A 69529-nucleotide genomic window follows, 5' to 3' on the forward strand; every position below is an offset into this window, starting at 1 on the left:
GGCGTCGGAATCCTCGGAGACCTCGTCATGTGATTCCGACAGAGATATTTCATCAAACACCTGGTGCTCTTCCACTTGTCCACCTTCTGCATCAGCTTCGGTAGCCGTGGCGGGGAGATCAGAGGGAACGACCACTGGGGATCTGCAGAGCGGGCAGTTGACATGTGCGCGAAGCCAGGTGTCGATGCAAGGTGCATGGAACGGATGCGCGCAGCGCGGGAGGAGGCGGACCAGTTCCCCGTCGCGGAACTCGCCGAGGCACACCGCGCAGTCCCCTCCCCACCCAACTCCGGCGCGGTACTCCGCGGTGGCTATGGACGTGATGGTGGCCTCGTCCAGCCCCACCGTGCGGATGTACCACACGTGGTGCACATCCCCTCCGCCGCCCCCCGCCTCCTCATCTCCGTCGCCGAACCCGTCGTCCCCGGGCAGCGGCGCGGCCGCGGCCCGGCGGCGGCGGCGCAGGATGACGCGGCGGCGGTAGAGCAGGACCGTGGAGACAGCGAGCGAGAGGAACAGGAAGGCGGAGAGCAGGGAGACGGTGAGGAGGAGGCGTACGGGGAGGTGGTGGTCGTCGCTGGCCACTTCGGCGCGCGTGCGCGGCGAGAACGGCGGCGGCTGCGGCTCGGCGATCTCGGAGCAGTTGCCCGTGGGGCACAACGGGAGGCAGTCGAGCGGGTACGCCGCGCAGTCCACGGTGGCGGTGCCGTTGACGCGGCCCGGCCGCTCCGGGTACAACATGGCCGCTGCCCGGAAAACCTAGCGACGATCCCGCGGCGGTGGCAGCTCGGCGGCGCGCATCGGCGTGTGTGACCCGGCGAGGTGCACGGTGGTGGTGATGGTGGTGGTGGAATTGGGGTGGAGCCGTGGAGTGGATTGGGAGTTTGTTGGGTTTGGTAAAGGGTTGGGCGAATGGATTGCGAATGCGGAAGTGGAGCTGGAGAGCACACAAGCTACGAGCGCCAAAAATTTTAATCACATGAAATCACCTAACAGCACTCCTCTCACTGACACCGTGGGTCCGGATAGCCGAACCACTGACCGGGCCCACTTTTCAGTGACATAAAGGCCAATGTGGTGTAACTTAAGCTCGTGCCCATAGCAGCACCCGGCGACCTCGTGTTGCGCAAAGTCAAAGGCGATCTTAAGTTGAATGGAAAAAAAACTGCAGGTGAAAGCAACGCTGGTCGCTGGGGAGGTTAGTCTCCGGTTTTAGTATAACAGCAGCAGCAAGTTGAAGCGATCTGGCCCGTTGGTTTGGAATCTGACGGATACTATACGTTGGAGAGAGAGAGCCAGAGGGATTGTGTGAGTGGCCCAGTTGGCGCCATGACAGTGAAGTGTTACTAGTCTACTTAATGGAGAAGAAGACGAGTAGACGTGGTTAATCGTGTGGCCGACAGTGAACGACCTGTGTGACCACGCCGCTGTTTAGGGTAATTTTGTCCGTCAGAATCGGGTGCTTAGTCGGCGTGATTTGGCTCATGTTAGGCAAATACAAATACTTCTAAGATCAATCGAATTCCTAACGCAATCCGTGGGAGAGATCATTGGCAAATCACATCAGAAAAGATGACTCGTCTCATCGATAACAAACTTTCCACCGCCGGTATTCAATGGTCTCAGAATTCTCCCTGCGATCTTGAACGCGCTGCGTTTGACTGGCCCAAGGGAAAAAGCCCACTTGTTATCTGGGCCTTGTCGCTGGGCCGCGTTCAAATTACGTGGAAGGGAGCATGCCACGTCGGCCTGTAGGCCAACGTAATTAAGGCCTGCGTCACGAAAGCGTTGGTGATGGCTCAGGTAATTAATTAATCGGAGAGTTTTATTATTAATAATCTCCTCGTGCGTAATTTGTACTCCACGTCGTTTTTAGCGCAATTTTTAATCATCAGAAACACGGATAAACACGCCAGTAGGGCTAGTAGTAATGTAGGAGTAGAACTAATCTACTTCTGTCGCGTTTCTTCCCTTCGTCTACCTACCGCTTGGGCTTGGTCCGCAGTTGATCTCTTCGCCATGGCAACCCTCACGCTGCCGCCGGCCGCCGCCGCCGCCGCCGCCCAGGCCGGCCAGGAAGACCCGAGGTAAGGGTCTCCTTGGTTGCTTCTTTCTGAAGAGTTGACCTTAACAAGGCATGTGAAATCGAGTGATTTGTTGGGGATTTTTTGGTGTCTCGATGCAGCGTAATGAAGAATCCCACCGGCGATGCTGCAGATTCGAGCGGCATCGACTCCGGGTATGTGGTCGCTGATCCTGAGGAAGAAACAGTAGTTTTTGTTGCTTGATTTGTTGAGAATTTCAGGCCATGGGAGCTGTGTAAGATGGTTGATTTGTATGGAACAGGTGGGTTGTTCTTGGGAAGTCCGACATAGTTTCGGCGGATTTGGCCGCCGCTGCCGCTGACACCGGCCACCGACAGCTCGGCTTCTCGCCGCTGCCGATGCTTCCTATTTGGTAGGATTTGGGAGAAGAAAAATGGCATTACTGTGTGCTGCTGTTCTGAGATTCATTGCGATTGATCCTATCTCATGTTTCTCTCAGGGTACAGATGATGCTTGGAGGCGTCGTCTACACAGCCGTGCCATTCTACAAGAGGGTCAGGAAGATCGAAGGTGCATATGCCGATACACGCATAATCTAATACCTGATATCCTTATGTTCATACAACCGCTCATTTTGCAAACGGCACTGGGATTAATTATTGTCAATGTAGCTTATTAATTATTGCTATCAATTAGATGACTTGCCCGTTTACTCTACTTACCTACATGTGTTGCTACGTTAGGTGTGGCGATAGAAAATGCAGAAACTGCACTGGAGGTTGTGGAGCACGCCGCTGAGGTAACAGAAAAGTTAGCTGATAATGTCGCTAATGCCCTGCCGGAGAATGGAAAACTGCATGAGTTGGCCGAGGAGATTGAGTACATTGCTGAGATAGTGGATAAGGATGCACAGAAGGTTGAAGTCATCATAAAGAAGGTACTTAATGCCAATTGTGCTGAATATATCATCATATCAAGGATATATTAGTAATGAGAATGATATACATGAATACATAACTATACATGTACAATTTTTTTTCTTAAAAACTTCTTTATGGATGCTGCTGTGGTGGAATGTTATTAAATATTGATTTTTCTATAACTTCCAACTAATTAAATCAACAATTGAGAATCTCGTTGGTAAAGATTTTGTAAGAATTTGTCAGTATGTATAGCAGAGTTTACACATAACTAGAGTTATCGTTAGAAACAATATTTGCAATTACACATTCCTGACCATTTAATGACCCTACTTCAGGTTGTTGCTTGCAAGGAACCATAGACCGATTCAATTCTTTTTTTGGTAGCTTTGTAAACTATGAATTAGACATGGCTTTGGGGTCGGGAAAGCATATGTGCACTTGATACTAAAAAAAAGCAAAGGAGTTGACATGGTTTCTCTTGAAAGAAGCTTTGGTAGCTTCATTCCAAATTTTCAACAGAACTCCAGCATGCTAAATAGTACAATGTGCCTTACGTATTGGTGTTATGAAAAACAGTTTGCTTGCATTTCTTTACACGTAGTTTATATACTGTCATTACTTGGTGTTATTAAATTAGATTTGAGGCAGTTTACTATTATCCTGCTCACTGATGCAGATTGAAGATGTCAGTAACCAGATAGATGCGGCTGTGGAGCCTGTTATTGAAGACCTCGAAAAGGAATTCAAGCCATAGCTAGTTCTGTGCTGGATCAGAAGCCAAGAAATGATTGTTCATATACAAGGGAAGAAACCCAGATTATTCCTTACTGTAAATACGCTGTTCTCTTTCTTTCGTTCTGAGCATCTATAATGTACATATATATTATATATTATTATGATGCCCGAAAATGAAAACATGCCACAGTTCTAGCTAGGCTCGGTGATAGTGTGTGCTGGACGCTCGAAGCCCAAGCCTCCTGTAGTCCGGTTGTAAAATACAACTGAAGATCTATAATAGTGTATCGGGTTGAAACTTGAAAATCATATTCTTCCACTGCTGTTTCGTGCGAGCTAAATTACTTGTCTTTCAGCAGCTGATGTTGCAATCTTGCTTATTATTTGCCCTTTTTATTTGAAAAAAGACCATGCAATATTAATCGTGATTAGCACACTCTGAATCCAGAGGTACGAATTGGATTGACTGGTATCTCGATTATCACTAGTTTGCCAGTTGCCACCATCGATCAATCGAGACTCCCAGCCTCCCAGGTTCCAGTTTTTAGCGAAGGATACATCGTTCACTACAAAAGTGACTACGTTTATATAGTTTCTCCTGGAAATTCAGTCCTGGATTCGCAGCGTAAACTCGATGCAAAGGTGATCAGATTCGTTGCTCTAGCGATCCATTCCAAGATCCAAGATTGCTACTTGCTCGAGCGAGGGTGATTCATCTCCTCCTGGGCCTTCTGCCCTGAGCCACGCCTGGGCCAACTCAAATGGGATGAATTTGATGCTGACTTCAAATTGGCTGCTCCTCGACCTGGGCCAATTCGTTTTTTTTTTTTAGAAAATAAAGAGGAACTAGTATGGTGGCCCGCGTATTTTACGCAGCTAGCATAGTTATAAATTTATCTATATATGGTTTCTTATCTACATAATAATTATTTTTTAATTGTTTAATTTGAATTTAATTTTTTCTAAACTATATTTTTACTTGGAACCACATTTACCTGTATTCTAAACTGTACTTATAAAAAACCTCTTTTCTGTATAATATTTAATTTATAATTCAAATTTAGATGCTTCTCATTATATTTATAAATGGACGTTTTCTCTTAATTTTTGTAATTTTTAACCAAAATTTTAAATCTTTCCAAATTGTATTTATAGATGGACTTTTCCCTCAAAATCAATTATTTTAAATCCAAGATTTGAATTTTTCTAATTTGTATTTACACATGTACGCTTTTTATTATTTTTCTTTATTTTTAATTTGGAAATTGTATTTCTGATCTAGTTATTTTTAAACGGAATTTTAGATGTTTTCAAATTGTATTTATAGATGGACTCTTTCTTCAATATCAATTACTTTAAAATTGCTATCCAAGATTTAGATTTTTCTAAACATTATTACGTATCGACTCTTTTTATTATTTTTCTTTATTTTTAATTAATCTTTTCTTCCCTCGTCTGATCTAAAAGATAGCACTATCTTTCTTTGATTTTTATTATCCGATTCAAACGAAACAGTTCTTTTTTTCTCTTATGGAAACCTATAACATGATCGTTTTCCCGTTAAGAAAGAACATTATCTTTCTTTGATTTTCAACCATTTTTTTTAAAAAGGCGTCCATAGAATGTGAATGATAGAACTGTCTTTTCAACGGGTTGTTGTTAGCATTGTCCGATTCAAAAGAAACCATTCTTTTCTCTTTTTTCCTCCTACGGAAACCTAAAACCTTGATCGTTCTCCGATTCAAAAAAAAATCTCTTTTCTAAAACCTGTTGTCCGCGGCCTTGTAACGCTTCGCCCAAGCACTAAATATTGCAAAAAAAACTATTTTTTCCCTTTCATTATCTGATTCCAAAAAATATTATCTTTTATGTTTATCTCTTATTTTGCTTTGATGAATTTTCCTTTCATTGTCCGATTCCAAAAAAATATTATCTTTTCTTTTTTTATCTCTTATTTTCTTCGATTATGTGAGATTTTCTAGCCATTTCAAAAAATCATGTTCTTTTTTTTCTCTTATAGAAACCTTGAGATGTACGTGTCCGATTCTAAAAAGTCAAAAAAAAATCACATTCCTTTCAAGTGTCTGATTCCAAAAAAAAAAAAACCGATGATCCCTGATTTGACCATGCTGGTGTACGTACGTTATCTACTAATCTAGATTTGTCCGATTAGTTTCACTTTTTTATTACTATTGATCAGGCCTTTTTTCTCATATAGCTGTCCGATTCAAAAAAAAAAAATCTTCTCTCTCTTTTTCTTACATGATCTGTCAGATCGGTTTCTCTGTCCGATTTGTTTCTATTTTTTATTGCTATTGCAATTTTTTGAACAGTCCGACTGAGATTTTTTTCTTTATTCTCTTATTTTTCTTCGATTAATCTCAGAATTTCTAGCCCGTGAGAAGGAATATGGAGGCTCCTTTTTTCTATTATTTTATATATATAATAGATGGGTATGCCCATTTCATTGAATCAAGCGGGAGTAAATAAAAGGACTTCACAAAAAGTTGTACAACAAGTAAGGTAAAAGGAGAGAGCTAGGGAATTATGTTCGCAAGGCGATTTGCTCCTGCGAGGGCCCAAGTCTTGGTCTCTTGTATTTTTGCTAGTAACGATTAAGGAAGCAGTCGGGAGTTCTTTACGCTAGAAAACCATTTGTTTTCTCTCCTTGCATAGTTCCCAAATATATGCCAAAACCGAGCGTGTTAATCAATGCCTAGAGATATACCTGCGTTTCTTTGTTCATTCCTCACCAAATAAATGGTCTTCCTGACTATATATATGGCTAAATTCTGGTACAACACCTCTTATCACTCCGCTATGGAAAAAAAAACACCTTTTGAAGTTTTACATGGTTATCCACCGATACATTTTGGTATTACTGTCACGGATTATGTCATTCTTGATTTGCACACTTGACTCACCGAGAGGAACTTGGTTCCGCAATTGCTACAGCAACATCTACAACGTGCCCAGTGGCAAATAAAACACTGTACAGATAAGAATAGGAGTTTCAGGGAGTTGAGTGTGGGTGATTGGGTGTATGTCAAACTTCAACCTTTCTGTAGCCACCGGAGTAAATCACAAACTGGGATTCAGATACTTTGGTCCTTTCCAGGTGATGGCTAGGGTGCGCAATGTGGCATACCGACTCCAACTTCCACCCTCTAGTCAGATGCACTCGGTTTTTCATGTGTCCCAGCTACGCTCATCGGATGGGTTTTCTTTGACTGCCCAACAACGGCTCCCTTCATCAACTAATCAATTTTAAGCACCTCAACACTTTCTAGATTGTCAGTGGCTAGACAAGGTAACAATACTGTGACACAAGTTCTAACCAAATGATCTGATAGTACAACTAAGGAGTCGACATGGGAGAACATGAACATGAATGATCTTCAAATTCACTTTCTTGCTGCACCAGCTTGGGGACAAGCTGGATTCCAAGAGGAGGGGCTTGTTAGGATCCTTGACTACGAGCCAGTAGAGCGCGCAGGAGCAAGCGTGCCGGACGAACTACAAGAGGAGGCCCGCAGCCGAGAAGAGAGGCAAAGCCAAACAAGCGATATGTTGGGCAACATGAGCTGAATAGCATTCTGGCCAGTGGGCCGTGTAGGGATGGTATAAAAATGACGTGATTGTATAAACATGACACATGGGCAGGGGTGGTAATGAGTCCAATTTTTTTTCTCATAAAATTTAAATATTGGGTTTAAAATGGAATTTTATACATTTTTGAGCTAAAGATTTTTAAAAATTAAATAAGATCATAAAAAAACTAAAGACTTTGGCTAATTACCACTTCTACTACGTAGATGAGAAACAGAACACTTGGCTTGGAACACGGGGCGGTGGCCCGATCCTGTCGGATCGGGAAGTACTATCCCTATCGTGTTCCTGAGTTCTATCAGTATTCGCATTCGTAATTGTTTTGTGCAATCGTGTTCCTAACACACCCCATCCCATCCGTAATGCCGCCGCCGCCGCCAGCCCGCCAGTCCATCCGGCCGGTCAATTTGACGAGGCGGCACCGGGGGCACAGGCAGAGTCGCGCCCTCTGACGAAGGCATCCAGGTACACCCATCGTCAGGGAACTACGCCGTGGGCCATGGCCGGCTCCCCCCTTACGTCGGCGAGGTTGACGGGGATCGCAAGTTCAGAACCCCCCGTGTTAAGCATTGTCCTTTCGTACCCGTACATCTCGAGGAAAGTTTTGCCCGTCCGTCCGTCTCCGATCAGAGGAGCTACCAGCGCCTGCAGCCTCCAGGAGCAGCCATTGCTGATCGCTGTACTTGCAGGGCGTACAGGTCACTGAGAATATTGCATGGTCAGAGCCTCAGAAGCTTCAACGATATGATCTGTACCGGGGTTGCAGTTGCACCAGGAGTCCGGCCGGCCGTGATGTCACGCGTACCTGACCCCGTGGCGTTCCGGCGTGTTTGTCCTTTGCACGCACAGTTGCCACCTCGCCGCCGGTCAGCGCGTTAGGTGAAGCCGTGAAGCCCTCGAGCTGCTCCTCCCGTCCGTCCTCGTCCCTCCCGTCCTGCAGAGACACATCACCCGTCGTGTAGAACATTCAGAGAGCTGCAGGAAGCTAGCTAGCCATGGAACCTAGGTATACCTAACCCCATGGCTTTGTTACGTCGTTTGTTCCTATCTCTGCGTTTTGGCATCAGTTCCTTCCCATGGCTAGCCAGCAAGCAAGCCCCCCGAGAATTGCTTGTCCAAAAGCTTGCAGCTAGAAAAAATGTGGTACGTGTTGCGGTCATGGAAAAAGAATTCGACGGACGGTGACTCTGTGTGTACTGCACAGAGAGAGTTAAGCTACCGGCTACCGCAACAACTCTGCACCTCCTGGAAGCTTTTGAGTCGAAGTCGAACTGAAGGCATTCGAATTCCGTTCTTTTCACGCAAGTGTTCGCGGGTCTGAGCAAAATTTAGTGGTTTTTAGGAAGAGACCCAATCAGAAAAGGGGGGATTGACAATTTGACATTGGCCAACTCCTTATCTGTACTTGTCACTTAACTTTCTCTCTGGCCGTGTGTATAAATACACCCTGCTCGCAACCTCCGGCCAAACGTGCAGCAGCAACAGTAGCTTGAGATTGGCCTCCTTTTGATATCATTCTCTTCCTCTCCCTCCAAGTGACAAATTAACCTAAACCCTTCCCGAGCTCTTCTGGTCACTGCACAAAATGGCCGTCTCTTCAGCCGCTCTCGTCGGGCTGCTCGTCGTCAGCTGCGCCGCGGCGGCCGCAGCCACGAGGTACACCGTCGGCGACGGGGAGGGCTGGACGACCGGCGTCAACTACAACAACTGGGCCAACGGCAAGTATTTCAAACAAGGAGACGAACTCGGTGAGCAAACTCTCTGGTAGAGTCTGGTTTCATGGCACTAATCACCTCTCTTCCGTCTGCACTAGAAAATATGATATCTCCCGATACTTTCTTAACGATCATAAAAGTATATCCCGATATTTTCATGTGGTGTTGCAGTGTTCAACTACCAGAACGGGGCGCACACGGTGACGGAGGTGAGGCAGAGCGACTTCGACAGCTGCAACGGCAACAACCCGCTGAGCAACGACAACAGAGGCTCGACCACCATCAGGCTCTCCTACCCGGGCACGCACTACTTCATCTGCACCACCCAGGGCCACTGCAGCACGGGCATGAAGCTCGCCGTCACCGTCAACGGCGACCCGTCGTACTCGGCCGGCTCCGTCCCGGCGGCGAGCGCCGTCGCCGCCGCGGCCGCCGGGGCCCTGGTCAAGCTCGCGCTGTTCTAAGATGGCTGGCGCGTGCGCGTGGCGTGTCAGGGTAGAGACAGTGCATGCGTTAAGCCATGCAGGTTCTTCTTGGCCGTTGGTGATTCGTGCAATAAATGCACGAAACTTAAGATTGTTGTTGCAAATCTAGTAATTTGCTTGTGTCGCTGCCGTGTGGTTCATGTCTGGGGCTCTGGGTATGCCAAGGTTTGTGTTGGTGAAATTTCTTGCGGTCGGTATAAATAAAACCAAGTATGTTAAAAACATCTTGGTGCAGTGAATTAGATGTAGAGTCGTGGGTGTATAACTTTATATACAGTTTAATTTCTCAACTGTGCAATCCAGTTTAACCTCTCAACTTAAGAAACTTGTATTTTGAGAGCCCTGTTAAGGATGCATATTTCGTTTGTACTATTTTCAAGTGTTATCTTTTTAGAAGAAATTTTGAGATTTATGGGTTTGTCCATGCATGTTCAACTTGTGTAAATGGGGTTTTTCATACCTAAAATCGTCACACTGTTTTCCAATTATCGTTGTTTAAAAATATTTATATTATTTAGAACAAACCCTCCAAAGTTTTTACATTCGTAGCGACTACGTACGTATCTCTCTTTGAAGTTAATATGTTCATTTTTATTCTATCACGTGGAAGACACGATCACACGTGAGCAGGGTTTGTTACATGAGATTTAATCCAGTCCAACAAAAAGTAACTGTTACCCTAGGTACCAAATCATTTCTCATCATTAGATCTAGCTGAGTAGGATGTCTGCTGTTAGATCCAACGATCAGAAATGACTTAGTACCGCGAGGTACCGGTACCTCGATGTACTTTTTGTTGGACCAGAGCAAATCTCTTCGCAAAAAGTCTATTAATCCCAAGGAACACATGTAGGGCTTCATCATTTCGCAGTTGCAGCTGCTTATAAGCCAAAATTTGAATTCTAGAATTTAATTTTGAACTTGATTTTGTGGTTTTTCATTATGATTTGTTTTACACATTTCGCTTTTGAGTCACTATGGACACGTATATAAAATATGTTTTCGCTTATTCCTCCAAAAAGCCTAACGATGGGAGTCGTAAATGCCAGTAACCCAAAACCGAACAATGTCACGCCTAGGGTTTACATGTTTGGATTTCCACGATGACACCTTTTTACCGGGATTTCACCACCGTAGTAGATATGTATAACTTTCTAGCAATGTTCCTTGAAAGACCCTCTTCGTTGCATTCTACTAGTAGTATTATACTATCGATAGAATTAATCTTAGTCATTGATTAAAAATAATATTTTTTTACTTTATTAATTAATTGATTATTAGTATTTTATAATTTTGTTTTTTGCCAATAAAAGATCATAATGAAAAGGATGATATTATCCCTTCAAATTTTTACTGCACCTAATATTGTTGGTAGTACAATTTAATCACAATCGTTCGTTCGATTAAAAAAAAATCAACGGTGTCGATTAAATTCTACTGTAAGTGGAATGCACCAAAGGCGGGCCTTCCTTGAAATATTTTATGAGCATAGGAACCAATATGATTTAAAGAGCAAATTGTATTCAATCATGTAGTACATGCACATGTTTATTCCTCGTCTTACTGCGACCAAAATTTGAATTGTAACATTTATTGTTATAGTTGAATTTGATGGTTTTTCATCATAATTTATTTTTATTGTCTTTTATGTCGCTAAGAATATATAAGTTTTATTTATAAATTATTTTTACTTGCTAATAAGTAATACGGTGGCTCATTTGTGGCAAAAGGTGAGAACGATTTGGGCGGCTCATTTGTGGCAAAAGGTAGAATCAGACACAGGAAGAAAAATCGAGGGTACGAACCATTGAAAGGGAACCTGGTCGGTTGGATGCTTACGCGTGGTTATATTAGAAGTCTCTAATGCTGTCTGCAAAAGCTTTTCGCTTTTCTTAGTTCCCCCTGGATTGCCTCAGAGAGCTCTTGAGCTTTTTCGTGATATAGATAACACTTTGCATCGCCAACCCTCTTAAAAGCTAGGGCTGAGATGGAACATGACGTCGAGTTACAGGGACGGAGAAGAACTTCAGAACAATTGTGATGATCTGATCATCTGCTAACCGTAAACATGAATCTTCGTTCAGGTTTTCGAAGACAGAAACCAGTGTCATAGTCAGGCTATTGATCATTGGTCGTAGCTCATGCAGAGGAAAAAGAAAGTAATGTCTACTAGTTAGGTTATTGATCATTAGCCTAAGGAAAACTCGTATGCAGCCATATCCATATGCCGGATCTCATCACGGTATTACATCATCATTACAGTGAGAGCAACACAAGAAATAAATGGGCCTAATAGTAATATAGTATTAAGGCCCAAAAGAATGGCCCTGTACAGATGTATGATCTCTAACCTTTGTAAGCCCAACATGAAAAGAAAAATATCCTTTTACGCCTTGGACAGCTACTCTCAGCTCCTACCCTGTATTCCTGTGAACTCGTAGATGAGATTTCTCTAGCAGTTTATATATAAGCTTACAAAGCTTATGTATGAAACAACCCTGAGCTTGTCAGGACAATACAAAGATCTGTCTATTCACAGAACAACCTGACCACCAATTTGGCAGCATTTACTCTGCCTTTTTCCTGTCACCCCTTTCCTGGAAAATCGTTAGTGATAGAACCAGAAAGAAGGTTCGCATCAGTGCCCCGCATAATCTCTCGCATCTCCTGTACTGACAGATGTTACCACATCGAACCACCAAAGCTAACCGGGGCGTTTAATTAGTTGGCGATGTAATAATGTGGGGGAGGCTTACCACCTTGGATGCTCCTGGCCCCTCCCTCCCGTTCATCACATCGCCACATGGGTCACACGTTCCGGACAGGGCCCACCGTTGCATTCCGGCCGACAGGTGGGCCCCGCAATCTCACGGCAGAACGGAGCAAAGATAGATAGAGCAGATGCTAAGCAGCTAGCCGCACCTCTCACCTCATAAATCCCATCTCGGTTTCAGAATTTCAGTACTCCAGTGCTCTGTGGGTGAAGAAGGCTGAAGAACAGCAAAGAGACCTACTTTAGTTCCTTCTACGTACTCCTCATCGTGACATTAGCACTAACATATAAGCCTCATATCAATGATCACGTCAGAGAGAGGTAACGCTCGACGATTTTAATCTCTATTATCTTTATTTTATATTATAAGATTTTCTAAACTTAGCTAGATTCATTCGTAATAAATATAGACACATATACAAAATATATATATTAATATATAGATAAATTTAAATAAATCTTAAAAATTTTATAATATGAAACAGAGAAAGTGTATACGTAGTACACACGACCCGGCCCCGGCCGGTGGCTTTGCTGAATAATAGTAATGCTCATCACATGCTCGCTGAAGAGTGAGATCGTCGTTGGCGGCAGCAGGAAAGCCAATTCCCCAATCCCGTCCCGTTCTTTCTTTACTTGCGTCCCGTACCGAAAGCAAAAGAGGGGCGTGTATATGTGCGTCTTTACAGCTCCAAAGTCCCGCACGCAGCGCGTGGTGCATCCGAGCTGTGGCTTAAGCAAATGCCGTTACGCTTGTAAAGCGAGCGTATAAAGGACCCGGTAGCACAGAAAGGGTGAGCGGCTGCAGCTGTCAGGTCGAGCGTAATAAAGGATGGCGTGGATCATTCCTTCCCCCTCCGTAACACTGCCGATTAGCTCTCAAAACGTGAAGTGCAAAACAAGGCCTTGGCCTTGGAAACGCGTGCCCATTAGCTTAGATACGTCTCTAATCAGGCATGAGCCAGTTAAGCTAGCGAAATGATATATATAGTGGTAGTACATTGCTCATTGCAGGATCGGTAATGGCATGTGTGCACTTGTATCAAGGGTATCGTTGCCGTACCATCCCTGTGGCCACCAACCTGGCTCGTTGTACTGCCATCTCGGATCACACCTCCATACCGTTCACTTCTCTTTATAAGCCAAACTTAAATTTTTAACTTAAAGTTAATTTTAGTGGTTTATCATCGTACTATATTTTTCAACCTTAACTATTAAATCATTTAAAACAAATTTATAAAAAAATTACTTAAATTACTTTTTATCTGTAAATATACCACTTGCAATCAACCGATCAGAGACCACCGCTCTACGTACATGCCGCTTCCGCGCTAACAGCTGCCGCGCCGCGTTGCCTCCCTTTTCCTCCGCAGCTACGAGCCCGCAACCGCACAAAAACGGCCGAGAAATCCACGCAAACAACACAAAAACACGAGAAATCCTCAGCCGCTGTCGCTGCCGCTGCCGCGAGGATCGGCGCCGGCACGTGGCGCGGGAGCCCCACACCCCCCACCGCGCGCGGCATTCAGGCTCGACCGCCTCGCACAGTCGCACTCCCGCCATCGCGCGGCCCCCCACACCGACCCGTGGACGTATTCTAGCGCTGCCTTTGCTGCTCCCCAGCTGGCTGGCCACAGCCCCCCCCCCCCCCTTTTTTTTTCCCCTTTCACCTCACGGGATCGACGCAGACGAGCAGAAATCCACGCCTAATACTGCGCCCAGCGTACTAGTACATGGTAATAATTCCTCCGTTTATTTTTACTCGCATATAAAAATAGACGGGCTGTATTAAAAGAGTTCGACCAGATCTGGACTCTGGAGCAGCACACTGCCTCCTCATCAGCTCAGATCAGATCCATCCAAGATAGTGTACGGGTACGTGTACATAACCCAAAAACGGGATCAAGATCTGAATATCTGATCTGCTGGTACCGGCGCTTGTCAGATGAAACTGCAAGGAAAATGTTAGTAGATGTAATTGTGGAGATTAAAAAACGGGGGGGACTGGGGAGTGCACCGAAAAGAAGAGTAAAAATAGTCCAAAGTGGAAGGAATATTAAACAACGGGGAGATTATAGTACAAATGGAGGAGCACAACACCAACCCAACCAACCAAACAATCTGTCCACGCCACACTCCCACACACCTACTGAATCGAATGCCTGAAATGGAATAGAAATGGCCGAAAAAAATTGAAAGAAAGAAAAAAGAATAATAAGAGAAATGAACAGCTCAAGTGCTCCACACCACCACAGATGAAGGAGGAGAAGAAGAGGGAGAGGAGAAGAGGAATGGGGGCCCCTCGGAATGGACGGGTAATAAATTAATGGTGGCGCCTACGACCCGCGGCGGCCGGCGGATCCCAGGGCTCCTCAGTAGAACGCGGCGGCGGCGGCCACGGCGGCGGCTGCGGCCCACACGGCGGCGGGCGAGACGGCGGCGGCGGCGCTGGGGGGAGGGTTCGCCTCGGCAGTGGGGCTCGGGGCCATGCCCGCCGGTGTCGGGGCAGGCGGCGAGCTGATCTCCGGGGTGGGAGCCGCGGCCGAGGGCACCGGAGCAGGAGCCGCGGCCTTGGGGGTGGGAGCCGGAGCCATGGGCGGCGGTGCCATGGGAACCGGGGCTGGGGGAGGAGTGGCCGGGGCCTGAGACGGGGGTGCTGACACCGGTGCGGGGGTCGGCGGCGGCGTCGCCGGAGGAGGGGACGCCTTGGGGGCGGCCGTCGGGGCGGCCGTCGGGGCCTGAGCTGCGGCGGCGGCGAAGAGCATCGCCATGGCGAAGGCCACCAGCTGGAAGCGCGCCATTAGAGCAGAGCAGAGCAGTGAGCAGAGGAGCTGGCGCTAGGGTTTGGGAGGAGGAGGAGCCTGTGCTTGGGAGCTTGAGGTGGTGCACTGTAATGGTGTCCGAGACGTAGAGGTAGGGGAGCTTATAAAGAGGTGGTGGGGTTTAATACACGAAAATACCAGTATTATCAGGGGGGTTAGTGCTAATTTTTCCAGGACTCTCCGTTGATCGAGATCTGACGGTGGACATGCACTTCTGTTGCAGATTGTCGGTTTGGATTTTGCAAGCTTTTGAACCCCTTTTTTTTTTCTTTTTTGCTGGAGACAGGAAGCTTCAGCCCAAGTGTGTTAAGGATCTCTCAAGCGTATGGAAAATCTCCTCCTAGTTGTTTTCCATGTCATAATTTGCTTTAATATTTTTTTGGCAGTAATAGGACTTGTCTGTTACTCTGTCGTGGGTATGGACTGTGTTCTTTTTTTATAAAAGATTATTTGTTTTTTAGTTATTTAAGTATAAACGATGAAACTAAATTTTATAAAAATAAAAATCTATTCCAAAGATAAGATGATAAATTTCTATATATAACTTTTTTTATAAAAAATATGGCATTTAACGGTTTGAAAAGCGTATGCGTAAAAGACGAGGAATAGTCTGGCAAAAAAAACGTGACAGGATTATTGCTTGTTTTCTCAGACCTGATTTTAGTTTTTGAAGCTTACAAAATGCATCCATGTGGTTTCTTCTTTCTTTTTTTTTATAGTGGACCATTAAGTATGATGATGATAAGAGTTGAAAGATTATGGTACCAACGGTGTTGTAATATTCGAGTACTAATATGTGGACTTGATCAAATTTCACGGCCGATTGATGAAATATTCTAGTACAAATAGGCGGACTTTTTTCAAATTTCATGTGTACATGTTGTATAAGTATATATGATATGTCCAATACTTTATCCGTCAAGTTTTATATTATATATTGTTTCGGACAAGGCTATGCCAGAATTTTATAAATGGCTATAAATAGATTTTATACTATTTTTTTAGGAACATGGAGACCGTATGTATCGATTAATATTGGAAAGTAGTTAAATAAAATTATAGATTTATCAATATTCCTATTATAGTTATTTTTTGCTGACCGTGTATTTGTCCAAAACGATAGATATTTTTTAATAGCAGATAGTATTTGTTATATTGGAAAACCTAAATGCAATTCATACTACTAATTTTTTATAAAGAAAACTTTCATGAGTCTAGCGAGGCCTTTTCGGGCTTCACAAATTGGTGGCTCTACCGATGCACGCTCATGCATCGTCTAATTAGATTATGATAGCATCACCAGCTAAGATTGGTTACCTAACGAAATATATGACTTTGAAAGGACATGATTGGCTTGGAAACTAATCAATGAAGCCCCCATGTTCCATGCAATCTCTAATTTTTATTCAATATAATCAATCTGTAGATGATTGATTATTATTGCCTTGCTCTCAAAATAATTTGGTTCTTCGAGAGAACAACATGATGCATGAAACACACCGACATTGCGACATATACTCTACTCCTACAAGCGTTCAACAGAAGTAACTGACTATTTTGCTATTGCCGAACTTCCAAGTTCACACATGCACCTTGATTGGTTTACAAGTTTTTGGTTCCCATTTGTGTTCCCCAAGATTTTAAAAAGTTCCCTTCCCATTATGAAAAATATGTTTTTCCAACATTGATAGTGCACGGTAACATATAAGAAAGGCGGAGACAAGAGCGAGGCAAATAGGCTTGGGCCCTAGTATTGTCTTGCTAATCCCTTTTAAATTCATTTGAAAAATATGTAAAATTTGAAGGTTTTGTTCCATTAGTTGAGCCCTAGGCTTAGCAAAATGTCGGCTTTACCCCTACGGGTAACTCACCAAGACTTGTTTAGAGCTTGGACTTTCCTCCAATTTGATGAATTGTTTATTGTCAATATCCTACCATTTCAGTGTTCCAAACCTGCTCATATATACTTGGGAGTTGCATATGGTTTGGATGTCCAATTGGCATTTATATTAAGGTTATGTCCAATGGTTTAGATGACCATTTTAGTTACGAGGATATGATACTAAAGTTCTGTTTTTTTTAACTTAAGATTATTATAATCTAGATTATTGACTCAGATTACTATAAGCTAGATTGTTATAATCTGTAATAGAATAAGTTATGAGTTGTTTCTTTTCTAGATTATTGGGTTTGTAAGTCTACAAAGGGAGTGGGGTGGCATGGTGGATAATTTTTTATCCAATAATCTAGAAAATACTCACCTAAAAGAGCTTATCAGATTATAATAAGTTGGACTCCATATTGTAATAAGCTACTTCAATAAGTTGTATATTTCTTTCAGCTTTCTCTAAATAATCTAGATTATAATAATCCTAAGCTGAAAGAAATAGAGCCTAAGGATGTGTTCTTTTTCCAATATAAAGATGAAAGATGATCTGATTTTTATAGCTATTTAATGGATGAAATATTATCTATTTTTTATAACTATTTAATGGTTTAAATGATGAAACTAAGTACTATAAAGTTTTAAAATCTATTAAAAAAAGGGTAATATGATATACTTCTATATAGAAACTTTTTGCAAAAAATACATTATTTAGTAGTCTGGAAATCATGCATGCAAAAGCCAAGGAAAAATCTGAAAATAATCAGGAATAAAGAACAGTCTAAATACTTCATCCTAAAGATAAATTCAATTGTTTCCAACCTAACCAAGCCTTTCGCAAAATTCAACTTCATTCATATGGTATATACTATATCCAGGCTTTTCAAAAAGGAAAAAGGTATACTATTGTCCAGTTTCTTCCAACTAACTATACTTCCAGAACCTAAAGCTTCCACTCATTTACAATGTTCAACTTGATCCACAAGATAATTCTAGTGATTTCCAACCCAACCATACTACTATACCTAAACGTCCACTCCATCACAATCAAGTTCACAGCATTCATCTTCCCAAATCATTTAGGAAATGATCCTTCAAGCAGGGCCATGCAAGAAATCTTCAACCCACGTCTTTATGTTTCTGCTTATGTTTTATAAGCCAATGTTCAATCTAAAATATAAAGTTAATTTTGGGTATTTTTCAACATAATTTATTTTTCAGTCTTTGCTTTTATAGCGCTAATAACATGTATATGAAAATTGTTTTTTATAAATTATTTTCCGTTTGAATGCCGTTTTGCATTTTTTCCTTTAAAAACCAAAAAATCGTACCCCCTTTCCATTCAGACCAAATCACGCGCAATTTGGCATCGCTTTCATACTTCCAAATAGCAATAAATTCACAATTTTATTTTTGCTGCACATAATGGGTTGCTAACAGATGTTTGGGAATGATCTTTCAAAAACAAATGTTTCGGTATGATCGGAAATATTATCCGTGGAATGATCGACATCGCAATCGGTCCAACTTAACAACCAAATTAAGAACAGCAGATCTGCAAAAAAGCACGAGTTCGTTCGATCAGTTCTATCAACGTGGGCTGTGCCCAGGGTGTAATATTCCAGTCGAGTGTCCAGAGCTACGTGACACCGATGTACCAACTATCCTACCAGGTGAACGTACGACTTCGTGGCGCCCAGCCGGCTACGTGACAGCCACAAAGTCTCTTCAAGATCATACATAGGTGGTCAACATGTTTCCATGGCCTGGCCTGTACGCCCATGAAGTCCTGAACTGAAGTATGTATGGAGTGTGGTGCTGGTACAGTTGGAATAATTTCGGTGATGACGCGTGGGCGGCGGAGGGTAGGGTACAGAGATCAGCATACAGTCGTTAGAGTATCCTTTATTTTATTTACCCCCCAAGCATCTTGAACCACTCTATTTCGTGATTTGCGTTCCGTTTTATTTCGATTAACGAAAGGCGAACCGACAACACAAATCATTAGATATGAACACCATATGCACGCACCCATAAGTGTGCCTTAACACATGCTAAAAATAGGCATGCTGGTGTTAAATCACTCACCTCACTAAATTCCTATCGAAAATACCTAGGCACAGTTGTTTGGTGCAGTTTGGTAATTTTGAGGAAGGTTGTCGGATTTGGGTCAAACACACTATGTCCACCTTGAGTCTGTTTCTCATAAAGGCATTAAGCCAATTTCTAGAGCTAAAACCTGAGGGGCTCCACCAGACAGGGCTCAACCTCTACCAGCAAATTAAGCAGTGTAAAGCTTGTTATTATTTCTTGTACTAGCAGTGTAAAGCTTTTAGTACTAGTTGGTATGATTATGAACGACTTAATATATTCCCCCTGGAAACCAGGCTGACATAATTACGCACTAGGGTGGTTCCTTAGTCATTGATGAATGATTAAGAATATTTCCCTAAACAAGTTGCCAAATTCCATCATCCATAAACTAAAAGGGTGGTTAGCACTAATAAAGCGGATGCCCTCACACATATATATAACTAGCAAATCATAAGGACAGCCCACAGCTTGCGCAGCATGTCCCACTCCCCAGGGTCTGGGCCCTCCAGCAACAGGACAGCTGAGCTAAGTACACCGGCTGTTCATTTTTCCCTTCCCCTCTGTTTGTAACCTAGCTGATAGAAGGTGGCTGACAATGATTGACAGAGGAGGATTTTTACCTGGCTTTCGGCTGCACTGGAGGCGTTTGATTTCCAGGTGAGATGGGCACGCGAGGCGAGTGAACCTTTCACATGCCATGGTTAAGAGCACCGTCTGGCCCAGCCCTGTCAAATGGCCATGTTATCTTGTCACGTCGAAGCTGGCTCCTCTCTTGGCTGCATTGGAGAACAGGTTGGTGCCTGCCTGGGAGAACTGTAGCTTGTCCGCCGTTGCACATGTGGAAGCTTTCCCGCCGTACCAACCGGCGTCGCCGTCAGTCGGGAGCCTGCCGCCGCAGCCCGTACCGGAGGAGCAGGCGCAGAATATCGCAGCCTCTGCATGCAACTACACAAAACTGATATGCTTATAGGACTAATTACAGATTTACAGATATACTTTTTTTTTCATGAATTTCCAGCAATTAGATGCTGGCATACATTCTTATGGGAGTTAGAGTATTTATGATGGAACATTATGAAACAGGACCTTCATAGCTGATAACCATAGCCAGGTCATACTCACATGAAACTGGACACTTCGAGTTTTTTTTTGCCCCCAAAGGACCCTAAGCCCTAACCCATTCCTACGTGCTACAGTAACCGGAAGAAATTCCTGAATTCCAAACGTCCCCTCATCTGCCGTAGCCAACTATGATCAGGCAGTTGTTATTACATTTCTTTACACTGGTTGCTTTTTTTGAAGTGTAGACTGCTACTGTGAGTCCAACTGGTTTATTTTCATAGGGTTCAATCGTCTCCTGGCTGCAGCATGGTTGGTTATGAACACGGTTGATCGTATCTTTTAACCAATGAAGCCAGCCCTGACATTATTTTTATGCTCTCTTCATATTAACTTGCCTGCACCATTCTAAGGATTTGCCTTAAGCAGAATGGAAGAGAATGGAGCAATTCTGTATTTTGATCCTTTAAATGGCACCCCTTCTGGTACTATATCATTCGGTGATTCCAGGTTGGTATCCACCTGGTAAAAAATAGATGATTAGATTAGCTTTTCTTGGAACCAAGGTGTGAGAAAGAAAGAACAAATCCAGCCAGACCACAGTCACTGTAAAATTCAAAGTGCCTAGTAAGTAATAAACTCCAAACCAGTTGCAGGTTCATTGTTATGAAAAGTAACAAGTTTATACAGCTTTTGATCATAGAACCATATCAGTACTACGTAAGTTTAGTCCCGCACGATTGTGGAAAGATTTGCCCAGGCAACTACTGTAGTAAACTTCAGAGGGAATACAGGCAGCACTTGTCAATATTTGGAACTTCCCTATACTAGGATTCCGTAGAAAGTTACTCCATATAACAAATTTTACAATAGTAGAAAGTAGCCATACCACGCGATTCCAACATTTATGGTGCGGTGGCGGGGGTATTACAGCGTCCACAAAAAAATCATGCGCATTGAATGCCAAATAGATGTCTCCACTGGAGTTGTGATCATGTACTCTACAATAAAATGGCAATTAAACTCAGGAGGCAACTATTTGGAGCAACAGAACCAAATACCATAATGAGGTCAGAATATTAAAATAAGGTGCACAATTGAGCATGATTAACAAACTTACGTGAATGCCAAAAATTTGCTTTCCTGGTTCTCCCAACAACCCTCGTGCCAGGTGACATCATTCTACCAACAAGAAAGGTCACGATACAATTGTAAACATTTGACAGAAAACAAATTAAGAGATGCATCTGCAAAAGCTAGAAACGTCTGTCTTTCAAACTCTTTCCTGCTAATATATTGATGTGCAAATGTTTTGCGCGTTCGAGAAAAAAATGGTAAACATTTGACAGAACAAATTAAGAGATGCATCTGCAAAAGCTAGAAATTGTATCCTTGGTCATACTAATCTAATCAGACTAGGGTGAGAAACTATACTAGCAGCAACTATTTTTTTAAGAGGATGATAAATTGGTTATCTTCAACAAACCAGTTAATTGCAATGATTAACACTAGGTATTACTTACTTTATTAAGAAAACTGTCTCGTCGGAGTATTGGGTTGCTGTGACGAAACTTTATCATCTCTGAGAAAAACCTGAAATGGCCATCTCTTTGTTCCAACTATATCCACATGAATACCAGAGAAAATAAATTATTACATAGATCTGTCAAATTGATAAACACATTCCCTGGTGGAAAACTAAACAATATGGTAATGCAACCTGTTCCCACTGGAAATGATTGATGCAAGTATCATGTCCATAGCTATTGTTGTTTCCATAACGTGTATGACCATATTCATCGCCCATCAGCATCATTGGGGTGCCCTGTTATATGAAAGTGGCAATTGCGTGATATGTTTATACACGATGCACATATAAAAGAACTGTAGGGTATTTCACAATATTTACCTGAGAAATCATTAAAGCTACATGGAAGTTCTTCATTTGTCTTGAACGCAGACTTAAAACATTCAGATCATTTGTTTCCCCTGTTACAGAACAAGAACATCAGTTTTAACATCAAGTATTTCAGATAGCATTAGGTGAAAAAAATTAATTATTTCCGGAGATAAGGATAGCGATCCATGGTTGCATCTGGAAAGTTCTGCAAACTTCACATAGCTATCATGAGTCCCATCTTGACATAGAAATTTCACTACTGGGAACAATCCTTTAATTCTATCAAACTACAAGACAATAAATTTCAACGAAATCAAAATTTGTAATTATCCTGATGTCTCTAGCTTTGATTCATACAAAGGGTTATTTTAATAATAAACTCGGGCAAGTTTCTATGTTTGTAGTACTCTATGTCAGTCAGATATATCAATATGATGGAATATGAAGGAAAAAAAAAACATGATTATGCATTTTCATCGAATGATGGTTCCAATGTACAAAAGAGAAATAGATAAGCCAGTAAAGTAGGTACCTTCAACACCACAGTTCCAGCTAAAGTTGTCATTGCATCCATCACGGCCACCTTCTCCATTAGCATCATTGTGCTATATGATTTTGATCAAAAGAAAAGGCACATTAGCATATATACCTTCCATAGTGCAAATAAAGGATCTTAAACTGCTTGGCCTACTCCAGTTACCTTGAAGTTGTATGAAACAAGGTCATATAATGTAAATCCATCATGTGCAATCACAAAATTTACACTATGGTGAGGCTTCCGATTATTCACCTGCCAACAAACACAGGTCAATTTGATTTTACATATTTTTCTTTCTTGAGAGAAGTAACCTTCAGCATAACAGAAGTTCTTAAAAATTTGTCCACAGAGTTTCCTTACACCTCAGAATGAAATAACAGGTGACATTATACCTTATGTGTATTGCATTATCAAATGGCGTATCACAATAATATTCGGAATGCATTTACATCCATTGAGCAATTGGATACTGGAGAAATCTAAGTGAATTAAAAACAATTTACAGGAACATAGGATTTGGGGCGTGCTAAATGTTGATCATTAACATGTGCTCTAACAATGACACAAAAGTAACAATCATGTAGTTAAACCTAAATTTATTAGCAATAGCTCTGCAATCCTCAGTTGTTCTGAAATGGAAAAGGTTGAAGAAAAATCAAGTTCAGAAGCAAGCAATATTTAGTATTGAGATGATCAAGCAATGTGTTATCCTAGGAACATGGACACAGCATAGTAGTAAAGGGAAAATAACAACTAAAAGAGGGGACCTGAAAGAGATCGGCAGATCCAGACACACGACTTGCAAACACCCCCTTCATACCAGGGTCACCCTGAAACATAACTCTAAAATCTTTAGCACCATCCAATCAGTCATTCCCCCATTATTACAGAAACAAGGTTAAAAAAACACAAATAGAAGAATTTTCACAGACTAGGCAAGACTTTGAGCCATGGGGACTAGTGAGAGAGTTCCAGGTGAAAACCCTGAAGCACCTTACTCTTACTTTGCTGTTACGGATTTGGAAGTGGAAATGCCAACCTGGGCGATTTTGGCGCTTGTATGTCAATTCCTTGTTGAAGGTGTCATCTCAGACCCTGGATGAAAAACTAGTTCTGGCTATGGATGACAACGGCAAACAAGCGACAGTTCCTTGTTGAAGGCGTTGTTTTGGAGTAGGTACCTAGGTCTTTGTGTTCTTTCGATTATACATGAGTTGCTGAGGACAGACTGATATTTCTTGTTTATCTTAAGATTTTTTCTCTTTTTTGGCTGTGTGCATCCTGATGGATGCAGAGGCTGGGTGTAACTTCGTTTCTTAATGAAACTCTTCCCATTATCTAAAGTAAATGCTTGGTAAGCACTGATAAATTTCAGAATTTTTCAGTAAATTCAGATCTTCGTTGAAAATTTTCACAGTTTGAAATGGTAAACTTCTTTGATGCTTAAGTTCTGAAGGAAATCATATCAATATTTAGCTCAAGCATGGAATCATGGATAGCCAAGATCATAGTTTGGAACTGGCACAATCTTATTTTTCAGCTACCTGGTAATCTATACACAACTGTGACAGTCATTGCATAAAAAGTATGGGCTGGAGATAAGATAGAAACAGGGGAAAAATATGGGCAGCCAATATCGTCAGTTCTCACTTCTCAATGAAGACCAAGTTAGACCTGATTCCTGAGAACCTGATAGCATATTCCTGTGCCATTTTATCAAATAATACGCAGAACTGTGACCCTATGCTGAAGAATTGCCCAAACTCAGCAAGGAAATTGATTAAAGATTGATTTGGCAAGGTACTGATCTAGGAGTAGTCCTGTGTGGGAGATCTGGTTAACCATTTTACAAAAAAGTCATTTAGAAAGTCATTTAGATTGGCACTGTACATGCTATTGTTTCATGGAGAGCTCAATGTTCCAAAAAGCCATTCGCTGTTCCACTATGACCTAAGTCTGCTACTAACTAACGTTCATATGATGTCAAGGCCAAGTACACTGTAAAAATTGAATATAGTGAAAAGCTAAATTCCATTAAAATGCTCAGTAAAAATAACTGTCATATGTCATGGTTACTTAAAATATTCTGGCAGAAAGGAATGAGACAAGGGAATAATGACTAGCATAAGTGCATAACAATCCTATCCATCAGAAGTAATTCTTGATATACTGCCATGATGAATTTTTTTATGCCAACATATTACCTTAATAAATCTTCGAATATCATCTCTGTACTGCCCATTCCATTCAGCCCACCTGCAAGAGGAATATTAAATATGACAATCTTAAAAATAAATAAAACTCCTTATATAACAATTGATCAGTGTATGCATGGTAGGGTAAGATAACTGAATTGCACAATGAAGCACTTTGGAAATTCTAGCCAACAAGGAATCGTCACCTCTCACCAGTGCCATTTCAAGAATTACGAATGCAAATCTCAGCATGATATTATCCATAATAGAAAATAGTTACTGTATCACCAAATCTTTATTCCTAAAAGAATGATGAAACATCTATATCACCAAATTCTTTTATAGAAATATAGGAGAATGGTCAAATCACCTGTCCCAGTTAGGGAAATGCCCTACAAGATAAAGGCCGCCGCAATCCCAAGGTTCAGCAATGATCTTGCATCTAGACAATACAGCATCTTTAGCAATTTCCTACAACCAGATAAATAAATATGAAGAAATATCAAAAGCTGCTAGATTAGATACATTACTGTGAGATGTATCACCTGATACTGACGAATTAGGATTTAGGTGGTCTTGGGAAGGAGGAATTGTCATAAAAAAAATTCCTACCCACCAAAAACACAAAAACCCAACCAAAAAAAAAAACTTCCTATCCTTTGAGGGGGTTATTAAAAACACTTTCATATGAACCACAAGATCCCTAATCTAGTCCATCCTGTACCTTTATCCAGCTACACATGTTGAAAGTGTTCATGATTGCATTACTGGGAGCTTGCATTAGATATGTTCTCAATGAATAAAACCATGCAAACAAGAAAACAATCAAAACTGGTGCAAAGTTGACTAAATTTAAGATGATTTTGAGAGTTGATCACTGGAAGTTCAATGCTTCAGCATGTCATAATTTGCATCCATACAATGTAGATTACTGGTCGTTTTTACATGAAATCTAGTAACTTCACTTATCTGGGAAGAAAAAAGAAATTAGACAAACAAATTCAGTCTGCACAGGCTTGGTAAGCAGCAGTACATATTTATGTTCAAACCAAATGGTCTGTATCTATAAAAATATATACCTTGATGAGTGGAGGTGCATCAAGAGGGCAGCCATCTGGTCCACGACAAAGAACGCTTGCAAGATCAAATCGAAATCCATCGATGTGATACTCCTCAACCCTTGATGCGTTAAAATAAACATGCAAATTAGAAGTGCATTTGAAATATGATGAAACCATTGTCAAAGTGAAGATAAAATTGTACTTTATAATTCAGTTATTTGTATAAAAATACTAATGAACAGCTACACAACAGTTTTTCTTGCAGTTTTGGTTATCTTGTTTTCCAAGGTTCACTAAAAGACAGCCATGAATTCTCTCTGATATATCAATTATGTCTTGCTACACGCCAAATAGCTTACTGTTACAAGCATGTGCTATAAAGCCTAGACGCATTTTTCAATGTTTTTAGCTTGCCTATGGTACGTCATATTGGTCTGATCATATAAATATGAGAGCTCAACTCTACATAGATATTTGTTGATGCTTGATATTGGGAGTGTAACATGAATAAATAAATAAATGATCAAATCATAAGCTGTAATGAAGAATGTTGATATAATCAAGATGAAGCAAAGAAATATGGATAAAATCTAAACAGTAAACACAATGGTTCTAAGAGAAAAGATTTAGCTGCAAGTTGCCATACCAGTGTCTTAAGCTGTCAAGTATGAGCTCCTTGACAACAGGATGATTGCAGTTCAGTGTATTCCCTATATTGAACCAACATACAGTTAAGACTTAAAAGTGAACACAAGTTCACTTTTAAATTTTTGAACAGATTACACAGTATGTAAGTATCTAGCCATTAAACATGTTAGATCAGCAAGATAAATAAGCTGTCATTTCAGAAACAATTCATAACTTTTATCTTATAGGTAGCCACCTGTAAAGCTGTATAAGTAAAGGCTTAGCAGCAAGTATAAAGACTAGCCAGTATTTGGGGTGTCCATAGGCAAAAGTGAGTACCATGATATCATTTAAGGCTTTAAGAAAAAGCAGAATAAGTTTTAGATTGCAGTCAAGAACACTAATGGGACCATGGTTTTACCGCAGCCTGAGAAGTTCAGTAGTTCAGCATTTTTTTTCAGATCTAACATATAATAGACCTGCAAGATCAAAAGGACATCTTTTTGTATAAATTCATCAAAACCTGGTCCTGATAAGTAAATTTAACACAACAAAACATGGTGGGTTAAGCAGTGTCCCTGTGATAATTTAACCTGGCGAAAAAGCACTTTGAGCCTCTTAAGTCCTAAACCAGGATTAGACTAACTAGGTAATCCACCTCATCAAGTCAAACAATTGATTAGCATGGGTAGGTTTTGCCAAAAACAAAAAAGAGACTCAGCTAACCCTAGCTACATTGGAATCAGCTAGGCTATTTTTTTGACCCCTAAGTGCAGCCTGATTGAAAGAACAGGAGGCAATAAGCATATAGATGCCCTGTTTGGAACAAAGCAAATAGATAATTCACCTTGTTATCAATGCCACGAAAAGAAGTCATATATGGGTTAGCATCATCGGCCTCATTTGTATGGTTGTAAACAACATCCAGAATAACCTGCATAAGATGGTGATGCCATTAAATCTGTTTTGTCCTAGGGGTGTAAGAAATTAATAATGGCACGATAAAACATGGCAATATATAGTTTTGGTACCTCTATGCCAGCATTATGCAATTCTTTGACCATCTGCTTGAGCTCTTTGGAAGCAGCCACTGGTCCACCACCAGCGCTAGCATAACGACTCATGGGTGCAAAAAAGTTTATCGTAGAATAGCCCCATGTATTGACCTTCCAATTGAGAAGACAGAAAGTCACTCTGATGGTTACTATGATGGATATTGAGCATGAATAAAGTGTGTAAGTTTACCATGTGGTCCCTTGGGTTGGGGTACCTCTTGAATTCGAGCTCATCATACTCAAAAACAGGAAGTAGTTCCACTGCATTAACGCCAAGTTCCAGCAAATGAGGGATCTATGAAACCAAAACTATTCCATGTGTAAGTCATGGGAAATAGTCACAGAAAAGCGAAGGTAATGAGCATTGCAATCAAGTTCTCAAAGCAAACAGGGTAGATAAACTCAACAATAAACATAAGAAATTTAAGAAAGTAACAAGGAAATTTCCTAAGTACCAAAAAATAGTTGTGTTCATAAGCAAACAAAAAATGGTACTTACTTTATCAATGACACCAAGATAGCTTCCACGAACAGCTGAATCAAGACCACTAGACTCATCGGCAGTGAAAGCACGGACATTCATTTCATATATGACTAGATCTGTCTAGATTAAAGAAACAACACATTGAGAACTTCATGCTTGAAACATCTTGTCAATCCTACCAAATGATCAAAGTACCTCAGGCAAATTCGGAAGCTGGTAGTTATCGCCCCAGTCAAAAGGAGAGCTATCAAAATCATATGTTCCAAATGACTGAGTTGACTCCTCTTCAGCAATTCCAAAGTATTTTCGACCAGAAACTAATTTTGCATAGGGGTCCAGAAGAATAGCACTGTTATCAAATCTATGGCCTTGGTCCCATCCTTGAGGGCCATCAACACGATACCCATAAAGAACACCTGAAGCAGGCAAGCCCTGGAAGTCAAAGAGAAGATTTCTTTAAAGCTGGACAGTTTTAATGAAACATTGTGATAACAAAAAGAAAGGTATGCAGCATATATGCATAGCAAATTACATACAAGAAAAACATGTGAAGATTATTCCTCTCATGAGCACTATATAACAGATGGAGAAAATTATTAAGCCAGGCGATTAGGTATAATTTCAGTATGGCTCCTCCCAAATTTTGTTTATAAAATCGTCTTAAAAGATGGTCATGAGTTCTGACAATGAATAAAGGAGATAGGCACCCAATCAGTCCTAGGACTCAAACCTGGGTGGGAAGGGCTCCATACCCCCAATACATTGTAAAATGAAAGTTTCACTTTGAAGAATATGTAACTACAATGAAAAATATATATCATATGAATGATAAATATAAATTTGTTGGTTGTTGCAAAAAAGTTATCCACACCGATTTGTTAGCGTATAAGAACTGATACTCTTAACTTAAAATGTACCTAGCAGAATTCTATGACAGTACCTCCACTAACACATGCCATATATCTCCAGTTTTGTTCCTCTGCCGGTCTAAAACAAACTCAACAACATCTTTCTCATCTTCAGTTCCCCTGAAGAACATTTCAGAGTGTCAGAATATTAAACAGAATATAGCATGTTCCTGTGGAAAGGAAAAGAATGCTAAACAAGATAGAATTAGTGTTAATCTGTAAGAGATTATTTCAACCAGACTTACAGCCCAAATCAACTCACAATATGGTAGTCTGAAAAACACAAAAGCATCTTTCCTTTCAACCATCCAATTTGAAAAATGGACTTAAAATTTCATAGGCTTCAGTATATCAAAGGCATAACAACTGCTCAATATTGTGTAGTAAGGTTATGAAAAAACAAGTTTGTCATATCTCATGAGACCTAAAGTATGTTGAGCAACTCCATAAAAAAACGGCAGTAGGAGATGGATGAGATGCAACAATAATGCTAGTTGCCATGATTGAAAACTAGAACCATAGGTACACATCAAGAGTAAATGTAAAATCAGTAAGTTCTCAACAGTTTTAGGAAAAGGTAAACCTATACCTCCCAGGAAGCTTTAACCAGAGAATGACAGAAGAAGCATGCTGAGAGAAAATTGCGAAGTTAAGCGTGCCTTCAACTTGAGACACTCCTAATGGAAAGGCTTTACCAGATGAATATTTCAACGGCATTTCAGTATCAGCCATTGTACATTCTCTTTCCTGGCGTTACATAATTAAAAATAAGGAAAGGAGAAGGTGAACACAAAGTTAGAGATAGAAGATAAAATAGCAAGTCCTAAAATAAGATGCAAATTAAATTCTTGATGGCGTAATGTGGCATGATCCATTTTATAAATACATACTCCCTCCACTTTTTTTTATTTGACGTCGTTGACTCATGGGTTTATGTTCAACCATCCGTCATTCAAAAAAAATTACATAATTATTAATTATTTTGTTATGATTTGATTTATTATAAAAACATTTTAAAAATAACTTATAATTATAAGTATTTGCATAAATCTTTGAACAAGCCGAACGATCAAATCGTATATCCAAGAGTCAACCGTGTCAACCAAAAAATGTGCATGGAGAATGGAAGATTTAACCGACCATGACTGCATAAAGCAGTGCGATTCCTAAAAATGTAGTAATACTTGTTGAGTGGACATATGAATCAAATTGCAAGCCCAGCATACTGTAAAGGCCTGAAATCATAACCAGATACCTCGGTCATGCTTCTCCCAGCGTTCCCGCTCTGAGCTCGCGACGTGATGCTTCGTCCAAATCCAAATCGCCCAAACTACACCAATGACCAATTAGGCTCGGAACATTAAACCAAAAACACGAAGGTTGAAAGGCGAGCCATCCAGGATTCGAGGCACGCCACGCCACGGATGCAACCATGCAACAGAGATAAGAGACACCTGCCTTTTCAGAACACGCTGTAAGCCCAGACGCGTCGCCGAAGGCGATTGCCGCCGCACTTCACAGGATCACCGTGCACAAAATCAGAATGTACCCCTCCTCAGCCACACTCACAAACCGAGGAAAATGCGGGGAGGCGAAGGACGGAAGAAGAAGAGCTCACTCACCGGTTCACGGGCGCAATGGCGCGACGAGCAGGGCGCAAACGGGCTGACACAGCGGCGGCAGCGGCGGAACCCAGCGGGGCGCGATTTATACCAACGGAATCCATCCAAAAATGGGAGCGGAGCGCGACGGTGGAGGGGATCCAGCCGGGGACCCGGGGGCTAGTTATAGGGCGCGCGCGGGCCGAGAGGCTCGTCGAGAGAGTGGAGGTGACTGGAGAGAGAGAGAGAATGGCGGATAGGCGAGGAGAAGGAGGAGGAGGAAAGAGACGGTGATCTCACCTCGGGGGAAGCGCGCGGATGGACGGACCTCGGAGGCGGTGGGAGCGAGACACGCGGAGCCGCGGAGCGGGAGCGGGAGCGGGAGCGGCCACGGTGGTGGATAGCGAAGTGGACGGGCGAGAGGAGACGGACTCCTTCCCCCATCCTTGGGAGGTGGGCCCGTCGTGTCATCTCGTCATGCTCTTCTCGACGAGTGACGGCTACCCTTCTCTTCTCCGTCTTTTTCGTGTCCTTCGCGTGATCACGCCGCTTTATGGCCCGAAATGTTTTTTTTTAATTTCTAAACATTTTTAACACTCAAAACTTATCTTCAAATCTGTTGAATCTTTTAGCGGAGTCTGTACAAATTTAACTTTTGGACAAGCCGAACCACTACAGGTGGCACAACTATAGCAGATTTTGGAGGTTATATTTTATGAGCTCAAAAGAACATTTTAGATCCAGTTTAAGACCATGCGTGGATCATTCTGCTTATTTACTCTCACAGGTTCAGTTACTACGTATAACATCCCAATGTGCTAAAACTAACGCTTCGGTTACAAGCAATTAGATTGTTAGCCATTGTCTGCAAGTGAGAAGATATATATCTAAAAGTTAAGATTGTTATGATATTCCAATGGATGCTAATTAGGTACATTCACATCACTTTCTCTCGTGCACATGGATTTCTTGATAAAAATGTTAATATACTTAAATGTTAATATAGTAGATTTAGGAGTTATGGATTAATAGATGTGTTCATGGCTTCTAGGTGAGTTTCTCTAATACTGCACTGTTGCACAAGTGCATGGAAGGACCTAATATACCTTTGCTTCATCTCGAGAATTTCTTCACCAAAGGTGAATTTGGTACGTACATATGTTTAGGATGCCACGGTGTTTATTTTAAGCATTTTTTTTGAAAATGCTTTGCTTTTGTGTGGATATATAATAGGAGAATCTGCCCCAGGAAGATTTTTTAAGTAGTTTAATACATCGCATAGACATAGGGGCATTTTAATCAGAAGATGCCGTGGAGGTGGAATGCTTAGGCCATTCCCAAACCAAAAACTATCAATAATTTTTCATACTTATCAGGTCAAATAGACACTATGTATAAAAACTATATATTTAATGGGTGGTGTCTTCAAATTAAATTCTCATTCAATCATCTCTCTTCTCTCTCCTTTTATTCACCTATCATCTTGTTTTTTTCTTAGTTTTTGGTAGAGATGGTTTCTTGCATGAGAAATGGTTTATTAATATTTTTCCTCTCTCCTCATTAATTCTCTTACCACATAAGATTTTTACCTATATGGCATAACATAATTTTTTTATATCGTGAAATGGAGAGAATACCTATAAAATTTAGCCTAGGCATATTTATACTTGAAACGAAATATGCCTCAGAGGAGGGTGCTCCACGTAAAATTTTTCATTCCCCTTTTTTAAACGCGTGCTGGACTTCCGCCGGCCGCCGCCGCCACCAAGTCAGGCCGAAGAAGAACCGCGTTAGGGCTTTCCTCCTCTCCCGCCGCCGGCGAGAGCGGCCTTGGACGACGCATCAGAGCCGCCTCCTCTTCGTTTCCCGTCACCTTTTCCATCATCCCCTTCTACGAGCCTTAGTGCCGCACCTCAGGTTGGTTGCGCCCAGATTCCCCTTCTGTATCAGGTTCGATATTGTATTTGGCGCCAAAAGAGGAAGCGCGTCTCTGCCGTTCTTCTCGTTGTTTCGCTAATCTCTGAGCTGATTTGAAAATAGGGACGCACAGGTTCCGGCTCGGTGGCTGAAGTAATTTTTTTTTCATTGTTCTCCATGGCGCTTCGGTTCGAGGTTGGTTGAAGTTCCAACGGGGGCGCATGTTCGTTCTTCGATTCAAGATATTCTTCTTTTCCTTGTTTGCTCTGTGCGTTTGATTCCTGATATGCGAAGCAATCTCGACGGTTTCTCTTTTCGGCGCATACGCAAACTAGGCGTCTGGCTGAAGTTTCTGGTGATTAAGTGGATAAGATTTGTGCTTTGTCTGTGGTTATAGTTGATAAGCCACTACAAGTGATTTTCACTCAAATCTTTGTTATCTCATGCGAACCCCTGGGAATACAAATACCCAATTAAGCTAATACTGTTTTATTTTAAGACTGTTTTGGGTATTAAGCAGTATTAGTTAGTACTCCTATTTAGTTAAAGAAGTTTGTTGACCAATGCAGCCATAGTCACGTGCTTTTTCAGTATTGTAAATTGTCCTTGCCTAGCTCTACAGCTGGTGCACATCAGTGTTTTCATGTTAATCCTGTACTTTATTTGATTAAATCTCTTTGAGTTTTCTTTGTTTATTACCCTTCAATGAGGTGAATCTATTATGCCTATAGTCCTAATGTCCTATAGTGGTCCATACCGTTGCAAAAGAAAAAAAGAAAGTCACGAAGTGGGGCATATGTAATTGCACGTGGCACATCCTGTCAGAGTGACCTAGTGCCTCTAGCTCATCATCCCGTGTGTTGTCGAACTGACTGGAGGTGGCTGTGAGATAATGGTAGATCTCATATTAGGCATTGAGCATAATGACAAAACTTGAAGTGAAAAAAATATTCTACTTTGTGCTTGCAGGTATTAGGAAGATTCAATCGTGCTCGTGCAGCTCGATTAACTCTACCCCACTTTACTTGTCAAACACCACTTTTTATGCCTGTTGGAACTCAAGGTATTATGGCTCTGTTGCTTTAACACTTATTTCTCCAGTCTTAATCAGAGTTTTCATGTCAAAAACATGAACTTGTTTATTGGGTTAATTGTGTTGTTGAGTTCACAAAAGCACGTAAGAAATTTCTCAAAGCGTTTCTTGTTCTCTGAATCATTGTGTTTCTATGCCAAACAGTCTTGCTTTTCATTTATAGTAATTCAGACCTTATAGTTGTAAGAGAGATTCGGTCATTGGATATTTTAAACTTTGTTTAATGATATGCATGTTTGTGTTATCTCATAAGTTGTCTTTTCCCGTTCTTTCTACTCAGGTACAATAAAAGGCCTGACTACTGACCAGTTAGAGGAAATAGGTTGTCAGATCATACTTGGAAACACCTACCACCTTGAACTTCGTCCAGGATCTCAACTTATTGATGACTTGGGTGGCCTACACAAATTTATGAATTGGAAAAGGGCATTGCTGACTGACTCTGGTGGTTTCCAAATGGTTGCTCCAAATCTCCGATTTTTTAGGCATTGAATAATTAAATCATCAATTTATTTATTTTTTTCCCAATTGCACTGAATTTGATCACTAGACGTTAATACAATACTGATTTTTACATGATGCTGGCCTTAAAGGAAAAAAAAAGGGACGACAGGTTCTTAAACATCAGTGGTAATTGAATGTCTAAGGTTGCGTTCGGTGGTTTGTTAGATATCCGACGCGAAAAACGTAGTAATATATTAGTACATGATTAATTAATTATTAATTATAAAAATTTAAAAATATATTAATTTAATTTTTTTAATGCAACTTTCTAATAGAAAATTTTAGCAAAAAGCGCACAGTTTAGTAATTCGAAAAGCGTGCATGTGGAAAAAGAGGGAATCTAGCTTACTAACCATGCCGAACGAACGCGGCCTAAGTTATTTTAAAAGAAGACAATTTTGTTCAAGATCTCTATCAACATGAGCATGTATTTGATTTTAAGGTGTTTGGTCCTTTCTATAATACATATTTGCTGCTGAGATGTTACTAATTGGAAATATGTTTTTAGGTTTCTTTACTACATTTGGCTGACATTACTGAGGAAGGAGTTACATTTCAGGTACAATTGTGCAGCTATAAACTGTGGTGCTTTTTTTTTTAACAAATGCTACTTCTTGTGCATTGATGTTTATCATATTTCCAAATCAAATTATTCTTATAATAATCACGAGACACGTTGTTTTACTGTAGAGTTGATAAGACTTTAAATTCTATTTAATATTCTTAGCACTCTAACTTGAAGGAAGAAGCCGAAGCCAGTCCAGTAGCTTAAAGTACTATCTACGAAAAAGATGGGAGTGCTTTAGCCCTTAATCTACCTTGTTTTGAGAACTGAATTGTGATTATTTAAACTAAGTGAAAATACTGTTGAAGTATAATATTTCTGACTGTATTTTCATCCCCTTTAGTCTTATTATTTTCCCTGTAAAGTGTTATCTGCAACAATGAACAGAAAGTCTTAAGCAGCCCTGTGAGACTAATGAGAACTACACAGTTAGCTCATGGTACTTTCAGGAACATATAAATATTTCTGAATGAACAAAACATATATTGTTGTTTCATTGTCTAGCAGTTGTTGAAGTCATGTTGTGGCATGGCATCACCTCTTATCTGTTATGTTAGTAATAGAAGCTGAAAGTTTTTTTTTGGGGTGGGCTGGGGTGCGGTGGGGGGGGGGGGGGTGTGGTTCTTTTGCTTAACTGTATGTGTTGCATCCTGTATTTGCTTATTTGATTTTTCTACATCCTCAGAAGTTTGCACTGCTACAAACTCAAACCACTTCCTTTCTGTACCAATTGTAATTTTATCATTATGGCTATCTTGTGATCATTCTTCAGTCGCCTGTTGATGGGAAGCCCATGCTCTTGACACCCGAGGAATCTATTCATATCCAGGTGCATCCTTTTCTAGAAAAGATCAGTATTTGCTGCTGCTATGATAAATTATTTGGTTTACATCTTATCATGTATATGCTCATCCATTGAACATGAATTCAGAACAACATTGGAGCTGATATAATAATGGCTCTTGATGATGTTGTGAAGACCACAATTACTGGCCCAAGAATAGAGGAAGCTATGTACCGTACCCTTCGTTGGATTGATAGGTGCATTTCTGGTATGATTATCGGTCTGGCTACCACTGACCATATTTCAGACTTTTTTGGCATTTAATTTTACTTTTTTGTTGTTAAGTTAGAGCTTAACATCATTCTGCTTATGCCTCTACTTGTGCTAAGGAAAAACAATTCGAAGCAATGCTAATATGCTTAACTAAGGTCTGGTGTGTTTTTCTCAATGTTAATTGTAGCTCATAAGAAACCTGATGTACAGAACTTATTTGGGATTGTGCAAGGAGGATTAGATCCAGTTCTTAGGTGAGTTCATCTAGCTAATTACATGCAATATATTAATTCTTGAAAGGCATAATTTAAGTAATCGATAATGTTTAACAAGTTAACATGCAATATTTTTTGTTACTCTAGAGATATCTGTGTAAAGGGCTTGGTTGAGCGGAACCTTCCAGGGTATGTCATAGTCTAATATTTTTTTTTCTCCGGATTAATGAGTTCGCTGAGTAAAACTTATTTCCATGAGTAGCTTTCAGTGATCAATCCATGATCTTCAGAAGTTGTGCCTGATTTATGTTCTACAGTACTCTATTTTTTGGTGGATGCATACTACATTATCAAATCTACAATTCAGTGGCTGATATCATGATATTTTGTTGCTAGATATGCCATTGGTGGTCTTGCAGGTGGTGAAGACAAAGACTCGTTCTGGCGCGTTGTTGCCCAGTGCACTGCTGGACTGCCTGAAGATAAACCACGATATGTAATGGTATAAATTTCAAAGTTCTCATATTAAACCAAAAGTAATCTTGTCTTCTTATGGAACCTCACTTGGGTTGTTTGGCTGACATTGCTGTTATGCTACTTTGCAGGGTGTTGGTTATCCACTTGATATTGTTGTATGTAGTGCTTTGGGTGCAGACATGTATGACTGTGTTTATCCAACTCGTACTGCTCGCTTTGGGACTGCACTTGTGCCTGAGGTGTGTAACTTATCTACCCATCAAGAAAACTATCCAATTCAAGCTAAAGAATGATTATTTTTAATCTTCTTTTCACACTGATAACTAGTGCCACTAATATTTTACACGAAATGATTGTTGGTAATATTGGCATTGTGCATTGTATTCCAGTTAGCATTATGAGTATATGCAAAATCTTATTTATCCGTTTCTCTCTGGGTTTGATTCTAGTGATAACATATGCGACCTTTCATTATCTCCTTAGGGTGTTCTGAAGTTGAAACAAAACGCAATGGCAACTGATGAACGACCAATAGATCCGACCTGTCCTTGTATGGTAAGGCTTCAATTCCACTGGGGAAAGGTGTTAAACTGCTATGGCAATTTTCTTTTTCTTTTTGGTGTTCTACAACTTGATCATCTTATCAGGTCTGCAGAAACTATACTCGTGCATACTTGCATTGTCTTGTCACAAAAGATGCTATGGGTTCTCAACTGCTATCATATCACAATCTATCATTTATGATGCGGGTATGTTAACGAACATTTCCACATAATCCTTTTTGAAGTGCTGTCCCTTGATCATCCAAGCTTTTTATTTCAGTTAAGTAGAGATCTTCACATGTCAATTCTGGAAGGACGATTCCCAGAGTATGTTATCATTCAGCTAAAATTTGTGCAATTTATCAGTTTTTTCAGTGTTGGTACTTGGTAAATAAACAAAGTTTTCATGCCATATTGTAGATTCGTGAAAGGATTCTTGAGGACGCAGGTATATCTTGTTCCCTGTTATTATATGCACTATCGTTACATCAGAGAATTCTGTTATTCTTGAATCTGAGATACTTGAATATGCTAAGCCGCCTCCTTGATACTATTACTACCCATTGCATCTACAAAACCAAAATTACACTTTTCTGTTATTCTTTCATGATTGTCAAGGCTGGTTAATTCTAATACCTTTATGTCAGTTCCCAAAGGGCGACGTTCCGAAATGGGTTCGCAACGCAATGGTGGTTGCTGGCATTGACATATCGGAGTGCTGCACCCCCGCGAAATGTCCTCGTGATGCAATGGATGCACCAGGCACTGACATACCTGAGCTCTGCCCTCCTACCAAGTGTTCCTGACACGGATACGCCAAGCATTAAGGGACTAACCTTATACTTCACCGCGGCACAAGCGATTTGAGTGCTGCCGCAATGGATGTGATCCCACTTCATCATTAACAAAGTCAAGTTCTCACTTCTCACAAGAATCTTATCATTATCCAAAAAAAAACAAGAATCTTATTGGTCATAGGTGTAGGCTTCACTGCTTCAGCATAGAATTTTCCAACAGTATGCTGAATATAGCTGGTTGGTTTTTGAACTTCTGATAGTTACGAAGGCTTTTGTACTCCCATCTTTTAGAAACATAGGGTTATATGCAGCTGGGATGTAGTCGGCGATGTCTGGATTGATGGATGATTGGATGAATCCTCAGGCTGCTGCAAAATGATTTCTAGTACTCGTTCTCATGTCAAAGCAAGTTACGACATTTATTGTTTTAACAAGAACATTCTTCCGAGTTCTGAGATGTCAGTTTTCCTGTTAAGCCTGAAAATGTTGTCTCTTCTTCTCCCGAGTTCTGAGATTAATGTGGCGATGGAGTGCAGATTTTGCACTGACAGGCGGGCCCATAGGTCTGTTGGTTGTTTTCTGGTGGTATGCGAGGAACGAATGAACGATGCAGTATGCCGCGTTCTGTCTGTAGCGAGTCTGAATCGCGAGCACCGAGACGCGAGGCCATCCAGACTATACAGACTATACGCGAGGCCATCCAGACTATACAGACTATACGCGAGGCCATCCAGACTATAGGGGTGGATAACGAATTGGCTCGGCTCGTTATCGTAACGAGTTAAAAACCCAGCTCAGTTTGACTCGTTACAAAGCTCGAGCTGGCTCGTTAGGCTCGTGAGTCATACATGAAAAATTAATTTAAATAATTTTTAATACATTATATAAGCAAATTTTTAGTTTAAACATGCAAATCATATGAAATTGTATCTAAATATTAAAATTTGAACTAACAAATCATATGCTGAACCTATAAAGTATTGAACACATGCTTTCCGGGGTGAAATCAATGAATACCGACGAATCGCGTATCTTTGGTCTAGCTCGTTAGGCTCGTGAGCAGCTCATGAGCCAGCTCGGGCTGACTCGTTATCTCTAACGAGCTAAAATGCTAGCTCGGCTTGTTAGAAAAATAAAACGAGCTGACCCGAGTCGAGTTTATCACTAATCGAGCGAGCTAACGAGACACGAGGTTTCTATCCACCTCTAATATTTCAATATTCCAGACCTTCAGCGGCTCCATCACGCGTCGCCTTGCTATTGGTTGCCGCCGGCGCGTTCGGTGCGATGCGACCGCGATATGCCTCGCTGGGTCCACCGCCGGCGAACAGCTCAAGCCGCAGGCAGCACACGGGTGGGGTCAGCACGCGCACTCACGCAGCGATTCCTCCGGCTGCCGCTGGGCCCCACTCCGATCCCGAGTATCCCACGGGAATCGGTGCGCTTTAGCCTGCACGTATTGCATGCACACTGACATATGGGCCCCCCGTGGGTTGCATTAACGTGGCCCCACAAGTCAGTAGGTTGGGTTCGGACTTCGTTTGTGTCGCGGAAAATCAGCCGTTAGTATCTAGAGAGTTTTTTTTTCCTTCAAAAAATGCAGCACTATACAAGTCGTTCTCCTGAGACTGAAACCACCGCCCGCCTCGACCACTCCGCCCCCACTCCGTCGCCGCCGACGCGACGCCGATGGAGAGCCTCCGGATCGCCGTCTCCCACCGCCCGCCCCTGCTCCTCGCCGCACCGCACCAGCACCAGCTCCGGCGCCGCAGCCACCTCCCCGTTCCCCTCTCCTCCCTCCCACACACCTCGCTCTCCCTCTCCTCCTCGCGTCATCGCCTCGGCCTCGCCCCGACTCCTCTCCGCCGCATCCCTCCCCTCCTCGCCTCGCAAACACCCGGCGGGACCGATGACCCCAGCCCGCCCCCCGCCGGCGTGAAGCTCGTCCCGCTCCTCGTGTCCCTCGCGGTCGGCCTCGCCGTGCGCTTCCTCGCGCCGCGGCCGCCCGAGGTGAGCCCCCAGGCGTGGCAGCTCCTCTCCGTCTTCCTCTCCACCATCGCGGGGCTAGTGCTGGGCCCGCTCCCCGTAGGCGCCTGGGCCTTCCTCGGCCTCACTGCCGCTGTCGCCACTCACACGCTCCCCTTCGCCGCCGCCTTCTCCGCCTTCACCAACGAGGTCATCTGGCTCATCGTCATCTCCTTCTTCTTCGCGAGGGGCTTCGTCAAGACCGGCCTCGGCGATCGTATCGCCACCTACTTCGTCAAGTGGCTCGGGGGCAGCACACTGGGACTGTCCTATGGCCTCACTATCAGCGAGGCGTTCATTGCGCCGGCCATGCCCAGCACCACCGCGAGGGCCGGGGGCGTGTTCCTGCCCATCATCAAGTCGCTCTCACTCTCGGCTGGGAGCAAGCCGAACCACCCGTCGTCGCGGAAGCTTGGGTCCTATCTTGTGATGTCGCAATTCCAGGTAATTAAGTGATGAAATTTCCCATATTCGCATGAGATCCTTGTTCATGTACTTTCTTTTAGCAACTTGATCCTAGGTTAGATCTATTGGTAAGTATTCTGATCAATTGAACTTAAGGGACAAATTAAGTGCTTGCATCATAACAACCAAAATATTGTTTTAGAAAGGGTCCATTGCTGGTTGTATTGACTATCACTGTGTCCTGCCATTGGGCTCTACACAACTGGGAGTGACTCGAGTGACTGGGAGGCACATTGGTACAACCAAGTAGATCATCCTTAGTAATTTTTGGGTTGAAATCAGCTAGGCCACTGTCAGATCAACCTAGTATTGTTAGCCTGGTTACGGAGTAAATTAAAATTTGATGTTTTTTTTGTAATCCATGATACCACCACTTGTGCATGGATGATCATGATACTGTCTGTGAGTTCATCATCAATCTAGCAGAAAGTTGAAGGTTTGGGAGGAGAGAGGATTCATCTGGTTACAAGACAAATGATATTTTAAACTCCCTCCCTAATTAGACAGTGTATGTGTGAGTATTTTCTAAAACTATCCTAGTAGAAAGACCATCTTACAATACCTGATTTCATGCATTTTACTTCCGTGCTTTCTTATGTTTACATTCTTACTCTTTTCATTGAGAGAAATTTTACGGTCCTTAAGAAAGTACCTGGAGTTACCAAAATTTTACACTAACAATTTTGGTTCTCAAGAATACCTGAAGATGCCAAGTTTTACGCTAGAAATGTGATACCTCTGGGTACCTTCTCATGGATGATATAATTACACTTTCATTAAACAGAAAGAATGAAGAATGCCAGTTATAATTCTTTTGAGTTTAGTACCATTGCCGTACTTGATATCATCTAGTATGTCATGCATGATGTTTCTGTATATCCTATTCCGTCTTGTACATATTCATTTCATAACCATCATCTTCAGAAACATTTTTACAGTTTGTCTATTTTCTTCTTCTATTGTTTAACAGGCAGCTGGTAACTCAAGTGCTCTCTTCCTAACTGCTGCAGCACAAAATTTGTTGTGCCTGAAGCTAGCAGAGGAACTTGGTGTTATTGTTGCAAATCCATGGGTGGCATGGTTCAAGGCTGCTAGTTTGCCAGCCATTGCTTCTCTACTAGCTACACCATACTTCCTGTACAAAATATTCCCCCCTGAAACAAAAGATACTCCTGATGCCCCAGCATTAGCTGCAGAAAAGCTTGAGCGCATGGGTCCAGTGACTAAGAATGAGTGGGTTATGATTGGCACAATGCTCCTTGCAGTTTCACTATGGGTGTTTGGGTAAGCTTCTTCATTACCCTTCACAACCTTAATATTGACTTGCAGATTCATCCAATTTTGTACTTGCTGCATATGGTATCTTTATTGTTATTGTATATAAATGCTTAGTTTTATTTGATCACATTGATATACCATAGAGTACTTGCTAGTAACATCCTTAGGTTTCCTTAGTTATCCTTGCAGCCTCATGAAGGGTCTTCGGGCCAGCTCCTCCTATTTGATTCTTTTTTATTGATTACATTTTTTCTTTTCCATGGGATGCAGCTAATTGGCTCCTGCTATCTGACTACATTGATATACCAAAGCAGGATGCTTAATAGTTGCATCATGTCTTTCAACAAAAGTTAATAGCTGCATTCTTAAACTACCTTTGTGAATTTTCATTCATAGTGGGGCAGCTTGTTCTGGTTAGTTTCATTTTCCCTGATAGGCACCAAGTCAAGTATTTCTATAGTTAATCACATTTCACTTCAACCTTTGATTGTGACATGGTTCACCATTATTGACAAGAGTCAGTCAGATCTATTAAGAATCCCTTAATGATTACAGTATTCCACATAACCAAAATATGGTCTCCATGATAACAAATAAAAACCAAGTGTATTTTCGTTCTTATGATGCCATTTGCTTTAATCTGAAGCTGCAATATCTTTTTTGCAGATTGTAGTTAAGAAAAAAAAAAACTGATCCTTTCCTAGTCCCAATCCGTGTTTGTCATCTAGATGCCCTGTGTTCCTAGTTTGCATCCAGAGGCCATGTATTCCTGTTCTCTTAGAGTCTTAGTATGCTAAGGGGTAATATAGTGATGACAATAGCATTATGAATCAAGCATAGTGATTCAAAATACCGTGCAATCGTACATAGTGAATATGCTTTACTATCATGTTCTTGGTTTTTTTTTTTTTGTGTGTGTATTTATTCGAGTATTGGTCACGATGGTTCACAAAATAACATGTTAAATGACTTCTGTGTAGGGATGTTATTGGTGTATCTAGTGTTGTTGCTGCAATGCTTGGACTCTCTATTCTTCTCCTGCTCGGTGTGCTAGACTGGGATGATTGCTTGAATGAGAAGTCTGCATGGGATACATTGGCCTGGTTTGCGGTTCTAGTTGGAATGGCAGGACAGCTCACTAACCTAGGAATTGTGTCATGGATGTCAAGCTGTGTTGCCAAGCTGCTTGAATCCTTCTCACTGAGCTGGCCTGCAGCATTTTGTGTTCTTGAGGCCTCCTACTTCCTGATTCACTATCTATTTGCAAGCCAAACTGGGCATGTTGGAGCTTTATACTCTGCGTTTCTTGCTATGCATGTGGCAGCTGGTGTTCCTCGAGTGCTGTCAGCTCTTGCTTTGGCATTCAACACAAATCTGTTTGGTGCGCTAACTCACTATAGTAGTGGACAGGCTGCAGTGTACTTTGGAGGTAAAAATACATACCCATCTACTTTTTTGGATCTTATTTCCTTATTTTCAGTTACAAATGGGTCACAAAAAACAAGAGCACGGAGGAAGCACAAATAACATGCTATAATAACAGATAAGGCATAAACACGTAGAATGAGAGAACCTGTTATTTCCTTCATTTTTGTTGTTCCTTCTATATTTGGTTCCATAATTAATCCAACAAAATTCATATTCTCACTATGTGCTTCTTAATTTATTGCTTTGTATCTGCAGCTGGGTATCTTGAGCTTCCAGATGTATTCAGGATGGGTTTTGTAACAGCCTTGATTAATGTCCTTATCTGGGGAGTCGTCGGAACCTTTTGGTGGAAACTTTTGGGGCTCTATTGATGATAGTGGTTGTCTGTAAATTAACCAAAATTTTCCACTGGAGCTCACTGAATTCGGTAGGGATGTTTCTTTGACCCTGTCGATGAGAGTTCAATAACAGAATAACAATGTTCTTCAAAATGATCTACTCAGCTGCTCGGTGAGTTTGAGGTTGCCTAGTCTGTCTACTTTTTTTTTCCATGGTGTATAGTTTCCCCCTTATATCGTAAATGTAAATTAAGGGACACAGAGATTGATGGAAAGTCAGGTCAATCTGATGACCTCAATTCAAAATTCCTACTTAAGCCCTTCTTTATAGAATTTTCTATTATAACCATTCGACATCTTTCGTCATCAACGACTGAACTTGCGCAACCGACACGGTATATTTTAGAGCGTGTGTAAAGCGGTGTTGTCAGTCAAGATTGGTTTCTCGCAGGTCCAATTGGGCTGAAATGTCACAGTTGCATGGGACGTGGTGTCTTGCAGCGTGCTGGTGTGGCTTGTGTTTCATGAGAACAAGAGGGAGACACGCCCTACTGAGCACGCCCGGTGTGACGACGGAGCTTGTTTTTCGTGGATATTAGTACATGCCAATGTAGATGGCAATGCCAAATGGAGGAGACGATCGAGGTGGTAGCTGCCTCCACGGATCAAGCAGAGGGTTGGACACTGGGGACACTTCAGGTTGATGGCTGAGTGATTGCGCAGGTGTTGGTCGTAGGGCGAGAAAACGGATGATAGGAGTCTAAAGCAGCTAAACTATGTAACTCCAACCGGCAGCCGTAGCCCTACTCCTTGGCAATGCTCTCTTTGACATAGTTTTGGGCCTGGAACCAGCCCACTCCAAAGGACCTCCACCGTGAAACTACCATTGCTGGAAATCTTTGGCAGCTATTCCAACCAGTTCAAAAAAAAAAAAAACCAGTAAGCAACCTTTTCTTTTGATCAAAAGAAAGTGAGGGAGGCCGCCACAGCTAGCGGCAAATTTTTTTGCAACCTATCGTAACATAGTTTTATCCACTAAAACTTCGAGGACCGATGATCCGGTAGGATTGTACCCCCCACCCCCACACGTACTTTTATTTTTTCGGGTGAGGGTCAGGACAATAGTCGAGGGGTTGGAATCATTCTCGTCCAACTCGGCTCTGTTTTACCCCGTTGGTAACCCCTGATAACGATGCTCTCCATGGTTACCATGGGGAGGGCGAGACTATCCTGCCGGACAGTAGGAGAGGAGGGGCATAGCACCTAAAGTTGTTGGACTTATGGTCAGTATAGTAGGCCACTGAGGCAGCGTTCGCCCCCTCCCATAAGTTAACTTAACCTTCTCGTTTTTCATGCGCATGCTTTCCGAACTGCTAAACGGTATATTTTTTACAAAAAATTCTATAGAAAAGTTGTTTTAAAAAATCATATTAATCAATTTTATTTTTTTAATAATTAATAATTAATTAATCATGTGCTATGTTTTCCGTGCCGGGTAAGTTAACTTACCTACCCCGAAACCGAACGCGGCCTGACTCCATTGCCAACTCCAACGAACACACAACACACATCCTCTTCTACTGCTGCCAATTGGAGAAATGAGAAATAGGGAGGAAAATGAACAACATGACAAGTAGGGCAGCAAAAAAATCCAACTAGAAATGAATGTTCTATAGGTGTGGTGCCCATTAGCAAACTCCAAATTTCGACAACCTTCCCTTGAAGATCAAATTTTGTCATGTATAGAAGCTAAAATCCACAAATATGTGATGCCCTACGACAAAAATTGCCTAAACTAATCAATTTGCATATTCTCCTATGTTGAATGGCTTTGCATCAATATTTATCCATAACTAGCCCTAACCGTACCTAAACCTTTCTCCCTACGAACCAGACCCAATCTCACCATCGCTCTTCAAGCTCATCCTTGATTGTGTGGTTTATGATGCCTCGTCGACACTAGCCCAACCACCGCTCAGGTCGTCTCTAGGTTGCGCCGCCGTCACCGGAGTGTATGTCCGATAGCTTGTGAAGGTGGCGTCAGTCAGGGGAGGAAAAGGAGAAAGTTGTGCTGAAGCAGTGGCGGAGCCAGAATTTTTTCAAACATAGGGCTCAATTAGTTGAATTTATATAATTTTGCCTTTATCGTTTAGTTTTTGAAATTTTAAAATAAAATTTTAATGCATATTTAGGATCAGGAGTAGGGCTGCAACCCTAGCTGCCCTACTCCTATATCCGCCCTTGTGCCGAAGTGCTCCTTGACCACTGTCGGTGCCCTGAGCTCCATCGTCCCCCGATGACCAAGTTCCGCCACACAGATCAACAGCACTCTCGAGCTATGTTGGCCCCACCGGCTCACTCCTTCCTCAGCTTGTCGCTGGGTTCCTTAGGTTGCCACTGCCACCATCGAGGAAGATGATGCTATCATAAAAGATAGAGAAAGCAGTACTGGAGAAGAGATCTACGTCAAGTGATGTTGTCCATATGTCGGTGTAGGGAGACAATGTATATTTGTTTGTTGTTTATGAGGGCTCATGTGTAAAATTTTGGGGTTTTTATGTTAGAAAAAGATGAGGACTAAGATGAAAAACATCATGGACCGACCTAAGTAATGTAAGACACTAGTTCAAGCTAAGAGCAACGTGGAATAACAATTGTTTTGGTTAAGTGATCCCAGTACCACTCGGTTTAAGCGCTTGCACTATGAATGCCGTTAAAAGAACGGCATTCCCAGGGTTGAAACTCGGAAACCCATTCCATCTCAGCGCAGTTAATCGGAACCCTGTCCGAGACCCGGTACGTATTCCCGTCGGCACCGAACCGCTGATGCATGCACGCCACCACGCACACCACATGTACGATACGCTATCTCGCAGTACTGTTCGAGACGAAAGCTGAGCCGAGCCGCGGATAGCCGCATGGTCCAGCCCTTCCCCCCTGACCCCTGCCGCGCTTTGGACCACCTGATCATAACCAACTCAAAAGCAGCAGCCACCCGCGCCCGCGCGCGGTCCCCCCTGCCGCCTCCCTCCCCGCGCGCGTCGACGACCCGCCCGTCCTTCGCTTTCTCCACGGAACGCGACGTCGCTCGCTGCCGCGCGCCACGCACGCACGCACGCACCCGCTAGCTTGTGTTCGTTCGTTGGTGCGTGGCCGCGAGCGCGACGCCCGGAACAAATATCTCGCCCCGGGCGCGCCCCGCGCGTCCACCACGGAAAACTACGGGCGCGGGCGGGTGGGTGAGCGTGATGTGGTCGAGATCGACGTGCATGGCGCGCTGGCTGGCCGACCGGGCTTGGGTTTCCCATGTCTCTTGTGGTACATGCATGTACCCTAATTTTTCTCTGGTACATAGCTCATGAAGATGAGATAGGATCATATGGATCCGTTTAGTGATCAAATATTTAAAATTTTTAATTTCATTAATCAAATTCAATCCCTACAGGTACGGTACCTTCTTCGATAGGAAGGACAGTAGTGTAGTCTAATCATATATTTTATAAGTATATTAAATATTTTATTTGAAACTTGGATAAAATATACTTAGCAATTTATCTATTTTAATATGAAATATTATACGAAAATTATTGCGATGTTATATATATTTTAGTTTTAATTTTATCCCTATAAAATTTCTACTACATTACTAATAACGTAGTATAAAAAAATCAGATCCGTTGGATCTAAAGTCATGGACAACTTACGGTTACAGATGACATCTTAAAAAAATCTATCTAAAGACATGCACACAAGTCAAAATCATATACACGTCATCCTCTTAGCCTCGATACATTGTGCCGGTATATAACAGAAGAACAAAATAATCAAATATTTGATTAATGGCAAAAATGAGATCATATATATATATATATATAGAGAGAGAGAGGACCACGACGGGCGGCGCAGATGCATTCCAATTCAAACGCAAGGCGTCACACTGCGTGCCTGCGTGCTGAAAAAAAAAACCGGATGGGTAGGCCGGTAGTAGGGGACACGTACGCATGCACTACGCTCCTGAGCTGACCCAACGCGTCCAGGCTGCTATAATACTGTGTACCGAGTACGTACATACGTACGTACGCACGAGTAACCGACGGGGGTGATGCCGGAGACGAAGGACTACGTGAGCATATATGGAACGATGCAGTGCTCCTTTTTCTCGCGGTGTTGAATTGACGCTACCGAGCAGTACCCCACCCAAAGTGAAATAACTTTTGCTCCGATCGATCGATACACGGTTGTACATGTATGATATGACCATCGCAAAAATCTGAGAGGGAGCAAAGATACGCACGAGCGTGACAACTGAGCCGGCGTCCTGGCTAGCTACAGCTAGTACCTCCTTCATCCCATAAAAGTTTTGCTTTTAACTTCTTTCGTTCGTTCTAGCAAGATTTTATTTCTTAAATAATTACTCTATCCGTTTCAGGTTATAACTTTGGTCAAAATCAAATTACTCTAAGTTTAACTAAATTTATAGATAAATTTAATAATATTTACAATACCAAATTAATTTCATATCTATAATTGAATATACATTTTTATATAAACTTAGTCAAACTTATAGCAATTTGACACTTATTTTTCATGTGTCAAAATGACCACCTGATGGCTTGCGTCAACTCCTAATAGGGCATCTAATGGGCGTGCATGTTCAATGAGCAAGGATTAGCACACACGCCCCTGACGCTCTCACTCTACCTGCATTGTCGCCGTTATTACCCGTCAACTTTAAGGGCGATGTTCATCTTATCCAGGGTTACGACGAGACGTAGATGACTAACTTAGAAACTAGGTGCTGAACTAGGTGCTGAAGGGTGATTAAAAAAGAGAATGTCAAGAATACGTAAGCGTCTTAGTGCTGCACATCAACAAGACTGGCGTGTAATGGCTCATTGGGCGATTTCAAGGAGCATTTATGGCTTTGTTATAGTTGTCCCATCTATGGATATTTTTTTATTTCTCTATAATTATCTTTTTCGGGGCACTGTGGTATTCCCCAAAAGTATAAAAAGAAGGGTCAAACCTAAGAGCATGGAAGAACCACTTTTCACATGATCAGACACAACACAGAAGTAGGGTATTACACATCCGTGTGGCCCGAACATCTACTTGCTAAATCAACTCATGTTTCTGGAGACCGCATTTAATCTCTTTCACGACTAAATCCCCTAGGCCAAACACTAAAATGAGGTCCGTCACAATCTCTTGCCTGAGCAGAAATCCTCCTATAAACATTTTAGTCTACGTGGCTTTATAATAATTTGTCTAAGATAGGTTAAAAATATTTTTTTACGGAGTGAGTAGCTTCCTTAGCTACACCAAATATGTCTCTCCACTAGCCTACACTAGCTCTCTCCAACCGCGTTAGCTGCCAATGGAAACCTAACGCCATTCTCAAGCCATGACTGTACAATCGATCGTCCAAAAGCGTGAAAGCAAAGAGACTTTATCTCCGACTTGATATGTAGCACAGTCTAATACTGATCTAGATTCGAGAGTACGCATGATTTCCTTAATATTAGAGCTTGTAGCATCCATTCGCTAACTTTTTTCGACTCACTCAGCACGGTATTTCAAGCCCCCAACACGGAGCCATTCTAAGTTTCAGTCATACATGCAGTGACGACTGACGAGAGCCCCTCGCCTTGAAAGAAAATTCACAGGAAAAAAAATTTAAAAAGTGACTCAAACAGACGAGTCGGCCGGGGATCCGGGATCGGAAGCCATTTTGCCATCCTAACCTAAGGCCAGCCAATTCATCGTAAAGCTTTTCGGCATCGCCGGGTGGCCTGTGCGTGTGCATGGATGGACGCAGGCACACACGCAGGAAGGAAAAGCGAGAAGGAATCCATTATTGGGTGGTGGGTGCGTGCAGTCAGTGCGTGTGTGGGCTTGGACGTACCGGTTGCTGGTCGATCGGTCCGTGCAGGCATCGCGCTCGAGCTACGAGCTAGCTAACGCAGCAGCAGCAGCAGCAGCAGCAGTAGTACGTACGCGCGCGCGCGGGTGGATCGGTCGCGAGTGGACGTGTAGCTAGAGAAAGGGGATCAACATTAGGCCACCGGAGCGCCTACGCCCGCGCATCGCTTTCCTAGCCGTCCGGCCTAGATGCACCGGGCCACGGCGCCTTTTGGGCAGGTGCCGCCGCGCTTTGGCCCCTTGCCGAGTCCCGTTTCCATGGCGTGGCCCGGCGCGTCGCCTTCACTGCCTCCCTCTCTTCTCCGGAGGGTAGAGAGGAAGAGAAGAGGAGAGAGATGCTTTTATTTGGAGGCTATTTAGTTTTTAATTTTTTTTTCTAAAAACATCACAGTGAATATTTGGATATCTAAATAAAATAATAAATATAGATAAAAATTAATTGTATGGTTAGAGGAAAATCGTGAGACGAATCTTTTAAGCCTACATAGTATATGATTAATCGTAAGTGTTAACCTACATGTGCTAATGACAGATTAATTAGACTTAATATATTTGTTTCGTGGTTTTCAGACGAGCTATGAGATTTGTTTTTTCGTGTTCGAAAATCTTTTTTAACATCCGGTTAAACGTCCAACGTAACACAATTTTTTTTAACTAAACGGGGCCTTGGTTTACTAGACCGATTCCCTGACAGGTTGGAAAGAGAACACGGCAGTGGACTAACGAGACGCGATAGGGGTGGAGGCCCATCAGTGCTGCTGGTAGTTCTTCCGGACAGGTAGCTAACGTGCACCCAAAAATTGGGGCCTGGTCCTTGAATATGTCTGAAAGATTTCATTGGACACACATGCACCTGTCATGAATAGCTTCGTTAATCTTTACGGTAGGCATGACTGCCTCTTAGTTGACTGCCATGCTCATGTTGGACCTGTTTATGTCATTACGTGGAGATTTTAGTTTTCAGGTCGATCTTTTAATTGGTTTGCTCGCTATCGTGCAAAAGTTAATTTGAAGAGAAGTTTTAGAAACTTGTTATCATTTGGTACATGTAAAGATACGCATGCTAGATGTCAATCCACAGCCTCCTTCTGATAACGTCATCAAATCCTCCAACGTCCATGGACATAAATGTTAATGACAATACTAAGAAAAATTTTTCACGCTAGAGCAAGCGAGGTGTGGGTATATGGAGGGGGTGGTGACTGAACCAGTAAACGTGGAAAGGCAAAGACACCATATATAACCTCCTTAATCGATTATGAAAAATAGCATGTGTGTTGCTAGTCCTGTGGAACAAGCAAGCAATACAGCAACAACTGTAGAATTACGAACATACTCAAGCGTGCAATGCTAAAGGAATGACTGTGACCATAGCCAGCTCAAGCGTGCAATGCAATATAGGACCGTAAATGTAAGTACTGTTAGGTTTAGAGGAATTTTCACGATAATTCTAAAAGAATTAAACTGTTTACTATGAAATTGTTGGTAGATTTCTATGTTCTAAAGGAGCTGGGGTCTTGAAAGCAAGGTTTGTAAAAGCACGATAATCGCAATGATTATCATGATGATAGTGTGAACCGCTAGGTCACGGTAGGGTTTGCCAAATTTTGTGAGGTTTTAAATTTTTTTGAAAGCAAATGATAATAAATCAGAAAAAAAATAGTAGTGATAGTTCCTGTTTTTAGAACCTTCTGGTGACTAAAATTTTCAAAAATAATGTATATAGCATCGAATTATGGTCGAAAAGCGAATTGTATTTGAACAAATGAATAAAAATTAGAGAGATCGTAACTGTTTATCATTGCTAATTTTTTAACTAGCCACGAAAACCGCATTTAATCAGGAGACAGTACATCTACCACCATGATTACTGGCTAATATATCACGATTATCAGCATGTATATGCATCATGATTATCGATATTAATTATGATACCATGATTATTGACATATATAACACAATTATCGATATTGATCGTTTCATCGTGATTATTGGCTAATGGTATCATGATAATTGTGACATATCACACGAATTTCACATGCAAACTGCCGTGGCTCTATTTAAATATTTGAAATTAAAATTTGAATGACTTTTACGCGATGATTGCTATAGTCAATGATTATCGCCGTATCGCTGGAGCGGTTTTGGCCTGGAAACAGTTTAAAAACCCTTCTTGAAAGTCGCCTTGAAAGGCGCTACACACTACTACACGTTAACCATCCCTGTTCCTTACCGGGAGATAAAACATGTGTATGGTGGATGCCCCCACAGCCTTTCCTCGTTCCTGTTGGGTTTTCTCCATTTCTCGGTGAGATCACCGATCACCTTTTGGTCCCCGGTCCTTTTGTTCTGTAAGGCTGTTACTGTGCCCAAAGCACTGCTGCACTACAGTAAAAACCCAGTCGCTTCTGCCGACCGGACGCCCTTTCGCACCGAGCTTACCTACTGCTGCTATTTAGCACAGTAAAACGCATGTACAGAGTCGACCCTGTCCCTGTCCACAGGTTGAAGTTAAAACGTTAGAAAAGAAGGATTAATTGGATATATACCATTATAAATTTATCAGTTTTAAAATATATCATTATAGTTCGATTAATTGTGAAGATACCATTATAATTTTAGAACTATTTTAGATATGTTATTTTTGGACTAAATTGTTATTTACACGTGCCAAGAGTACAGTAAACAGCAGATGGACAATATGGTCCAAAAAATATACCGAAAGGGTATGGAGTGGTATATTTCTAAGTTCTGAAATTATAATGGCATCCTAACCATTAGTTAAATTATAATGGTATATTTTAAAACTAGAAAATTTATAATGGTATGGATCTAATTAACAGAAAGTGGAGAAAAAAATCCTAGGCGGCCAGCGTGACGTGTATCATATGCACGCAAAACGAGCGCCGACGAGTGAAAGTTTGCACGGTTAAATCTGGCCACCTGCGCGAGTAGACGCGGTCGACGGACGCTGGACGCATCACGAATTCACGTACCCTGTGGCTTTCAGCTGCAGCTGCTGACCACCGGGGCCGCGCGCGGAGGGAGGGGGAGGGGGACCAGGCTCTGCGCACTGCTCTGCCCGCGCCCGGATGTCATCAGCGCAGGCAGGCAAGGCAGCCACAGCACACAGGCAGGCGCCGTCTGCGCCACCACGTACACGCATCCCCCGCCCCCCACGCCGCGCGCGAGTGCGCCGCGCCCCAACCCAATCCACGTACGCCCGCCGGAGTGATGGCGAGATGATTTATCGATACCCTTCCGGCCGGTTCCACGCGAACAAAATTCACGGCCATCCGTCTCCCTCGCGCGTACGTACGGGCACGGCTAGCTACCGCTACCTCATGGCCGCACACAGAAACGCCCAAACCTGCGCGCCCAATCGTGGAACGGAAAGTGGGGGGCCTCTCGGCAACTTGATCCGTGACAAAGTTGCAACGATGACGACTGCGCGCAGCCGCAAAGAGAGAAACGAGGAACAGCGGGGAAACGAAAAGAAAAATATAAAGGGTTATTTAGATGGAGCTAAACTTTTTAGTTCCATGTCATATCGGATGTTTAGATACTAATTTAAAATATTAAACATAGACTAATAAAAAAACTAATTTCATAAATGAGTTGTAATCCACGAGACGAATTTTTTAAGCCTAATTAATCTATAATTAGAGTATGTTTACTGTAGCATCATATAGACTAATAATGAATTAATTAGGCTCAATAGATCCGTCTCACAAATTAGTCCAAGATTATAGATAAGTTTTATTAATAATCTACGTTTACTATTTTAATAAGCGTCCAAATATTTAATAGAACAAGGGAATAAAAATAATTCCTTTTATCTCGAGCACCACCTAAGAGAGCAAGTTGCGCTATACTCCTACGCAGCGCAGGGGTTTTCCCCAATCCCGGCGAGCGAGCATCCCCTGTTTCTGTTCGTCGCTGTAAGCATGTCACATCATCGCGTTTGTTTTCTTCCGGAATCTCACGGCGTACGTTTCCAAGCTTCCCAGAGGCTCCACTTTGTCTTCTCCGGGAGGCCGGAGGTCAGGAGGAGATAGCAGACGGTGCCCAACAGATGCGTGTACTACTACTACAGTACTACGTTCTAGCTGGTGCTGCCACTACTACTGCCCGTGAGACATCGAGACGACCTGAAGGCTGAAGGGATCATTTCATGGCAACCTGAAGGTGCTGTTATGTGAACGTGAGGCTGTGTCCGCGCTTGTGTACAATTTGTAGCGGACATTGGCCGCAACAGTTTTGTTCATGAGTGTATACTCCCTCTGTTTTAGATAAGATCATCTTTGTTCTATATTATTTATCATAAAATAATTTTATTTTTAAATAATTATTGTACTGGAGTTTGTGAAAAATATAAATAAATAGGTTGAGAGTAAATAAAATGATAAACAATTCCTTTGAGCTTTAATAGAGTAAAGAGTGTTTTAGTCTCTTAATTTTTGTATAAAAAGTTTCTGCTGGCGTCGTGCAAATGAACGATCGAATCGTGCAACAAATCTAGCTAGTATCAATTAAGCAACTACCTGGAGTATAGTCTACACCACCAGTTGAAATGGTGCACAACTGCACAAGTTCTGCAGGGCACTAGCTATTAAAAAAAACTTGCGATATCCTAATTTATAGCCGTGTAGGCCACATGCAAGACCTATCCACGTAGTATATATGTAAAATAAAAATACTGCATATACGATTTTTCCTTTTAATTTTGACACGACCAAACGTGACGGCACGTAATGCAGAAAAGACACATAACAATGTTTATAGATCCTAAAGCCCAATTAAAATAGCAACGTTTCGTTGTACAACCATCGGAAAAACATCGTCGTATATATAGTGGTCGTACGTAAAATACTGATTAATCTTATGACACGAAGCCGTCTATAGCCGCCCGGTGGAGCACCGTGGGTGTTATGCATGACAAGTCTATTGGTATTCCTAATTAGTATAATACTACTCTAACAATATTTTCTCTTAATTTACTAATCTGATCTATGATATAATTACACCGTTATATTCGATGTTCTAAAATCATCATAACAACGTGAGGGTAAAAGTAATTTACATAAAGTATAACAACAACTTATTTAATAAAGCCTAAAAGTAACTGAAAGTAAGTTGTTATGGATTAAAATTAAATTCAGTGTGGGGTAAAAACATTAATTTATTTAGAAATTAAATTTAATCAACACAAATTATAGACCAACTAATAACAACAATAAAAGTAATGTATGCACAACATTATCAATGGCTAGGATGTAATTTGATCAAATCTAAAAGTAATTCATATATATGATAAAAGTAATTTACATATATGATGAAGTGATTTTATACTATGTATATTTTTCTTTATCATAATATATAATAAAATATCATGTTATAGAGATTTAATTGCAATGAGTACAATGGTGGAATCAAATTATAGATCTAATAAGTAATTTAAGAGAAAATCCAATTTAATGCTTAGGTGTTATATATGAATCTTTTCTTTACTGTTGCTTGTTTGTATATATAGTGCATACTCTCCCACGTGAAAAAGAGTTGCATGTTTTTTTTGGGGGGGAACTAATAGCTCGCTAAGACAAATTATTATATGTGCGTTATCAGTCGCGTCCTAGCTATATATATGCTCGTCCAGGGCTCCAGGCTCCGGCAATGATTTTTCTTTTGTCTCCTCCAAAGATATTAGCGACATTTTTCCTTGTTACCAATTTATGGTTCGATCACAGGAAAGTGCATTGAAAGGGTGCATCGATCACAGCTATATATATGGGCAGCGAAGGGCGTCATGCCAGTGTCTACGAGAGGGAGGGTGGTGGGCGAAGGACGGAGGGTGCAACGGGGTGAGATGAGAGTTGAATGACAGAATGTGTGTGTTGATAGTTGATAGAGATATGACTAGGGTTTACTGCTAAATGGGCCAAGGCCAATAAACTTTCCATGAGCAATGGTCGAACTGCCAAAGAATTTTTATTTTTTAAAATTTTTAGGGCCCCATTGGGATCCTTGCAAGTAAATGTTGTCCCACGCGCCTATCCCTAAAAAATCTGGGGCCCCAACCCCGACGGGAATTTTGCCAAGTCTACCTCTCGCCCTTATAAAGAGGTTAAAATTATAGCCCAATAGAAAAATCGTCCCATTAGGTCTATTTACATGACAAACATCTTCTTTATGATTTGGCTTATTTGCTTCTCAACTTGGTATTGATATTCAAAAAGAAGTGTTGAGAGTGTCTTCCGCATTAAGTCTTGTGAAGTGCAAGCTAAGAAATAGTATGAGTGAAAATTGTTGAATGATTGTTTAGTCACATTTATTAAGTGGGATATGTTCTCTCGAGAAGACATCATTAAGACATTTGTGTCTATGAAGACTAGATTATGAAATATTAATTAGTATCATAATACTTTGCTTTGTAAGATATATATGTGAATTATTTATGTTGCAACTCTCCTAGCTTTAAACATAAATGATTTTTTAAGTAGGGTGATCATTGGCTTTTTCTCAAATGAAAAATAACTTGGGAATAAAACTTTTATATATGTATTCATACATATCTAAAAACAAATGATAGAAAATAAATTATGCTAAAAAAAGCAGAAGCAAAAAAGATGGGGTTGTAAACAATTTGCAATACCATGGAATATAATTTCTATTTTACGTGATGTTTTAACTAAATTCTATATATATGTATGGTATAGACTATGACAGTGGAAAAGTTTTAAGCGTCAGGAAAGATTGCCCGACGGAAAATGTCTGGACCTAAGTAACGCCACAGCTAAAATTCTAGGTGTTGAGAAACTTTTTGGTAACTTTACAATTGTCACCGGGATCGCACATCACAATTCACAAAGGGCACGAACCAATGGAACATCCAAAGAATCCAGCTTTTACGATGCATCGTTTTCGGGACGAATTCTATAGTCGCGCAGATCGATTAAAAAAGTCAATAGTCTTTTGCGTCCAGGGATTCGATGGAGATTTTGGAGCATAAAAAATGCGATTAAACAGAAAAGAAAACTCAGGAGGTGTCACGAAAGCCGCGACTGCTTTTTGCACAGCGACGAGCTCATAGAAAACGATTTCGGGTCGCCGTCTGCAGAAATGGGGCAGAGAATCTTCGGTGATTACATTAAGTTACAGAGCTTGCTTATACGACAACAAGAGTAATCCTACTCGCCCTTGCATTTCACTAAATTTCTCTGCATACTTGATATTAAAAAAAAAAAACCTCTGCACACACATTTAAACTACTATATTGCACCCTAGCACTAAGGGGTTGTTTAGTTCCCAAAAATTTTCACCCAAAAATATGACACCTAAATAGAGTATTAAACATAGATAAAACGAAAAACTAATTGTACAGTTACGTGAGAAATCATGAGACGAATCTTTTAAGCCTAATTAGCACGTGATTAGCCATATGTGCTACAGTAACCCACATGCGCTAATGACGGACTAATTAGGCTCAAAAGATTCGTCTCGCGGTTTCCACGCCAGCCGTGAAATTCATTTTTTCATTCGTGTCCGAAAACCCCTTTCGATATCCAGTCAAACGTCTGATGTAACGTACAAAAGTTTACATTTCACCAACTAAACACCCCCTAATATTTTTAGCTACCAGGTTTGTGCAACATATGGTTACAAACACATGTCGCGTAAACACAGCACTTGTCCCCTCAAACCCACACGATCCAACACGAAAGCCACTTTCTCAGCACCCAACATTTGAGGCGTCACTCGTTGTGGGTCTGGAGCTACTACCCCCCTACACTACCATTATTACCGGAGAATCTAGGGATCGAAGCGCAATTCCGCGAGGATTTTTTACTGTGCACCTGCAGCCTGCCTGCATGCAGTCGCTCCACCATTCCCCAGGAAAGCTGCCCCTCCGTATCGTTTGGCTTTTACCGAGGCGCCTCCTTTTGATCCCCCGACCAACGGAAGCGCCCCCCGCTCCCCCCTCCTCTGCGGACGCTACCATCCGCGCGCGCTTTTCCACGCCCCCCCCCCCCCCCCCCCCCCCCCCCCCGCGCGCGCGGCCCACCACCGCCCCGCGCCGATCCGACGCCGAATCCGTCGCTCCGCCTCGCCGTCGCTCACCTGTACTACGCATGCGAGGGTTGAGCTTTCGGTAGGAGGAGCAGTTCGTCTTGGCTGCCTCTCCTCCCCTACCGCCATCGGTGCGTGACATGGGCGTGACCTGATGAACTTGACCACCGCCTCGTTCCAGTCATCATCATATCGTAAGGCTAGCAATTAGGGGTTCTGGCCATTGGTGAGTGGGTGAGTGAAGCTACGGCCTACTGCTACTGCTACTACTACAAAAAGGCGAAAAAGCCCATCAAACTGGACAATCGATCGAGGCATTAGGTTTTGTGCGGGTCTTTTGCGCTGGTGCACGCGAGATCAGACGTCGATTCTGTCATTTTTGAGTGCCGGGAGTCCAGTCGGTCGTACGTACTACCACTCGCCTAGTTCGTTCAGTTGTTGCTGGACGGAACGTAAAGAACGGTCGCGCCTCTTCGTACTGTCTTGCACATGAGCATGCAAACGCACGTCACGTTAACCCGGGTCGCCTCCTAACCGCACCACCACTCTACCTAACCCAAGCGCCGAAACCGAGCGCCCCTATCCCGGTCTCTCTCGCCTTTATTAATACACACAGGGTACAGGCGCAGACGCAGTCTTGCGAAAACAGAAAGGAAACCGAAAAAGAAACACAGAGAGAGATAGAGAGAGGATCAGAGTAGGGGGGGAAGAAGAGTCACTCCACACTCCACTCTCTCATCCCTGGCCCCTTTCTTGGATCATGAGAAACCGCGCAACAAAATTGCGGTTTTAGGCAACATTTGGACCGGAAAACGAGCTACGTACGTGGTGCTTGGCCATGGATCGCAGCGTGGAATTAAGACCAGCGAGGACCCAGCGATCGAAGCGTGGGCGTGCTTTCTACACTTCTGTGGCCATCTCCTCGCAGTAAGAGATCGAGTGGGTGATCCCTGAACTGTACTGTGACCTCGGAGGCATGAAGCGATCCGCCGGTGCCGGTGGCGGCAGCCCGTCGCTCGTCCCGATGGCGAATTCTAGCGGTAATCTTTGTTCTTTGGTTTTCTTTTTCTAGCGATTTATTCCTTGGAGGGGGGGGGTGCTTTTGGTGTAATTCTTTTGGAGTGTGTCATGCGTGCGAGAAAATTGAGTCTTTTGTGCGTGTTTGATTAGATGATGGCTATGGAGGGGTTGGGATGGAGGTGGAAGGGGATGCGGAGGAGGAGATGATGGCGTGCGGCGGCGGCGGTGAGAAGAAGCGGCGGCTGAGCGTGGAGCAGGTTCGCGCGCTGGAACGGAGCTTCGAGGTGGAGAACAAGCTTGAGCCGGAGCGGAAGGCGCGGCTGGCGCGCGACCTTGGCCTGCAGCCGCGCCAGGTCGCCGTCTGGTTCCAGAACCGCCGCGCGCGTTGGAAGACCAAGCAGCTCGAGCGCGACTACACCGCGCTCCGCCATTCGTACGACACCCTGCGCCTCGACCACGACGCGCTCCGCCGCGACAAGGACGCCCTCCTCGCCGAGGTACGTCCCCGTGACCCACCTGAGCTGTAGCCAGCCGCCGTTCGTTTACGTACGTAATGTCTGATGGCCTCTTCACTGCGTGAATTGTGGTAGATCAAAGAGCTCAAGGCGAAGCTGGGGGACGAGGAGGCGGCGGCGAGCTTCACGTCGGTGAAGGAGGAGCCGGTGGCCTCCGACGGCCCACCGGCGGCGGGTTTCGGGTCGTCCGACAGCGACTCGAGCGCGGTGCTGAACGACACCGACGCCGCCGGCGCCGCGCCAGCGGCGGAGGCGCTGGCTCCGGATGTATGCACGTTTCTTGGCGCGCCGTCCGCCGCGGGCCAAGCGGGGGCGGGCGCAACGGCCGCGAGCCACGGGGAGGTGTTCTTCCACGTGAATTTCCTCAAGGTGGAGGAGGACGAGACGGGATTCCTGGACGACGACGAGCCGTGCGGCGGGTTCTTCGCCGACGAGCAGCCTCCGCCGCTGTCGTGGTGGACCGAGCCCACGGAGCACTGGAACTGAACCGAAGCAAGCCACCGAGACCGAGAGAGAGCAGGGAAACAATATCCTGGGGGAATAAGCAATTCTGGAGAACGCCAGGGTCTTATCTGCAATTTTGTAAAAAAAATGGACCTCTACGTACCTAGTCCCTTTTGCCAATTCTCGCGCGCATTAGCAGTAGCACTGCAATGTAGTGATCCTACTCCCATCGATTACCACTCCAATTTCTAGCTCTCTCTCACTGCCTACGTAGCTCAGTCTGAGCTCTAATGTAAACATGCCATCCAAAATGGACCCTAAATCTGTCACTAGCACAAGGGGGGTGGGTAATTAGTCTAGCTGAGCAAGGAAGATGACGACTCAACGAATGGCCACAGTGTCACTGTTCGGTGGGCCCAGGGGCCACGTGAGGAGCAGGCGTTGGCTTCTTCTTCCTTATCACTGACCGGGACTCGCCTCGCTGACAGCGATCCGCGACGTGGACCTGCTTTGGCTCGGCGCTGCCGCGCGCTTCCACGGGCCACGGCGCGGCCTCCCCCCCGCGAAAGCGTCGTCGCTTCCCTCTGGTCAAGCAACTAGTAGCAGCACAGTATTCACGGCTCGATTGGAACTCGGAAAAGCTTCTGTGCTTTTTGGCCATGGCGACGTGATCAGAGAGGCAGCAGAGCCGGGCGCCCCTGCCGATTTTTAACACGGCTGCAGCTGATTGTACCCTGCACGAGCAAGACAGTATGGTGAACGAGTGCATGATTGGCAAGAGTACAACATAAAATGCCTGTGCATGTTCACGGCAGCTCAGCGCGTGCAGCATTCAGTGCCATCTGTTTGGAGATTCGTCGGGGTTGTTGTATAAGCCTTCACGCCATTGAGTGAGTGCATGGAAATAAAGTCGATGCATGTGTTACGTTGTGCTCCGACGAGCACATACATACATACTACTACCGCTGCTAGTCGATCAGCTGGTGGTAGGTGGGGGCAGTGATAAAAATTCATGGATGGGCGCCGGAATATTCCTGCGACGTTGACGATCGTCGCTCTACTGCTTGGTCAGGTCGAATGTGCTGTCGAGTGTCGGCGTAATTACCGGCACAGAGTAAAAAACTAGCCTCGGCGTTTTCATGTTTCTGGAACCAGATTCTTTCCGGTGATGTTACAGTAGGAGTGATTAAGCTCCATCAGACTTGCCGTACTGTAGTTTCCACCACCACTACTACTACTAGTAGTAAAAGGAACAGTGGCATCTTTAGGTTGCTCTGCACGAATTTGGACTTGTCACCGTGTCAAGTACTGGTACTGTCGGAACGATCGCGATACGATCAATCCCAATCCGCGGTCGCTTTGCTTGTTCTTCACGGAGTACGGGCTTGCTATCGCGACGGAGAAGACAAACTGGGATTGAAGCACGAGCCGGTGAAAGCTAGACGGGGAGCGGCAATTCTGCAGCGACGTGCAACGGCGGGCCAGGTCAACTTGTGATGCATCGTTTGACAGTTATATGAATATACTCATGCATGTTACACTCTCATGTATAGATCCTCGTTCTATACGTGTCATCTAATACTCCATAGTAGATAAGATAGAGGGCAGCAAATTTCTTTAAGGTCGTTTTATCACATAACATGAATACTTTAGATCCCGATGAAAAAAAGATATACTTAGCTACGTAAAACCTACTACGTACCTTCGTCTCATAACAATAATAACATGTACTTTAAGACCTATAATTATTATTATATGTATTAGGATGGAGGGGAGTCGATGGATAAACAATCTCGTTTTGTCGGACTTATCTCCGACGTTCTTGTAATCTTGTGTATTCGATACTGCACCGTTTATATTTTATAGAGGGCGTGTGAAGCACGGTCGCATGACGTTGAAGTGACTTCCCGATAGAGAACCTGAAGCAAATAAACAGGCGTATAAAATTAGTGTGGCCATCACGTAATTGTGGTTGTGGCGCCTATCGATATAAAATCAGCGAACCATGCGCTATATTTTAAGGATATAGACATGGTGACTTTCGGGGGCCTTGCAAACCAACGTTATCAAAGTTTAAAGGAGGTAACAGAGACGCTCAGATTATCCTATGCTTTAGAGTCAAGTAGTGTCAGCAACTTCCGAGAATCAGGATCATTTTCAGTGAAGTTTGGGTAGTACTTCACTATGCACATATTAATGGACGGATTTTTTTAATTATTATTTCGCCTATCTGGCCTGCTGGTATTACCTTCTGATAACACTAGTTTTGCTAAGGTGGTGTTTAGATTGAGAAAATTTTTGGGAGAAGTGTCACTTCAAATGTTTGATACGATATCGGAAGGAGTTTTCGGACACGAATGAAAAAACGAATTTCACGGCTAGCCTAGAAACTGCGAGACAAATCTTTTGAGCCTAATTAACACGTCATTAGCACATGTTGGTTACTGTAGCACTTATGGCTAATCATGAATTAATTAGACTCAAAAGATACGTTTCAAGATTTCTTTCGTAACTGTGCAATTAGTTTTTTGGTTCATCTATATTTAATGCTTTATTTAGGTGTCCAAAGATTCGATGTGATATTTTTGGAAAAAAAAATTTAGAAACTAAACAAGGCCTAAATATGTCTATGAACATTCATTTTGGCCTCGTTCGGCTGCTCTCTTCCTAATCCAGAATTCCTTATTTTTCGTGCGCATACTTTCCGAACTACTAGACGATTTGTTATTTTGAAAATATTCTATAAAGAAGTTGCATTAAAAAAATCATATTAATTTATTTTTTAATTTTTTAATAAATCATATGTCAATGTTTTCCGCGCTAAATAACTAACCCTCGTGTATCATCTCCTGAACGCTTTACACGGCTTGTAGGGTAAAGTAATCGAAACTTTGCAAAACAAAAGCTGGATTTTTACTCTAAAAATAAACGCATTTCATCCGGAGCATGAAACTGATCATCATGAGACCGTCAAACAGAGGGAGATGAGGCCACGCTGGCGTGACAACAGCTTCAACCTACTGAACGAATTGGGCCCCCATGAAAAACGTCGACGAGACGATACCCCTTTTTAATGGCCGAATCAATGCAGGCCCAGATCGCGGGCCCCGTTTTGGACCATGGCGAAATTGGCAGTCCACGTCAGGCCCGGAACCCACAAAATTCTACGCGAACCCATCAAACTGCCACCCACCACAGCGCCAGGTGGGCCCGGATGGCACTAGGTCCCACGGCCAGGGAGAGGGCGAGCGGACTTCTGGAGCAGCGCCTCCTTCTGCCGTCCTTTTTTCTCCGTGCGGTGACGTGGGCTCGGAGGGGGCGTGGGCCACGGAATCTGTTTGTGAAAGAAAGGCGACGTGGCGCTCCCCCGGTGGAGGCCCGTCGCCTCATGCTCGGTGGGCCGAGTCGTGCCGGGGAATACGTGGACAAGAAGCATGTGTGTGTAGTAGACGTGGACAAGAAACATTTTACGGACTGCTGCCGTTTTACACCATCTACGCTGGAGGTGGTTTGTACGGTCACACACTATGTGACTATGATGGTGCCTAGACTGGAGACAAACTCTTGAGTTAGCATTAACCTCAAACACTTTGGTAAGAGAACCCTGTAGACATTTTGGGCTTGGGAACTATGAATATTAATGGTTGATACTCCCTTCGTGTATTTTTATACGATATCATTGATTTTATTATCACGTTTAATTATTCGTCTTATTTAAAAAATTATATAACATTAACTGATTTTTTTATAATTTGATTTATTTTTATAAGATCTTTAAGTATAACTTATAATTTTGTATTTTTTGATAATTTTTTTAAATAAAACGAACGGTCAAATATAGATATAAAAAGTAATAGAGTCATATAAAAAAACATGAATGGAGTATTTTAGACATGGCGTGCATTGTAATCCATGGGGTCGTATGTTTGCTTTTCTAAGAAAAAGTCAAACGATATATATTTAAAAACTAAAAATAATTTATAAATACAATTATATATATATATATATATATATGTTTCAGCGATCTAAAAGTAAATGTTGAAAAATAAAACCCAAAAATCATTTCTAAATCTAAAATTAAAAATTCGCATTTTAGTTTATAAGTAAAAGTTGAAGCAAAAAGTTGAGATTGCATTAAATAGGCTGCGCATGCGTTGACGTGCAGAATGGAAAAGGTGCAGCGCCATGGCATGCTTGGAGTTTAGTTCAAACTATTATACCATGAGAAGTTAATATTAGAATCAGAAAGCAACTGTATTTAATTGGGGGTAGCACAAAGAATTAACATTTTAATATTTTTGTATGTATGATTATACCCCCAAAACATTAATAATTTAAAAAACCAAAGAGATACTCACTACTATCTCTATCCCAAAAAAATATTTTAACTTGAGCTTTTTTACCATTTTTGAAAAAGTACTTCAAGGTACCATCCTTTTAGTGTAAAAAGTATGGTACCTTGAGATATATTATATCTTGATGTACTAAAAATTTGTACTAAAATTCTTGGTACTTGAAAAGGATAGTAAAAATGCCCTTTTAACTTATGTTATTTATCTTAGAAAGATTTCACTTTTGATTATTTATTGGATTGTAGTATACCAAAGCAGAAGATAAATATATTTTGATTTGAAAAGATAACGGGCAGAAGCATTAGGATTTTTAAAAAATGAAGGGCATTATATTCTTTGAAACCTTGTATAGTATATGTGAAAAAGGTAAAAATATATCTTTTTAGGATAGAGCAGTATTAACTTTCCTCTTTCTTACGACTACGTATGAGGAATCGGATTTGACAGGCGACACTTAGATACCTCAAGTTGGAGTCACAATTCCTTATCTTTTCGCTCATGCTCGTACTTATAAACAACCTTAGTTTTGAAGTTTATTATAGTTTTTTTTAGCCTTGACTTTTAGATAATTAAGAGCACGTATATAATTTTTTTACAAATTATTTTTATTTACAAATATAACGTATATAAAATAAACTTAAAATTATTTTTTCGTGTCTAATGTTTGACAGTTCGTTTTATTGGTATTAGATGATAGAACATAAATAGTCCTCACCCTTGCCGCGGCCGCATGGTTCGCTTGTGCCAAGGATGAGAGAGAGTGAAGCAGCTTGGTTATACGTGCCTAGAGCACATCATCTTACTGTATGGCTCCATTGTGTCCAACTTGAGCCATCCTCCCCGCTGCCCACTCTCGTATCCTGTCATATGAACCTAATTGCATTGTCACTCTTTGTGGCTCCGGTGTGTGGAGAGGATGGAGACAGGGAGACCGATCATGGTCATGGGCCTCTTTTGCTCGTCACTCGTGTTGCCATCAGCCTGCCACCCCTGGTCTTCTATGCTATTGCAGTAATTTTGACAGAGAGGAGAAGGTGATACCGTGATAGAGGAGATAGGTGGGCCGTGGGGGCATAAGTTGGGTCACCCTTTTTCCCTAACCATCAGGTTGGCTCCTTAGTAACATGTAGACATCATACAACGAAGACCAAGTCAATATGTCACACAAGTATCATGTAGGATAAAATGATAATCCAAACTACTGAGTAACTCAATTTGCACTGGTATCAATTGTTAAGGGATGTTTCATTTTGGTTTTACGAATGAGGGACGTGAAAGATACTCAGTTAAGGGACGTAACAACTAAAAAGTGGACGTTTTCCTACTCTAGAACGACATGAGTTCAGAAACTAGAACCGGGCCTGCAATCTTATCACGAAATCCACGGCCCGCTGTAGAGAAGAATACAGGCTTTCGGTGCTACGTACGAAAGAAGAACTCGTGGGCCGACGCTGTTAATTTCTTCGTTAGTGGTGAACATGCATGCTGTTTGTTTTTTCGTTCTGCCTATGCATAGGTTTTTTTCCTTTTGGAAGGCACGCTGCAAATGCAGACACTGATCTACACGTGTGTGCATCTACCCTTACAAACACGTGTATGGACATCGTACACCCATGAGCACCTTTTGAAGGCTGAATGTTTTAATTTTTTTCCGATTACATTGACAGCACTAGAAATGTACATGACAATGTAAGTTTTAAATTTGATGCCAAAATAAGTGAAAATTTCAATGCATATTTGAATAACTACACATGAATAACTACACAAAGGTGAACAGTATTCAGCAATAATTGATGGCAGACCGGTTCATCAGTGGATGGGTGGTACACCCAACAGCACGGCCTGTGAACCCGTAATACTCCTCCATAGAAGAATTACAGAGTTGTCACGCTGAAAAGACTGCACTAACGAAGAAAAGTACGCGGTCACCTTTGACACAAAAGTTTGGACTTTGCACTTTGGACCTACCGGCTTTGGCATGTTCTTTGCTCCTCTCTTGTTTTTTTTTAACCCTTTCCTAAATTGACTTGCTCTGCCTTATTTTTCCTCATAGATTCGTAGTGGATTCTGGATTCATTGCTTTTGGTAAAGCACACAGAGGCAGCCAGTCATCTTCCTCATACTTTGATCGCCCCCACAAGCTTTGACGAATCGGCAAAGCACCACAAAAGAGACACACAAAGTCACACAAAACACAAGTGCGTGGACAAAGCAGTGGCCATTTTCTGAACCTGAAAGCCTGCGATCTGACCGTGCGTGCACGCACAGGCGAACGGCCCGGCGCATCCATCGCGGCCCCCCGCCCCTCGCCGTCCTCCCCGGCGTACGGCTCATGCAATGGCTGGGTTGTGCTACGCCGGCAGCGGCACGGGCCTCAATATTGATGCGACATGTGACATGTTCGTTCGGAAGCAGCGAAATCCGTGCGTTTTCTGTTTTGCTCCAAAAGGAGCGGCCGGAGGCTGACGGAGAGGTGACCCGCCATGCCGGGAGTCCGGGACAATCTTCTCAGCGACGGCCGAGTGTTTGACGCGACGGGTTGCCGTGCCACCGGGAACACGGACGTACGAGCGTACGTCTGGCTGGACAAGCATTTCTCTGAGGCCCTTGTCAATTGTCATCAAGGTTGCGAATGAACACGTACGAGCACGTTGCATGTTGGCACGTTCCGTGGGTTTAGAGTACTGGAGTAGTACTATAGTAGAAGTACTAATCTACGGGAAGAGATGCACAGTTGAAGAGTTGAATGAAGTCATAGGTAGGGACTATCTAGACGGGTGCACTGCAGGCAAATTTTCGTAAAAGAGTACAGCGTAGACTTCTACGCGACTTAATATATAGCAGCTTCCCCTATAGGAACGTGGTTACCCGACGGCAGGCCACTTCCGGTGTGCAGACAGAGTGACGGAATGGCACGTGCGTGGTTTGGGTGATGTGGCTCCGATGTCTTAATTTGCCGCAAGGAGAAAATAAAGATGGAGATATTAGTGTTGCGGAGATAGCTAGGGATATCTCAAACGACTCTCAATAAAAAGCCATTACAAATGAGTGCAAATCAATTACGGCTATTGATCATTCTAGCTATATGCATGGTTAATGTCCTTCTGTTAGTAATGGATAACCCGTCACAGATATAAGTATGTGTACTAGTGATCATCTCCGGCTGGACCGGCTCGGTGAGGTCATGGTAAGCACGCCTTAAAGTCGAGCAGGACGGACCCCTCCAATGGGAAGCAGACAGGTGCGACACAATAGCTGTCAAGCTGACACGACGCAACCGCAAGCTGCCCACATCGCCGCCCGCCACGACGACGCAGGGTCCGCGCTCTCCTCCAAACGATCGATTCCTCCGCGGCGTTGCGCCGCAGGTGGACATGCGTGTAAGTACGGTGCTGCTGCTATTGAGCCCGATGGCTCGATCGACACGCACCGAAGTGGCTCCCGCCCACCCGCCTCCCGGTTCCCCCCTTGCGGCGCGCGCGACGGAACGAGGCTCGCGAGTCGCGAGGACGCGCCAAGCCACCAACTGCCAACCAAACCCATCTCCTCCTGCCGTTCCATGCATGGCAGGCACGGTCCACGGTACCAGCACATCGTAGCACGGGCGGAATAGCTCGTAGCCCGCACGCGCCGGCGCGGCGGCCCAGCTCCGTGTTTCCACCCCCTCTACGGCTATACTACGTCCGTCCATCCACTCTCGTACTAGTGAGAACGAGAACGTAGGAGTACTAGTACTCTTGTATTAGTACCAGTACACGTTTATTCATCTCAGATTGTCCTATAAAGTCAGGCCAGTAGTCATCTAGACGTACGAAAGACGCTCTCCCCCGACCTCCGGGCTGTCAATATCACGTGCCATTTGTTTGCTCTTCGATCGGGCGCCAATGAAGAGCTATTCCTACGTACTCCATTCTCCAGTAGTAATGTACTCCTAGCACAAGTACTACTCCTAAAGTACTCAGGCGCAGGCATAGAGTAACATGGAAACACAGGGAAAAGATGGATGTACAGGGGACATGCATCAAAGTCAAGAGCATGGAAACGATAACAAAAGATCCAGCCGTGCCAGTCGACGTACGCCCGAGGCCCGAAAAATTCCAACGCGAGGTCACGAGTCTCCATGTAGATGGCGAGCCAGGCACGCCCAGGCCGCGCACGGTTGCCAGGCAGCCAACCAGCCTGACCCGATCGCGAGAGCCGGGCCGCGGTTGAACCGTAGGACCGGCTGGTCCATGGGAAGGACGCTTGCGGACGGACAGGAGGATGCATGGCGCGGGGGACAATGGGAATCGGTGTTGTTATAGCAGGTACAATAGAGGTGTGGTAAGCTGACTTAAAAAAAATATTACTGAGTTCGTAAAAAACAAAGAAGGAGAGAGAAAATGGATGGATGTTTAATTTAGAGCCAGACTACACACACAAATCAAAAAAAAGTACTACTTACAAGATAAAGAAATAAATGTGATAGGGTACATAAAGAATATAATATTATTGTCATGATAGAATAAACTGAAAATTAGAGTCTCTTATTGTTTGTGTTAGCTATAAAATTACTTGTGTATGATATGGAATGAAATTGGAGTAGACAACAAATACTGCTATTGACCTTGCTCTTAAATGCGCTACCGTACGAGTACGTGCCCTGTCCTAAGTTGCGCTGATTTGGGTCCAAAATTTGATGTGGTGTACCATGTGCACAGTCTCCGGTCAGAGCACGCGTGCGCGCGCAATATATATATATATATATATATATATATATATATATATATATATATATATAAAGCTGATGGGAGTGATGGTATCATATTTGCAAATAAAAAATAATTTATAAATAAAATTTATATGTATGTATTTTTAGTGGTTTAAAAATCAATGTTGAAACCTTCGATGAGAATAACCTAAAAATCAATATCAAATTTAAGGTTAAGAATTTATATTTTGGTTTACAAATACAAATATAAGAAAAAAAAAGGTGGATCATGGGCCATGCCAGAGATTTTTTTTTTCATGCTGCTGCGGTCCTGCATTAAACGAAGAAGTGATTATTCACGTGTGAATCTCCGAACATTTTGGGCTTATTGCCTCTTTTGAGCGGTGGTGTGGCTAGCAACATTTACAATTTTACATGTTAGCATCACATGTCCCACTTGTAATTAACACCTCTAGTTTTTTTTTACTGAGATCAATGGCGAAGGAAAAAAAAACTATGAATCTATGATACACATCATTAATTTAGTTTTTTTTTACTTATCTATGGCACATTCTTCTCCATAGTTTTCATACATGGACAGTGTATATAGCTCGTCAAGAATTTAGGAAGTGAAAAGTTACTTCGTCCGAGTCAGTGTGTGCATCCATGAAGCATTGAAGCTAGCATACACGTACCAACAAAGCGCCCCATTTCCTTTTTCATGTGAATGACAGTACTCCGGAACAGGAGGAATCATGCCGAAAGCATGGTTTATTTGTCTTGATGTGCGTTCTACTAAATGGTCGCATCCCATGGGACCAGGTCCAAAAGCTTAAGCTAATCTGGCCCTAACTAAACAACGCAAAAAAACACCACCACACCAAAACCCTCCAGATTAAGATTCCCATGATCCCATCTTCTTACTTAATCGTTAACCACTTAACCACTGCAACACTAATTGTGAATTGCTCTTTACACGCACGTCCGCTCGGCACAGGCCGGCGACGCGGAAGCCAACCTGTTCCAACCGAGCAGCTGCGCAGGCAGTGATCCTCTGCACACCTGTAAAGAATTCCGGCGAGTAGACTTGTGTCCAATGATTGCGCCGACCAGAGAGGCAGAGACCACTGCACTGGACACCGATGAATCCTCTACCACCGCGAGCAAGCTCGGTCCAGCAGAATGATGGCAAAGCGTTCGAGTAAAGATGCCCTCTCTGGTTAACTTCATCATCGATCCTTCAGCCGGAGCAGAGTATAACTCTTGCAAGGATCAATTCAGGCTGCTTTTGTACTGAAATCTAT

At 42.6% G+C, this 69529-nt stretch overlaps 8 protein-coding genes across 10 annotated transcripts in view; 5 read left to right on the forward strand and 3 right to left on the reverse strand.

Annotated features, from left to right (window-relative positions):
• The window catches only part of LOC102714674 (E3 ubiquitin-protein ligase RING1-like), a 1575-nt gene extending 665 nt beyond the window's left edge, over positions 1-910 (reverse strand). The window contains exon 1 of the mRNA XM_006661271.3: positions 1-910. This exon is cut by the window's left edge and continues 665 nt beyond it. Coding sequence (XP_006661334.2) covers positions 1-741 — 741 coding nt within the window. The 5' untranslated portion in view covers positions 742-910.
• A 997-nt stretch (positions 911-1907) lies between these two features.
• Positions 1908-4009, forward strand: LOC102720456. The gene is made up of 6 exons (XM_006660660.2): positions 1908-2087; positions 2186-2239; positions 2347-2457; positions 2545-2615; positions 2789-2982; positions 3645-4009. The coding sequence occupies exons 1-6, from the start codon at positions 2020-2022 to the stop codon at positions 3720-3722; spliced, it is 576 nt and encodes a 191-aa protein (XP_006660723.1). The 5' UTR covers positions 1908-2019; the 3' UTR covers positions 3723-4009.
• A 4751-nt stretch (positions 4010-8760) lies between these two features.
• Positions 8761-9945, forward strand: LOC102720735 (mavicyanin-like). The gene is made up of 2 exons (XM_006660661.3): positions 8761-9060; positions 9199-9945. Exons 1-2 carry the CDS (start codon positions 8898-8900, stop codon positions 9489-9491), a joined length of 456 nt encoding a protein of 151 aa, XP_006660724.2. The 5' UTR covers positions 8761-8897; the 3' UTR covers positions 9492-9945.
• A 4382-nt stretch (positions 9946-14327) lies between these two features.
• On the reverse strand, positions 14328-15195 carry LOC121055343 (arabinogalactan protein 1-like). Its single transcript, XM_040527695.1, has one exon. It carries the CDS (start codon positions 15084-15086, stop codon positions 14658-14660), a length of 429 nt encoding a protein of 142 aa, XP_040383629.1. The 5' UTR covers positions 15087-15195; the 3' UTR covers positions 14328-14657.
• A 4954-nt stretch (positions 15196-20149) lies between these two features.
• Positions 20150-30666, reverse strand: LOC102721016 (isoamylase 3, chloroplastic). The gene is made up of 24 exons (XM_006660662.3): positions 30536-30666; positions 30372-30426; positions 30169-30243; positions 29503-29660; positions 28946-29033; positions 28201-28437; positions 28021-28125; positions 27712-27816; positions 27498-27632; positions 27314-27400; positions 26888-26945; positions 26486-26549; positions 25858-25957; positions 25149-25249; positions 24788-24839; positions 23351-23413; positions 22746-22835; positions 22578-22650; positions 22055-22134; positions 21866-21970; positions 21669-21764; positions 21266-21327; positions 21035-21146; positions 20150-20667 (listed from the first exon to the last, which is right to left on the reverse strand). The coding sequence occupies exons 1-24, from the start codon at positions 30637-30639 to the stop codon at positions 20554-20556; spliced, it is 2319 nt and encodes a 772-aa protein (XP_006660725.2). The 5' UTR covers positions 30640-30666; the 3' UTR covers positions 20150-20553.
• Positions 30667-32260: 1594 nt separating this feature from the next.
• On the forward strand, positions 32261-38163 carry LOC102721303 (queuine tRNA-ribosyltransferase catalytic subunit 1-like). 3 transcript variants are annotated; one of them, XR_001551114.2, is made up of 16 exons: positions 32261-32431; positions 32555-32626; positions 33401-33494; positions 33805-33983; positions 34537-34587; positions 35366-35422; positions 35525-35645; positions 35838-35904; positions 36013-36054; positions 36262-36367; positions 36471-36581; positions 36826-36897; positions 36998-37091; positions 37165-37211; positions 37305-37332; positions 37532-37546. XR_001551114.2 is itself a non-coding variant. In XM_006660663.3 (16 exons), exons 2-16 carry the CDS (start codon positions 32609-32611, stop codon positions 37688-37690), a joined length of 1254 nt encoding a protein of 417 aa, XP_006660726.1. In that variant the 5' UTR covers positions 32262-32431; positions 32555-32608; the 3' UTR covers positions 37691-38163. The 3 variants fall into 3 exon arrangements, 2 of the variants coding, with proteins under 2 accessions (XP_006660726.1, XP_006660727.1); XM_006660663.3 differs by having other exon boundaries at positions 32262-32431; positions 36990-37091; positions 37532-38163; XM_006660664.3 differs by having other exon boundaries at positions 32262-32464; positions 36990-37091; positions 37532-37806.
• A 1137-nt stretch (positions 38164-39300) lies between these two features.
• On the forward strand, positions 39301-43521 carry LOC102721953 (dicarboxylate transporter 2.1, chloroplastic-like). Its single transcript, XM_006660666.3, has 4 exons — positions 39301-40150; positions 41142-41455; positions 42430-42878; positions 43133-43521. The coding sequence occupies exons 1-4, from the start codon at positions 39371-39373 to the stop codon at positions 43246-43248; spliced, it is 1659 nt and encodes a 552-aa protein (XP_006660729.2). The 5' UTR covers positions 39301-39370; the 3' UTR covers positions 43249-43521.
• Positions 43522-57814: 14293 nt separating this feature from the next.
• LOC102722242 (homeobox-leucine zipper protein HOX4) lies at positions 57815-59422 on the forward strand. The gene is made up of 3 exons (XM_015841389.2): positions 57815-58244; positions 58375-58721; positions 58815-59422. Exons 1-3 carry the CDS (start codon positions 58181-58183, stop codon positions 59223-59225), a joined length of 822 nt encoding a protein of 273 aa, XP_015696875.1. The 5' UTR covers positions 57815-58180; the 3' UTR covers positions 59226-59422.
• The last annotated feature ends 10107 nt before the right edge of the window (positions 59423-69529 follow it).

Source organism: Oryza brachyantha, chromosome 9 (genome assembly GCF_000231095.2).
Source record: "Oryza brachyantha chromosome 9, ObraRS2, whole genome shotgun sequence".
Classification (NCBI taxonomy): domain Eukaryota; kingdom Viridiplantae; phylum Streptophyta; class Magnoliopsida; order Poales; family Poaceae; genus Oryza; species Oryza brachyantha.

Bases quoted from the DNA above. Each gene is read 5' to 3' on its own strand.
- LOC102720456 (XM_006660660.2), top strand. From the start codon at position 2,020: ATGGCAACCCTCACGCTGCCGCCGGCCGCCGCCGCCGCCGCCGCCCAG. The intron at 2,088-2,185 runs GTAAGGGTCTCC...GTCTCGATGCAG, and splicing joins GCCGGCCAGGAAGACCCGAG to CGTAATGAAGAATCCCACCG. The intron at 2,616-2,788 runs GTGCATATGCCG...TTGCTACGTTAG, and splicing joins GAGGGTCAGGAAGATCGAAG to GTGTGGCGATAGAAAATGCA.
- LOC102720735 (XM_006660661.3), top strand. From the start codon at position 8,898: ATGGCCGTCTCTTCAGCCGCTCTCGTCGGGCTGCTCGTCGTCAGCTGC. The intron at 9,061-9,198 runs GTGAGCAAACTC...GTGGTGTTGCAG, and splicing joins CAAACAAGGAGACGAACTCG to TGTTCAACTACCAGAACGGG.
- LOC121055343 (XM_040527695.1), bottom strand. From the start codon at position 15,086: ATGGCGCGCTTCCAGCTGGTGGCCTTCGCCATGGCGATGCTCTTCGCC.
- LOC102721016 (XM_006660662.3), bottom strand. From the start codon at position 30,639: ATGGATTCCGTTGGTATAAATCGCGCCCCGCTGGGTTCCGCCGCTGCC. The intron at 28,438-28,945 runs GTACTGTCATAG...TTTGACTTCCAG, and splicing joins TATGGCATGTGTTAGTGGAG to GGCTTGCCTGCTTCAGGTGT. The intron at 27,633-27,711 runs GTAAACTTACAC...CTCAATTGGAAG, and splicing joins CCAACCCAAGGGACCACATG to GTCAATACATGGGGCTATTC.
- LOC102721303 (XM_006660663.3), top strand. The intron at 35,905-36,012 runs GTGAGTTCATCT...TTGTTACTCTAG, and splicing joins GGATTAGATCCAGTTCTTAG to AGATATCTGTGTAAAGGGCT. The intron at 37,212-37,304 runs GTATGTTATCAT...GCCATATTGTAG, and splicing joins CTGGAAGGACGATTCCCAGA to ATTCGTGAAAGGATTCTTGA.
- LOC102721953 (XM_006660666.3), top strand. From the start codon at position 39,371: ATGGAGAGCCTCCGGATCGCCGTCTCCCACCGCCCGCCCCTGCTCCTC. The intron at 40,151-41,141 runs GTAATTAAGTGA...ATTGTTTAACAG, and splicing joins TTGTGATGTCGCAATTCCAG to GCAGCTGGTAACTCAAGTGC. The intron at 42,879-43,132 runs GTAAAAATACAT...TTGTATCTGCAG, and splicing joins GGCTGCAGTGTACTTTGGAG to CTGGGTATCTTGAGCTTCCA.
- LOC102722242 (XM_015841389.2), top strand. From the start codon at position 58,181: ATGAAGCGATCCGCCGGTGCCGGTGGCGGCAGCCCGTCGCTCGTCCCG. The intron at 58,245-58,374 runs GTAATCTTTGTT...GTGTTTGATTAG, and splicing joins CCCGATGGCGAATTCTAGCG to ATGATGGCTATGGAGGGGTT. The intron at 58,722-58,814 runs GTACGTCCCCGT...GAATTGTGGTAG, and splicing joins AGGACGCCCTCCTCGCCGAG to ATCAAAGAGCTCAAGGCGAA.